At 34.4% G+C, this 72,089-nt stretch overlaps 3 protein-coding genes and 1 long non-coding RNA gene across 8 annotated transcripts in view; 2 read left to right on the top strand and 2 right to left on the bottom strand.

Moving 5' to 3' along the window:
- Nucleotides 1-16,707: 16,707 nt before the first annotated feature.
- Nucleotides 16,708-35,894, bottom strand: LOC105217059 (delta-1-pyrroline-5-carboxylate synthase). 2 transcript variants are annotated; one of them, XM_011191872.3, is made up of 12 exons: nucleotides 35,621-35,894; nucleotides 28,231-28,386; nucleotides 22,737-22,880; nucleotides 22,568-22,675; nucleotides 22,346-22,513; nucleotides 22,079-22,267; nucleotides 21,730-21,922; nucleotides 21,179-21,420; nucleotides 20,536-20,793; nucleotides 20,239-20,464; nucleotides 18,525-18,803; nucleotides 16,708-17,076 (listed from the first exon to the last, which is right to left on the bottom strand). In XM_011191872.3, the coding sequence occupies exons 1-12, from the start codon at nucleotides 35,717-35,719 to the stop codon at nucleotides 16,817-16,819; spliced, it is 2,322 nt and encodes a 773-aa protein (XP_011190174.1). In that variant the 5' UTR covers nucleotides 35,720-35,894; the 3' UTR covers nucleotides 16,708-16,816. The 2 variants fall into 2 exon arrangements, with proteins under 2 accessions (XP_011190174.1, XP_054084607.1); XM_054228632.1 differs by lacking the exon at nucleotides 16,708-17,076 and adding an exon at nucleotides 17,127-18,460.
- On the top strand, nucleotides 30,311-40,914 carry LOC128921341 (uncharacterized). The gene is made up of 3 exons (XR_008470789.1): nucleotides 30,311-30,609; nucleotides 39,305-40,707; nucleotides 40,775-40,914. It is a non-coding gene; the product is annotated as an uncharacterized LOC128921341 (long non-coding RNA).
- LOC105217058 (chitin synthase chs-2) lies at nucleotides 37,700-46,335 on the bottom strand. 3 transcript variants are annotated; one of them, XM_011191867.3, is made up of 13 exons: nucleotides 46,156-46,335; nucleotides 45,860-46,098; nucleotides 44,716-44,882; nucleotides 44,505-44,631; nucleotides 44,235-44,435; nucleotides 43,941-44,125; nucleotides 42,624-43,172; nucleotides 42,239-42,455; nucleotides 39,920-41,001; nucleotides 39,698-39,845; nucleotides 39,494-39,642; nucleotides 38,882-39,418; nucleotides 37,700-38,490 (listed from the first exon to the last, which is right to left on the bottom strand). In XM_011191867.3, exons 1-13 carry the CDS (start codon nucleotides 46,203-46,205, stop codon nucleotides 38,014-38,016), a joined length of 4,128 nt encoding a protein of 1,375 aa, XP_011190169.2. In that variant the 5' UTR covers nucleotides 46,206-46,335; the 3' UTR covers nucleotides 37,700-38,013. The 3 variants fall into 3 exon arrangements, with proteins under 3 accessions (XP_011190169.2, XP_011190171.2, XP_054084606.1); XM_011191869.3 differs by having other exon boundaries at nucleotides 42,639-43,172; XM_054228631.1 differs by having other exon boundaries at nucleotides 44,716-44,861.
- A 24,946-nt stretch (nucleotides 46,336-71,281) lies between these two features.
- LOC105217056 (biogenesis of lysosome-related organelles complex 1 subunit 3) overlaps nucleotides 71,282-72,089 on the top strand; it is a 1,781-nt gene continuing 973 nt past the window's right edge. Inside the window, exons 1-4 of one of the 2 annotated variants that reach the window (XM_011191865.3) lie at nucleotides 71,282-71,744; nucleotides 71,813-71,864; nucleotides 71,928-72,017; nucleotides 72,075-72,089. The exon at nucleotides 72,075-72,089 is cut by the window's right edge and continues 95 nt beyond it. In XM_011191865.3, the coding sequence (XP_011190167.1) occupies nucleotides 71,694-71,744; nucleotides 71,813-71,864; nucleotides 71,928-72,017; nucleotides 72,075-72,089 (208 nt within the window). In that variant the 5' untranslated portion in view covers nucleotides 71,282-71,693. Of the gene's footprint in view, nucleotides 71,745-71,809; nucleotides 71,865-71,927; nucleotides 72,018-72,074 lie in introns of both variants that reach the window. The other variant, XM_011191864.3, reaches the window with a different exon arrangement.

The raw sequence follows: 72,089 nt of genomic DNA, 5'->3' as shown, positions 1-72,089 counted from the left end.
TTGCTAAATAAAAGACAAATGAAAACTTTAAATCGATATCCTGAAAAAAAAAGAATATACATTCACTTTTTTTTTACATTTTATTAAAAAAAAAAACTTTTGCCAACCAAATGTAATGAGGGTGCCCCTTCGATGAACAGAGTTCTTTCGCCAACATTATATTATTTAATGCATTCAATTGAACAGAGTCATCACTAAGTAAAATTTCAATGAGCAACAGGAGGATATATGTATATGTATGTATGATTGCTATCTTATCGATCTTTGTTTTCATCTCTGCAGTGTGTGATAAACAAATATAGATTATACAGTGGACCTTCCATTAACTATCTATAAGTCGAAGATCACCATAACTCCAACTTTTGAATTGGCAATAGCGTTTAGAAATCAAATTTCATTCAAATTTCCTTCCATAACTCGAACTTCTATAAGTCGAAGTTCTCCATAACTCGAACACTTGAAATGGTAATAGAAGTAAAATTACATACAAAATTCATTCCAGAAATCGAACTTTTCGACCAGGGGATAATACAAAATTTAAAATTTTACTATCGAGGCAGTATTTTAAAAGAGTCTCTCTATATCGCATGGAGGCTAACAAAAAATTTGATATTATACTTATGGATTGCATAAATCATGTAACAAAGGCATGGGATACAGACTTCAATAGCCAAACAATAGCAAACTGCAACAAACAAAATTACAGTATACGCGTTTTAACTTATGTATGTTCATAAAACTTTATGCGCAGCAAATAACTAAAACTGTGGATAAATCTATATTTTATACCTTTTTGAAAAATTTTATGTTTTAATGAAAGTTCTATAACTCGAAGTTTTTTTGTGGATTATGGTGATTCGAGTTAGAGAAGTTCCACTGTACATCTAAAAATACATAAGCGAAATTGGTTTACCATTCAATTTCCTTTCCACAACTATAATTTTTCACAATCAAAAATTATATTGGGGCTCCGCGTAGGTTTTCCCAAATTTCATAGCGGTTTAGTGTTACAAGTTTCGATAACTTCAAGAACAGTTGTGACACCAATTGAACCACCAATTGGAAGAAGGGAATAATTACAAAAAGTTCGAACTGAGACAATTAGAAAAAACTGATTTACTCTGAACGTATAGTTCAAATACCCATGATATCTTAAAATGAAATGTAGTAAACATTGTTGCCGATAGTATGCTGTAAAAAAAATATTTTATGTAAAGAAAAACAAAAGTTAGGGTAGTTTGAAATTCTTGGAATTATCCCCTTTACCAATTTATGGAAATAAAGACACAAATATTAAAGAATATTAGCATTTATTATATAAATAACATAGAAAAGATATTGTATTAATCCTCATCTATATCAGCACCTTCCAATGTGGTTTTGGGCCAAGTCAAAATCAAATCATATATGTTTTTTCGCACATCATTCATCTTTATGTATGCTTTCTCGTCAGGTATTTTAGGAGTAGTTCTTGATTTTCGGAGCAAAAAATATGTATTTACAAATCCGTCAATGAATTTGGAACAGGTTAAGTAACTTTTATTAACACTATTGTATTCAAAATGTTTATATTTTGATATTTCAAAAGTTGTACTTTCATCTATTGACTTGCAGCTTTTCTTGTAGAACGGCTGCCATGTTGTTTTAAAATTCAATATGTTCTCTTTATTAATGGCTTCAATCAAAAATCCCTTACTTCTTAGCTTCTGAAATCAAGTTGTTGTACTGAAATTGTACTTGTGTACGATTGACCCAATAGACGCTGTGTTTTTTGTATTTTCTTTTTATAAAGTTGAAAATTACGTACCCCTCTTTTCTGCTTTTTTGGAATGTTAATCTCATCATCAGATGATTGGTTCTCAGTTGACATTGTTCTTTCTTCGTTTAAATAATCACAACAACGCGCACCACAAACGTTTGTATTCAAGGTCAAGTGTCAACTGAATAACTGGTAAACAAAAAAAAATCGCGATGATCTAAGCAGCCGGCTAACCAGCTAATCAAATTCAGTTATTACTAACGGTTCAAGTGAATAAAAATTACAAATTAAAATGACTTTTAATTGTATGACAAAAGATTGTCAGTTGGAAGAAGGGAATAAATCATGGATTACATGTTACATTTTTTTGGCCGCTCGTATTACAATGGCGTTTGACCTTTTTATTTCTTTTTTCAACTTGACGTGTAGTTTTACGATTGAAAAGTGCTAATATGAGTAAAAATCTATTTCGCCAAAAACGGCTTTTATTCCCTTCTTCCAACTGGTGGTTCAATTAGAAACGATGCCACTGAATATTATTGAAACGATAATGAAAAAACCCTGTCCATTTATTGAATAAAATAAATTTCCTAAAGTATGGCATTCAAAATTGACCATTTCACAAAGCGATGACCTAATGGACTAAGAAAAAAATATTTACCAAATTTGGTTCAATTGGACCAAAACGGCAACCGTGGTTGCGAGATACATGTAAAAAACATTTTAGTAAGCGACGCCACGCCCACTTTCCAACAAAAAAATCATCAATCCCATCCTCAAAAGCAATCTCCACTGAGTGTTAAGGAACTTGCTACCAAGTTTCATCAAGATATTTTAATTTTTACTGTGGTTATTGCTTACACCGACGGACAGACTTTGTATACAGGCGTACAGTGGCTGAAAAAAAATTGCACAAAATATTATAGAAGTGGTTAAGAATAATACTCTTATAAGTTTTCTGCTGAAATAAAAAAAAAACAAAAAACTTATTTTTATACTCTCGCAACAAGTTGCACAGAGTATTATAGTTTTGTTCACATAACGGTTGTTTGTGTCACCAAGAAATAAAAGAGTTAGATATGGGGTTATATATATAAATGATCAGGATGACGAGTGGAGTTGAAATCCGGATGTCTGTCCGTCCGTCCGTGCAAGCGATAACTTGAGTAAAAATTGAGATATCTTAATGAAACTTGGAACACATGTTCCTTGGGACCGTGAGAGGGTTGCTTTCGAAAATCGGTCCACTGCCACGCCTCCAAGATGGCGAAAACCAAAAACACATAAAGTGTCATAACTAAGCCATAAATAAAGTTATAACAGTCAAATTTGGAATAAGGGATCGCACTAGGAAGGGGCATGTTTGGATGTAATTTTTTTTCGGAAAGTAGGCGTGGCCCCGCCCTCAAATCGGTTATTTGTATATATGTCGCAAAACAATGAAGCTATATAAACCAAACTTTCTACCCACTACGTACCCTACTACACACCATGAAAATAGTTGAAATCGGATAATAACCACGACCACCTCCCATACAAAGGTTAGGTTTAAAATTACTAAAAGTGGGTTAACTCACTAACGAAAAACGTCATAAACACTAAATTTCACATAAGAAATGGCAGAGGGAAGTTACACTCAGATATTTTTACAAAATGGAAAATGTGCGTGGCGTCGCCCACTTATGGGTCAAAATCCATATCTCAGGAACTACTCGACCGATTTCAATGAAACTGGGTTTGTAATAGTTTCCTTACATCCCAATGATATGTTGTGAAAATAGGCCAAATCGCTTCACAACCACGCCTACTTCCTATATACCAGAACTTTGAAGACGATCTGAATCGTGTACTTTACAATATATAAAGTAAGCACTAGTGAAGATATCGGTGCAGAACTTTGCACAAATACTACGTTTATAGTGTGGCATTCTAAAATTCGTTAAAAATCGCTAAAATCGGACCATAGGTTTTCAAGGTCCGATTTTAGCGATTTTTTTTCATATATCGAACACGAGGACCTCGGTGCTTCTAACCTAATATTATAGTTTCCAACTTTCAATTGACTTTATACAATATATTTGACGAATATGTGGGTCAAATTGTGTATTATATAATATTAATTAAGTTAAATAAATAAATTGCGAGAGTATAAAATGTTCGGTCACAACCGAACTTAGCCCTTCCTTACTTGTTTTATTTAATAATTAGATCTAGTATAGAATGATTAAATACTAGAACAATTCAATTCCAATGACTTAAAAAAATAATTAAAAGCTAAGTGTTAGACAAATTCATTTGCTCTTACAGTTGCCTTGCTAAGTCCGAAGACCACTAATGTTCAATTTTCACTTTATTTTCATAAATAACTACTTGTTATTTTATACAGTGAAAAACAAAAACGAGACCAATAGTAGTCGAAACGAAAATAAAGCCAACAAAATTCGTGTAAAAACGTATAATTGGACAGTCATAATAATATAAGAATTTTAACACTTGGAAGCAAACATCGGGACATTGCACAGTGGGTCAAACTTCCTATTTGCAAACCGGATTTTCCTAAAAATCTAACGGTACTTTCTAAAAATAGAGTTAAATGTATGGTCACATGCACATTTTCAAAGACCATCAGCAATTTTTTTTAAATTTCGCAGCAATAACGAACTTCAATTCATTCTGGTAAATGTTTAGGTTAAAGAATCAAGACTATTTTTAATGGATTTTGAAGTTAAAGGTATTTATTTTAACTTGTGAAATTAATTAAGACTAACGTGATTTGTGTTTTTACTGAAATAAATAGTTGCGTATGTATTTGCAATCGTCAAAATAATAATGCCCTTTGGATTAACTATTCTTAAGTTCAAACTCATCATAATTGGGCAAGGAAAGCTTGGAAAGAAGGATCGTCGTTATTTCAATGTGTATTAGGCGTGTTTTATTTGACCACCACAAGCTAATAGCTAAATCATGGACAAATAAAACGCATTTAGCTTATTTCATATCTTCGCTTAAAAATGAATTGTGTTGGCAATGCGGGCCCGAACTCTCAGCTGAAATGTAATTTATTTGAAAAAAAAAGTTGAATTTATAAATCAAATTTCCTTTTGTTTACCGCTTTTGTATAATATTCTGAGCTTTTAAGGAATCTACAATCATTATTAGATCCGGGATGGTCTAAATAAATATGGATAAAGTTCGATAGAATTTAAAATTTTGGTTTGTTTACATTTTTATCTGTCAAAATGGGTGAATGAAAAAAACGATGAACTGGCAATGCCTCTAGTTCAATATACAAGCTATGATAGCTTATGACAAGCCAACATAATTATGTTGGCTAAGTCTTCCATACAAAATAAGCTAATAGCTTAATTTGCTGGTCAAATAAAACACGCCTATTGTTTACTAGAGGAGACATTATAAGTTTTTGTTCTAATTATAATGGCTTTTGAATGACATTGAAAAAATGAACTCTATTAAATTTTGCTTTTTTCCTCCAAGGGGTGGTTGGATGGGAGAAACTATAACGACAAAGTATGTTCAGCTTAGTTATCGCTTTCTTAAATTTTTTTACAAACTATGACCATAAGAAGTATTTTTGCGCATCATTGCCATATAATGGCAATTACTGTTCTATATGAGATATAAGACCTAGTAGTCCAATGGGGCCAATTTTTTTACTATATTATATTAAATATTTTTCTAGATTTGTGGTGAAAATATCATAGTGATATCTCAACGGAAAGTTTTTTGACCGCGCCTTCATACAAGCCGAACAACTGTGCATTGGATGCATACGGTCAAATTCTTCCCGAAGTGCTCAATAATGTTGAGATCTGGATCAATAATGAGTGTGTGGGAGTTTGGAGCAGTGTTAGACAATTGTGAATGAGCCACATTTTTGTAATGTGTGAAATATGCTTTGAATCATTGTCCTGACTGAAAGCAAATTTGTCCAATATCATTAATTCATCCGCCCTTTGATTTATAGTTTGTTTCAAAATATCGAGATATTGGGATAAATCCATTCCGCCCTCAATAAAAGATCATAAGTATTATACATTGTTTTAAATGGTTCTAAATAATCTACAATTCCGCATCAAATTTAATGGGAAATTTTCCCATTCTCACATTATTTTGTGCCATGAGTGGATTCGGTTCATTAATTACACTTCCAATACAAATAATTATTTTCGTTATTCTGGTGGACGATAAAACATTTGTAGCCCTATGCTCCTTGCAAGAGTAGCAGGAACAAATATAATATGCATATATGTATATGTACATATGTAACACCAAGTAAAGTGATTTTCGACCCAATAAAATGATTTTCGACTTTTCATTCTTCAGTAAATATGTATGTATAAATTGATGTTGTGTACACATGTTCAATGTATTCAGAGGCAAAACTGTGAATGCACATAAGAATGTTTCAGCATCTTAGTGCGTTCGGTGGTTGCATTCCTTTCGAATTCTTCTTACATGCAATCTGTTGGGACCTATTATACAAAATTGGACTTTTTCTAGAGTGTCAACATGGGAGATGATACGTAATAGTATTATTACAGTATCTGGCAGTTTAATGCAGCTTTAGAACATTAACAAAATATGCACAAAGGTATGAAGTAAGTGCACATATTCTTTTGTGATAATAATCTTATTGTTAAATGCTAAACACGTTTGAGTTAAAAACTGACAAAATTATTGTCAAAATATTTTATTCTATGAAATTATTCTATGGTTGCAGGTCGAAGTGTAAACGCAATCATATACATATGAACTTATATTTGTGTATTTTGTGTTTTTATTAATTGCGATTAAAAATTATTTTGTTAATTAGCCCAATCAACCTTCTTCGGTCTGACTTAATCCTATTTGGCCACTGAGCCCGTAATAGCAGCGGTTTTCAATTGATATTCTTCGCTTATAATAAACAATAATCAAATACTTTTAAATTTCACGTTTCCGTTTACATTAATTGTTTTAAATTCTCATTTGTGATCTTGCTCGGCGGTTAAAAAGTCTCTGTAATACATATATACATATTTGGCTTCCAATTCGATCTGGCTTCCAGTGTTCCCAATTGTTAAACGTCAAAACATCCAGTCGACTGTAAAAGTTTGCCAGGTGATTTACGTTCTCATTTTTACTAACCTAAAAGTTAAACATGCGTTGGAAAGTAACTGCCTTGTGCTTGTCATTCCTTTGAAGCGTAAACAAAAATATTTTTGTTTACTCAAATACATTCCCATACATATGTATGTTGACTTTGTGCCTGAAAAATTGTTTTCGCGCAGAGTACTTTAATATGAAGAAAACCTCAGCAGTCAGTCATCGTATTTAGATGGAAGTTCAGTTGAACTTGCTATAGCTAGGCGAACGCATCAAAAGTGGTTTTAATGATTTAAAAGTAGAAGAGATTAGAAGACGAAATACTTTCTGGACGTTGAAAAAGTTTGAAATGAGAAATGGAAGTGTTACTCGATGATGATTTTTGCTAAACACAAGAGGAGATCGCATAATCTTTGGGAGTCACTCAAGCGATATTTACATACATATTTGCCTTAAGTGAAAAATTGAATAAACATATATATATATATATATTTGGCGTAGGAACCGCTTTAAGCGATTATAGCCGAATCCACCAGAGCGCGCCACTCATCACTTTGGTCACTTTGCACTTGGTCTTTCCACCGGAGTGGAGGTCGTCCTCTTCCGCGGCTTCCTCCAGCGGGTACTGCATCGAATACTTTCAGAGCTGGAGTGTTTTCTTCCATCCGTACAACATGACCTAGCCAGCGTAGCCGCTGTCTTTTTATTCGCTGAACTATGTCAATGTCGTCGTATAAATCGTACAGCTCATCGTTCCATCGTCTGCGGTATTCGCCGTTGCCAATGTTTAGATGCTGGTTCCCAGATAAACGAAATTTTCTACAACTTCAAAGTTATGACTGTCAACAGTGACGTGGGAGCAAAGACGCGAGAGCGCTGACTGTTTGTTTGATGACAGGAGATATTTCGTCTTGTCCTCATTCACCACCAGACCCATACGCTTCGCTTCTTTATCTAGTCTGGAAAACGCAGAACAAACGGCGCGGTTGTTGCTTCCGATGATATCAATATCATCGGCATACGCCATGAGCTGTACACTCTTGTAGAAGATTAAAAAATTGAATAAACCGTCATAATAAATCTCTAATAAATACAATTAAAGTAAGTGAACGGTTGGGTTATGCCCATACTTATCAATTTCTATACTATAATTCATCATAATGTTATACATTAAGCGCAATAACGAAATTTGAAGCCATATACAATGTATGTACTTATCTCGCTAATACTTCAAATAAGGGAAAAATTACGATGTTCCTTTTGTCTCAATCTATCGGTTTAGTCCAACATCTATGCAAGGGTAATACAGTATTATACAATATTAAGAATGGCAGAAGAAAATATTATGGTAGACAGTTACATTTAGCAAAATAATCATGTAAAGAAAAACATTCGTAGCTTAAAATTCTGAATGAAAAATGAAATGCCGGGATGTAATGATGATAATAAAGTAAAACAAGTAAGGAAAGGCTAAGTTCGGGTGCAACCGAACATTTTATACTCTCGCAATTTATTTAGAGATTTACCTATATTTTCGGTGAAAAATTACCCTTAGGCACTGAGTTCTTCATGTTTGATATCAGGGGCCTTGAAAAGTCATGGTCCGATTTTGACAAGTTTCCACAAGTGATGTCACAGCTCAAATACAGTATTTGTGTAAAGTTTTATTTCGCTATCTTCATTGGTTCCTTATGTATATCTTATAAAGTGAAGGAATCAGATGAAATTCAAAATTGAGTTATATGAGAAGTAGGCGTAGTTGTGAACCGATTTCGTACATATTCCACCAATGTCATCAGGGTGTCAAGAAAAACTTATATACCGAATTTCATTGAAATCTGTCGAGTAGTTCCTGAGATATGGTTTTTGACCCATAAGTGGGCAACGCCACGCACATTTTCCATTTTGTAAAAAAATCTCAGTGCAGCTTCCTTCTGCCATTTCTTATGTAAAATTTGGTGCTTCTGACGTTTTTTGTTAATGAGTTAACCCACTTTTAGTCATTTTCAACCTAACCTTTGTATGGGAGGTGGGCGTGGTTATTATCCGAAACGACTGCAGAAAGTTTTGTTTATATAGCTTCAGTGGCGAACGCAGGAAAAAAATTTGGGGGGTTTTAGGTAAAAAGACAATGTTTCATTATTTTATTCACAAATTGAAGTCTAATCTTCTTTTATTTTGGGCCATAACATTTAAAATCTCTTCCTCCGTTACGTCTATATCTCTATGGATATTCAAGAGAGCCATTCCGTTCAGGCGTGCTTCTCCAGTTTTATTTCTTAAATATGTTTTAAGCCTGCGAAGTGAGGAAAACGAGCGTTCACTGGAAGCGACAGATATAGGGATTGTTGCTTCAATCTTTAAAAAACGATGCACTGTTTTGAAAATTTTTGCATCGCAACAATTCAACGCGTCTAAAAAAGTTTTGGATCTCTTTGTTTGATTTAACCAGTTCCTGAAAATATATTCAAAATTTTAGTTAGAAAATATAATCTGAAGAAAAGATTTTTAACATTTTCCACATTCTAAATTCAGCAACGAAATCATCGGGATCTTCTACATCAGCCGACCATTGCTTTTCTAAAACACGAACAGTCTTCTGCATCTCAATAACGTCAAGATTTATGCATTTATTTGGCAAAATGTTTTCAATATTGGAAAGCAGCTCTCGATGTTTTAAAAATCGTTCATTGATTTGGTCCAAAAAATTACCTAAAAACGGTATATAAATTGATCAGCGGTAATATTCTTCCGGTTCGCCTTCGAATGCAAAAATATAAGGAAAATTCAAAAACGGCACAAGAACAAAACACACGTACGCACATAATTCATTTGTTCTATTCTCATTCACGCTCTAATAATTAGGGACAAGTGTTGCCGTGAGCTAAAAAAATTAATTATTGTAATTATTAATTATATGTTGCCAAGCAAAAAAAGTATCAAAAAGTATCAAAAGCACAACCGTTGTTTTAAAAATTTTCATTTGAAAAACAAATAATAAGTAAAGTTGTGTTTCTAATTCAGACCACTTTTTTCTGGTTGTTTTTATTAAAATGTAGACATTCAAGTATTTTTTGCAATTAGCATAATTTTTTTTAATTTAAATTTATTTCACAACAGTTTGCTCATGGAACGAAAACTGAAAGTCATAATAAATGAGTTTTTATTTTTCCTGTATTATGATTAACATAAACTCTAAAAAAAATAAGAGAAACCTTATTGATGACTTTTCAGTTCAGAACTAATTTTCAAAAGAAGTCCATTTTCGACTCACAATTTCCCTTAAATCTAGAAAAATCCAGTTCAGCAGCCACAGAGTTATAAGGCAAATTCATTACTTTGAAGCAAATTAAAAAAAATGTCTCTGTCCAGTTTATATTTTTCTGGGTTTTTTAATTGGCCTACATTCCCACAACTTTTTAATACTATCCAGATACAATAGGTTTGTTTTTAGTTTAACATTTTCATAGTTTCAAAAAATTAAATTCTATCAGCAGAAAAGTATCAAAATAGGCCGTTTGTGAACAAAAAAGTATCAAATCACAAAATTTAGAAAAAAAGTATCAAAAAAGATACAATTGTATCAAAACGGCAACGCTGTTAGTGACTAATGTACTCATTTATTTTACATATTCATACATCGTCGGCCAAAAGATTGCTTTGAAAACAACAAATTACAATTTTTCAAATGACTATGTAGAATTAAATTCCATTATTTAAAAATTCAATTACTTTGGGGGGGGTTTTAACACCCCAAAACCCCCACATGCGTTCGCCCCTGTATAGCTTTATTGGTTTGCAAGATATATACAAAAAACCTATTTGGGGGCGGGGTCACGCCCACTTTTCCAAACAAATTACATCCAAATGTGCCCTTTCCTAATGCGATTCTATGTTCCAAATTTTATTATCATAACTTTATTTATGGCTTAGTTATAGCTCTTTATATGTTTTTGGTTATCGCCATTTTGTGTGCGTGGCAGTGGTCCGATTCCGCCCATTTTCGAACTTAACCTTCTTATGGTACGTGCTCCAAGTTTCATTAAGATATCTCAATTTTTACTCAAGTTACAGCTTCCACGGACGGACAGACGGACGGGCAGACAGACATCCGGATTTGAACTTTACTCGTCACCCTGATCACTTTGGTATATATAACCCTATATCTAACTCGTTTAATTCTAGGATTTACAAACAACCGTTATGTGGACAAAACTATAATACTCTCTTTAGCAACTTTTGTTGCGAGAGTATAAAAAATTTCAACTAGATTACCAATATTTCACGCTGGCAAGGACTAATGAAACCTTGACATCCATCCGGTAAAAATAAGAATAACAAGTAAGGAAGGGCTAAGTTCGGGTGTAACCGAACATTTTATACTTTCGCAATTTATTTATTTAATTTTATTGATATAACACACAATTTGACTCACATATATTGAATTATTTCAATTATATTTTCCTTGTAATTTTAGCCATTAATTTACATACTGTCCCATATGACTACACTCATGTTCATTGCTGTGTCCATCTACTTTTCAAAGTGTTAAAGAAAAAGTTGCTTCATTTTCACTTGATTGATCACGTTTTATTAAAACAAAGCGGTAAAAATCGAAAATGCTCAAATATGAAAACAGTTAAATCTGCTAAGTTAGGTTAAGTCAGACTGGTAGGCCAATAAGCTACACACACATATGTATGTATATAGAACAGTTGTGGTCTATCTCAATGAAACAGTTAGAATCCACATACATACATATTGTACAAAAGAACATAAATTTATATTTAAGAGAGCTGAATTTATGCAAAACACTCGCATAAACATTAGTTTTAAGAGGGCTCAACTACCTGACACAAACTGAAAGTTTTGTAAATACATACATACATATGTATATACGTATATATTGCATTAGGGTAATACTATACATTTATTAAATTTTATATTTTTAATGCAGAAAATAGAAATTATTGAATATGGAGACATAACTATTGATGACTGGCAATTTGCTTCCATAACTCAAACTTCTATAACTCGAAATTCTCCATAACTCGAACTCTTAAATTGGCAATAGAAGTAAAATTTATTACAAATTTCGTTCCATAAATCGAACTTTACTATCAAGGAACAATTTTAATCTACAATCATTATTAGATTCGGGATGGTTAAAATAAATATGGATAAAGTTTTTATTTGCCATTTTGAACATCGAATAGTATTTAAAATTTTGGTTTGTTTACAATTTTATCTATCAAAATAGGGTTTCTCGCTATTGCCAACTACTCGTATTTGGAAAAAACTTAACAATTGTGAATGAAAAAAAGCGATGAACTGGCAATGCCTCTAGTTCAATTTACAAGCTATTAAAGCTTATGACAAGCCAACAGCTAAATCTTCCATACAAAATATGCTAATAGCTTAATTTGCTGGTCAAATAAAAAACTCCTATTATATTTAAGTTTATACACATTTATTTGTATTTATATAACTACTACAACTACTACACTTTCATGTATTTACTCCCTTCAAGGAGCACTCCTTTCCATTTTCTGCTGAACAGATTAGTGCTAAAAATTATGCGCATAACATACATACATATGTATGTATATGTACGTGTGTGTATATGCATTGTGTTTGTTGGAATAATTGTGTTAAATTATGTCGATCTCTACTTGGGACATGTTCCGAAAACTGCTGGCAAGAAAGAGTAAATGCAAATGACAGATTGCAAAAGGAAAGTGCCAAACATGCAAATTAGTTGCAGAATCCAGACAAATTCGTTGTTGGTAGTGTAAATTAAATATTCGAATACTCGTTTGCTTGCATATAAAACAAGAAAAAGTGTAGTGTTCATTTTCGCTTTGAAAATTACAAATAATTTTTCTTTTGTCAGTGACTCTGAAGATTTACAAATCGGCATTATTTGCATAACATCAATGCCGGTTCTTAAAAGATCTCTCTCAAAACAAATTAATTTTTAACATAAATTTATATGTTTAGTACACTAAATTTGTGTTTGTTGACATTGTAACCAATGTATACAATTTTGTGTGAAACATACATATACTATGTTCATTTAAAAGTCTCAACTAAATTCAGTGGAACTACTCTAACTCAAATCACTATAATCCACAAAAAAAACTTCGAGTTAAAAATACTTCGAGTTAAAAATACTTCGAGTTATAGAATTTTTAATTAAATTTATTATTAATTTTTTAATTAAAACAATTACTTTTTTTTAATTTATGCCCTGGTCGAAAAGTTTGATTTATGGAAGGAAATTTGTATGAAATTTTACTTCTATTACCAATTTAAGAGTTCGAGATATGGAGATCTTCGAGTTATGGAAGATCCACTGCATGTGTCAATCGCAGAGGTAAGATTTGTGTGGACGCCGAGGCTTGAAAGAAATTTAGGTCCTACTTATGAAACCATTACGTGAAAATATTTAAATTGAGTATTGAGTATTTTGTACGTATATTTACTATCAGCTTTAGCTTTTGATTTAGATTCTCTTTATAATTAACTTATAATTATATTATCATATGTTAATTAATTAAAAAAATTCCAAGCCGTATATTTATTGCTGTTTTGAAACTGTAGGTAAAAAATCTATTTTTTTTAAATTGTTTATTTGGGGTTTTGTTTCTGAAATACAGTGGAATTGCTCTAATTTGAATCACCATAACCCACAAAAAACTATAACTCGTTTTCATTAAAGCATACAATTTTTCAAAAAGCTGTAAATATGGATTTATATACAGTTTAATTTTTTTTACTAAGCTAAAAGTTTTATGCATATTCGTTAAAACATGTATTCTGTAATTTTGTTTGTTGCATTTTGCTATTGTTTGACTCTTGACGTCTGTATACTATGGCTTTGTTACATGATTTATGAAGTCCGTAAGTGTAATATCATATTTTTTATTCGCCGAAATACGATATAGAGAGACTCTTTTATGATTCTGCCTCGATACTAAAATTTTTAATTTGGTATTATGCCCTGGCTTAAAAGTTCGATTTATGGAAGAAAATTTGTATTAAATTCGACTTCTATTGCCAATTCAAGGGTTCGAGTTATGTAGAACTTAGAGTTATAAAAGTTTAAGTTATGGAAGGAAATTCGTATGAAATTTGATTTCTAAACTCTATTGCCGATTCAAAAGTTCGAATTATACAGATCTTCGAGTTATAGAAGTTAAACTGTAGTTAGTAAAATAATATTTCTTCGATAAACCTAATATCCATATTCTATGATATGTACATATGTATGTATGTGTGAAAGTGGTACAGCAACCCACATCAATTGAAACTTCCTTTAGGAACATTATAACATTACAAAATATTACTATACATGATTGTTATTAATCATAAATTAAAGTTGAATTTAGAATCAACATTTATTTAAAACAAACACCTCAACTGAACTGTTTTGCCATCTCAGAATTTACATATGAACTATTTCTTATATACTAATCACCTCGCTCTTCAATTGTAAACATTTCTCTCTAGCCCTTCTGTTCTCATCCATGTAGAATTAAGAGAAGGGATTTGAGGCATGCGCTTCAACTAGCAAATATGTCGATAAAGCAGTGACGAAGAGCGTCAGAATTGCTTAATCTCTTATAAATTTAAAATAAGAGAATATAAAACTATTTATTTATGTGTTATTTTGAAGTTGATTCAAATTGATTAACGCTTCCTTGCAAATTGTTCTTATGTTCTTTTCTATGTCATTTGCTACTTAACCTTAAGCACCCATGCAATGTGAACTTGATTACCAGGTTGTGTGATGATAACATTAAAAATAGATTCATTATACATATAAATATAATCAACTATTATTATTTAAAACTTAAGATTTACGGAATAGTTTAAAATTAATACAAAGCTAATTAAATCCATATACATATGTATGTTGACAAACAAAATTACTCTATATTTTTTAATTTTCTTTTAAAATATGTAATTAAAATGTTGAATTAGGTAAATTTAGCTTATTTCCAGGCGCTCAATACTGCATTTAATACTACATATAATAATTTATAAGAAGCACTTATAGAATATAGCAGTACTTCCTATTGATATATCCTACAAAGAAATTTTGAATAAACTCAACTTAGTCTGATTTCTTACAAAAATTAAAATAGTATTTAAATAATTGATAATTAAGGGGAAGCCGTGCAATATTTTTGATATTTTTATATAATAATCGTGAATCGAAGTGAACAGAACCTAAAAATCTCAAAAAACAATTAAATTAGTAGATTAAATTTTCCCCTATCCCCGTATATCGTATACATACATACTATACATATGCACATATATTGATAAGAGAGAGTCATATCCATATATTCCCTCAGCAAACGTATAGTCCATCGTATAAACGACATTAATTAACATTCTTCTAGTAACCATTTGTTTAAGTAACAGAGCTTTATACATTTCTTTGAAAAGTGAATGTGAGAAAGTCTCTGTGAACAGTATTGTCCTTTATATGTAGACTTTTTTGTTATCTCAATTTGGTGCTTAATTCAAATTATTGTTTTTTGGAAAAATGTAAGTAAATAATAAAATATAACTTTTTGCTGGTTTAGAGCAAGTATAGCCAAGCCCATAATCCTTTCAGGTGCTACCAACACCACGGTGCAATCTTATTAAGTAATTAACGAGGTCCAAGGTGTTGATATCTGTTACAATACTATTCGAAAATTTCTATAAAACGACGGTCTGCAAACCAAGGTGATAAAAAATAAGCCAGTTTTTAATGAAAATCCGTTTTGAAATCCACTAAAAATTATGAAAATTGTACCGTTAATGAGAATCAGATGGACTGACTGCTAATTTTCAGAATCGCAACATTCAAACAATGACATTTGGGGGATGATCACTAATGGTGTGGGGCTTGTGAGCTAGGTGGACTACATCGCATTGATGGTGATTATACTATGATACTCAAGACTGCTTATACCCCTAGTTTTTACACATTTGGATTCGAACTTGGAGCATAGACAATACGATATATTCATGCAGGACGAAGAATGCAAAAATAACAAAGGTAATGCAAATGCACGATTTCCTCAGTCCTCAGTCTTAAAACGGCTAGAGTAGCTTTTGGCTGGTTTGAAATGAAACATTTTTTAGAGGAAGAATCTTCGAATACCACACATGAACTATAAGCAGCAAGTCTCTTTAGCATGTCAAAAATATGCCCTAATATTAAAAAGAAATTAAAAAATGTTATTCAAGGGACAAAATTCATCACACTTACAACTTCTCAGTGATTGCTTTGAAATGAACTACTTTAAATTTATGAATTTACATTCTAATTTTGCCAGCGTATTGATATTTCTTTTAGTATATGTATGTACATATTCCGAGGCCGTCACTTTAGCTCGCAGAGAAGTTGTGCGCTGCTTGCGCCATATGCAAAAGAATTCTTTACTATTCAATTGCCTACCCAGTCCAAAATACCACCTGTTGGCAAGAGTTTGATTTCGTTTGATTTCGAGGCTGACATTGTTGGTGTTTTTGATGCTGGTTCCAAATTGGACGAAATTATCCGATCCTGACGGAGCTTTGGTGTTGCTTAAGTTAGTATTAGTATTTAGTTTTACGGGGAGCTTATCTTCGTTTTTTCGATCCTCTTTCCAAAATACGTCGAATAACGAATTTTGAACACATATTTACTATTTGTGTATTTTCTCACCTTTGATCTTTGCATATTACGAGAGTATAAAATGTTCGACTGCATCCGAATTAATACCTTGGTGACTTACTTATTCATTTAATTTTTCTAGCGGTTGTAAAACAATATCAAACAAATTTTTCACCTAATGAAATTCTGTTTTTTTTTTTAATATAAATTTATATTTACTGTCTTCCTAAGTTTTTAAAAAACATAAAAATCATCAATAATTTACGTACAAAAATATTCTTTGGCGCATAAATTCATAAAGGCAGCGCTTCGTGCAGCCAAACACAACTACCGCCTTCAGCAAAATCAGCTGCAGTATGATCCTGACCGCGTAAAATCCACTTAGTCGTTAGAAGTCCCTCAACGCCAACTGGTCCACGCGCGTGAATTCTCGCCGTTGATATGCCAACCTCAGCACCCAAACCGAACCTGAAACCGTCGGCAAAACGCGAACTAGCATTATGGAAAACACAAGCGCTGTCAACTGACGTCACGAACTGTTGTGCCGCAGAATCTGCAAAAAAAATAAGAAAATGATTTCCCAAGGCTTTCAAAGTGAAGTAAACTGTGTGAAAAAGTTACATGTGGTCTCCTGACTAAAAGGTGTGTCTTTTTAACACAGGTTTATTTTGCATTGAGTGCATGCTTACACAAGGTACAGGTATGAACATACATATGTATATACTAAATATGCACATGTGTATATCCGTGCGAAGTTGTTGCACTTTGTTGTTGTATATCATACATATGAATGTTCTTAATATACAAAACAATTTAAACTTTTTCAATATTAACGGTAACATGTACTCACGCACACATGTTAATATAAATACATACTCTACAACAAAATTTTAAAACTTTTCCCTAGCATATTGAAAACATGCTTGAATTCAATTACTGTAACACAGTTTTTAGAATCCTGTTGAGTTTCAAAATATTGCAATTATTGTAATGCGGGGCAAAGTACTTAATGAAAGGTTTGTTTGGGAATATTTTATACGCATGGACATGTTTACACATGCATATGTATACATACATATTTATGTACGCTAATAAACCGTACAAAATTTAGTGACCCATGATGTTTCAAAATATTCACGTATTCAAGTTATTTTTATTCACTCTACAAATCTGCCAGTCATTACTTAAGAGCATTACGATGGCAAAATATTGTGAGATTATATTTGTTACAAATTAATTATGTCACCATGACATTGTCGAAATTCATTTGGATCACCATCAGTATTTGCTACACACCTAGAGTCCCTATGAACCTAGCAGATACTGCTCTCTTGATTCCGCCTCGCACTACCGCCCCACTGACCAGACGGTTCCGTCACCGCCGGCAGTGACCCTTCCGGCACTGCTCGTTTTTAAAGTCGGTTTCTTCTCCCTCGACAGTTTTTGTAAATTTAATAAAATTCATTTTCAACGGGTCTCCACTCAGAGCCGCCATCCACCACTCGGAAGGTAGTCGACATTAATGGTCTCCAGGTTTAGAGGACAACGCGAGGGTTAATGCACAGCATTATGAGAGAAGAGGCAAAGTCGACCAGCGCAAAGAGTCTTCTCAACCTACACCTACCACATCAACTTATTGATGACGGAGGAGGAACGTACTTGGCAGTTTTGGCATTAAACCACCAGCCATATCTGAAGGGAGTCATGCAAACTCAGGTGACGGAATACCACGACCACCAGCCCAGTTTTCAACCAATTCCAAAACAATTATAATTCGTTGTCTGTGTCGGTCCAGAAAAGTTCGTGAAGGCCGCAATGCAGTAAAATGAACTGATTCACCTACGGAAACCGTGTATTAGTAAACCAGTATACATATGTATGTATTTCTCCACCGTATTTGAAACTAGAGTTATCGATCACTATTTAGAGCACACAAGCTAATTAGGAGAAGAAATGAAGCACACACTGATTTCTTTTCAATGCAATTATTTTTGTACATACCGTTCTCCGTGACAATCACATCTGTATGCCCACTACCGTATGTGTGTATGTGCTCTATTGCCTCATCGATATCTTTCACAATCTCGATGCAACACTCCAGTGCTCCATATTCATGCTTCAGACTCTTTGCAGCCGGTGGACCAAAGGTTAACTTCTGACTAAGTTTAGGTCCGGAATAGATTTTCACACCTTCACGCTTCAGCATGTTGCATACATCGTTAAAGATGTTGCCACTCATTAGGTCCTCGTGTATGAGAAGCGTCTCCATTGCATTACAAGCTGAAACGACAAACACACAAAATAGAGTAAATGGATAAAATGAAAGTTAATGTAGAAAATTGAAGAAGAAGCACACAAGGATGGGTAAAAGAGGTTTGTAGGGGCATGCCTGCAGCTCCTATCTGTTACATGTACATTTGTATATAAATACGTACGTGTATATGCTCAGAGTTTGTGTCTCAACTTTAGTTTTGTGAGAATGTGTATGCGTCGTATAGGATAAACAGTGCTTGTAGACAACTATTCAATTATAATTATGTATGGTTAACAGGCAAGGCATACAGTTATGAATACATACATATATGTAGTTACGTGTGCAACCATGTACTTGTGGGCGGAAATGGTAAGTGAGACACAGCGGAGAGCCTTATCTGCCATTGCAAGCGTAGATTGCAAAACTTTGCTTACATGAAGTGGTATTGAAGGTCGGTTGGATGCAGCTTTTACGTACATATGTATATACAGTGCCAACGACCGTAATGAAGTGTTGACAAAAATTTTAATTATGTGGAAATTGTGTTAACAGTTTAAATGGCATTAACTTGAAATACTGCATAATTACATTTGTGTGATAAATTTTTGTAGTCACATACAGTGGCTGAAAGTAAAGATACTGCCAAACGTGACAAGTAGAGTACTAGCAACTTGCGCGTCAAGTAATTTTGAAAAGTGGAATCCTAATTTCGAAAAATAGCCAAAGGGGATATTTTGCATAATTTTGCGGTTCTAGGTTATGTTGAGAACTACTTAACGTTAACTCGATAATAGTCAGAAGCATTCATTTTTATAGAATAGATAGTACAGAATAGCAAGACTCAAATCGGTATAATAAATTTAAAATTTGTGTAGTGTCACCCACTTTTGGTACCTCAGGAACTTTAACTAATTTTTGTACTAATATTTTCTTTACGTCCTGTTGTTATGGGTAGAAAACGGGTAAAATTAGTTAATCTATATGATTCGTTCACTTTAAAATATATAATATATATGTATGATCAAGAAGATGCAGATATCGAAGTAAAACTTTGCACTAATACCTACAAATCTCCCACTGTCTATCTAAAAATTGCCCAAATCGGGCTATAACTTGGAAAGGGCCCAGTTACCGAACATGAAAACCTCAGTGTCGGTGAATCTAGTAGATATTTTAAAGAAATTCAGAGGAAATATTATCTTCTCTGTGTCAAAAATTAACAAAACGGGGGATTACTTTCCCTAGCTCTCATAATATAAGAATGAGGACTTTATACTGCACCATATTTTGCGGCATCGTTGTTTTTTCTCTCAATTTATATATAAAACTCCACGCTTAAGAGGAGGCACTTAAGCGGGGATTACTGTATATGTTTAACATTTAACTTAACATTTCAGTAATAATATTTACTTGAAAAACCATATAAAATATATGACACATAGAATAAAAAATGATTTCTACCTGCTGGATAGTCACATTTAGCATCCCTGACTATCTTCAACGCCTTGCGCAAATCAGCTTCTTTGTCAACGAAAACATGACATACACCTTCTGCATGCCCCAATACCGGTATATGGACAGATTGCTCTTGAATTGTCCTAACAAGCTCCGAAGAACCACGTGGTATGATTAAATCGATATGGTCCTCCATTGACAAAAGATCACTGATTTCCTCACGTGTGGATACCTTATGATAGACATTGCTGTTATATTTACATACATACATATATGTTTTATAATTATAGGTACTAAACTTACCAGAGAAACAGCATTTTCCGCTCCAACTGTAGCGAGCGCCTCCTTGACCAGTTCCATTAAAGCTTTATTGCTATTAGAAGCTTCTTTACCACCTTTAAGTAGGAGACCATTGGCGGAAGCCATGGCTAATGCAGCTACTTGAGGCAGTGAGTCTGGACGTGACTCAAATATGACTAGTAGTACACCTATAGGTACTGTAACTTGTTTCAATTCTAAATTCTCCGCGAGACGTGTGTGGCGTAGAATACGTCCAACATTCTGAAAACACACATATATATGTATATGCAACGTAAATAATGTAAATAAATGTATGACTTTGTTAAAAAAAACCTGGTTTAAGTTTTAGTTATGATAATAAACGAATCGTAACGTCGGATACCTAATCTTTTTATGTAATTCCAAGTTTTTTATGAAATTATAGGTTCGAAACGGGAAATGAAAACAGGAATCTTGTGATTTGAAATGGAAAATTGCTATGTGCCAATTACGCAAAAGTTATATAAAACTTGTAAATTTTTAATTTAATTTTCTATGGGGGTCCTATATAATGCAAACCTGCGTGTTTGATGCACTCGCATGCATTATTTTTGCTAAAATGGTTTAATTAACGGGATTTATGACTTTTGAAAAATCACTCGAATACCTTATGACTTGATTCAGCAATCTGCTTTAATCCAACAGACAAGTTCCTCAATTTAGCGGAGTTCAAAGACAAACGTGACAGTAGTGGCTTCGCCAGACCATGTCGCTTCGCTTCAGCTAAATCTTTTGCATTCGCTTGCAGAATAAATTCCTCCCTGCTAACCAGTAAATCAGCCAAATGGTTAACTGCATTGGCACGTTGTTCCGGAGAAAGCGCCTGCATCTGTCGACTGCCAATGCGCGCTGCGAAAACAGGAGATGTAGTAAGTAATAATAGTCGTAGTGTAAAATTCAAATAAAATTACGACAGTTCAAAACCAATTGACGTTGCCAAATAGCATCGTAAATCGCAAAAATGTGCATTATTCTCAAATGAAACTATTCGCAGAAACCGAAGTGCACCATTCCCTACACATAAACTATATACATATACATATAAATGCAGACATTCATATACATTTAGCAAAAGTTGAAACCGGCAACTAGCAAACGTATAACCATTGTGTTAAAAACCGCCAATATATTATTATTCTAAAGTAAATATTGAATTACCGTTTTCAGCTAAAACATCGACGGGAGTCGAGAAACCCTCTGTAGATTCTGTGAAGAATGTTCCGACTTTTCTTCCTCCTATAATGGTTTTAATTGCTTTCTCCTGCATTCCATTACAAATTACAACACTGACACCGCGGTCCAGTGCCCAAGTGGCTGCCTTTACTTTTGAGTCCATGCCACCAGTGCCAACCTATATTGTGCATACATATAGATGTTGTATTATGTTTGTAAGGAAATGCTATTTCGATTCATATATTATTAAATGTTTAAAATTAAATACCAAAATATAATATTAGTAGTTTTAGTAGAATGTTCAATATGTTTGCTTGTGTTGAAAGGTAAATACCTTAGACTTTTTACCGAATTCAATAACATGCCGGTCATTTGAAGTATAAGTGTGCATCAGTTTAGCGCCATCCTCCCAAGGCGGTTTATTATAAATTCCATCAACATCTGACATTAAGATGAGCAGATCCGCTTGTACTTCTGCCGAAAGCATAGCTGCCAGACTATCATTATCCTTGATTGCAATACCCTGAAATATAATATATAGAAATTAAAGTACTTGGTTATTTCACATAATTTTTTTTTGGCAAAAGTTAAGATTTTTTACCTTCTTGGAGCCAACTGGTAGATCGTCATCTTTTAAAAACATTGGCGGCGACACAGCATCGTTGGTGTTGATGATCGGCACAATGTTAAGGCTGATAAGTTCGGAAAGTGTGCAAAATAAATTATTACGTGTTTCCTCATTGTAGAAATCCGGTTTTGTTACGAGAACCTAAATACGAATCGAATTTAATTAACTCTAAATTTTCCTGTCTTCTTTTTATACCTGTGCAATTTTTACACCATACTGTGCGAACATAGCATCATACAGTGACATAAGACCGGATTGACCCACAGCAGCGGCCGCTCTAGGTTCCAGCAGTGTACCCTGTTCCTGTTATTGAAAGGAAATTTCATGTAAGCTATGCGCTACAATATTTCTATTTTCAACATACAACGCGTGAGGGGTCCTTGGGTGACAGCGTTTCACGCATAGAAAGTGACATAAGTAATTCCTGTGCCAATTTTTGACTACCAAAAGCCACAGCACCACTTGTAACCATCATAACTTCACGACCCTCTAAATGACACTCAGCCACCTGGAAGTCATAAAAATTGTCATATTTAACACATTCAATTTTACAACATCTGTATTTTATAATTAGGGACAAGATTAGTTTACAGTCACGCCTACTTTCCTTATAATACACTTTTAAATTCTTACTGATTTTTTTACATTTTACAATATATAAAACAAGCAGGAATGAAGATATTATAATAAAACTTTCCTCGTCTTAAACAGTGTAAATCGCAGCGCTTTACAACGCCCCAGATACGGAACAAGGGGACCTCAGTGCTTATGGATGACTGTTTACCGTATATATCGGCATATCTCTGAGATATCTTAATGAAATTCAGAGAAAATCTATTCCTAATAATAATGTGAGACGAAAATGGAAAAATCTGACAATCGGCTTTTATATACATTCCGATTGGACTGTTTATATCGATCATTAAGAGAAAATATAATCTATAATACTATTACAAAGAGGAAAGATTTGTATGTATGTTTGTAATGAATAAACTCAAAAACAACTGTGCCGATTTTAAAAATTCTTTCACCATTGGAAAACTACATTCACCTCGATTAACATAGGCTATATTTATTGCTAGAATCTCAACTTTCTGGAAATAGTTCCCAGGTGAAAATTTCAAAAAGACTCAGTGATGGAGAATCTGAATCTGAAAATCGTCTTCGCGTCGCAATCGCATACCAGAGAGTCGAGTAACGGCTCGCAGCTGCTTGCTGAACAAAATTTCAAAACCTCCGTACTACGCTCTTGAGAGTCTGAGCGTTTCCAACGCCTTCATAATCAGAGAGAAAGACAACGGACACCAAAGACTAGAGGTCGTAATCAAGTTTTAGCTCATTGCAAATAAAATATAATTTAATGTTCGAATTTTCCTCATTTTACTTTTTTAAAAGAATCGGGAATGTACATACAGACAACGGACACCAAAGACTAGAGGTCGTAATCAAGTTTTAGCTCATTGCAAATAAAATATAATTTAATGTTCGAATTTTCCTCATTTTACTTTTTTAAAAGAATCGGGAATGTACATACATACATATGTATGGGAAAGTGTGAAAAAATTTGTAACTTTTGAAATGTTTGTTTAAACCCGTGCGAAGCCGTAGCGGTCTGCTAGTCTTAAATATAGATATGTATATTAGCCCATTGTTGTCTTTTCTCATATTATATAATATAATATACGTTCTCTTATATTTCTCGTTTTGATTGAGATTATTAAATGAAAATATTTCGATTAATATGATAAATATATGTATAACTATTTGTATATAGTTAAAACATCATTTCTAGTACAACACAAGTTTACATCTATATAAAAAGGAGTTATCGATCATTAATATTATAAATTCTTACTATATATATCAGGAATGTGCTGCAATTCTTTTTCTCAAGAAATTGTCATCGAAATCGTGAACCATGTCCTGAATTTCACTGTGGAAAACCCAGCACACACGTTCTGTCAAAGCTGGATCTCTGAAACCCCCTTTCGCAAGAAATCTCAATGTAGCTGTTAATTTCGGCTTAACTGCTTTGGTCTTTGGATTCATTAGTATCCGTATATCGCTAATAATATTTTGAAATTATTCTTTATTAATTTTGTAGACCGAAATGAATCTGTAAATAATCAGGTGCTTACAGCTTATAGGTATGTACCAGAGAGCAGCTTCGGGTATGTTCGAGTGTGTTCAATCACACTAGCTTAAATTTGGTACGAGTGTGTCGTAACACTCTTCAAACACGTGTTCGATCGAGTTTGGAACCCGAAGCGAAAATAACGCAAACGAACAATCACGACGGTCCTATCTTCGAGTGCAAGCAGCAAACTCGGATTTTATGTATATTATATTTTCGGGTGTGTCGTGCACGTATTGATTGTGATCGACACACTCGAGTGGCACTCGAAGACCAAAAAATAATAGATAAACATACGTACACACATATGTATGTACATATGTTGGCGTCGGGATGACGCGTTCTGTCTTAGCTTTTTTGGTTGAATAATTTGAATATTAGACGTACATAGTACATATTATAAAAGAATAATTCAATTTAAGAATAGAATTCACTCAAAACTTATTTTATTTATTAATTCATAAATCATAAATAAAAAACATTTCATTGCACTTAAATATTCTAATTTTTTTTAAATCACAAATTTCAGGTGTAAACCAGATAAGGTGTTTGTGCCATTGGAAATGTTCTCACAACCCGAATTTTCTATCGTTGTCATTATGAATTATAAAAAGTAAACAAAACAAACAAAACCAATAATCGTTGACAATCACTACGCAATAATAGCATGACTGCCAATTACATACATACATATTCTGAAATTTTGTGCACACTCGTGTGTGACTCGATCACATTCAATACGATCGGGTTAGAGTTCCAGCTCGTTCACAAACGAGTGTCAACTCGGCACTCTGTTAAAACAAGCATATATGCTTGTGTTTCGAGTGTCGCGAAAGGCTCGTTCGTTTTGAACATGTCTCCAAGCGATCAATACGTGTAGTCATACCGAAAAGTTTGATCAAACAAAATCAGAGTGGACATTCGAGTGTGCACGAAAATGACATACCCGTTGCAGCTCTCTGGTATGTACATACATATGTATATGCACATACACTGACTCTGGTATATCTAAATTATTTGATCGATCTCTTAAAATGCATCCGGCAACTTTCTCATTATTTTTCGGTATATTAAATAAGCAGAAAAATACTCATATTCAAATAAATATTTCAAACAAAATTGTTATTCAATATCAGTTGTTTGACTATCAGCTGTTTTGAATTTAAGTTCGAACCAGAACAAAATCGCGTGAACATCACACCTCAAATCTATTCGTGTGATTTCGGTAGCAAAATGTAATCGCGCGATTTCAAGTACATGCCCGTATATACATATATTTAGCGATTATAGCTGAATCAATAATAGCCCGTCAATACTTCTTGCTATTTGGCTCCAACTGGAAATACCAAGTGAAACCAGGTCGCTTTCCAACGAAGCGGATGTATCCTCTGCCGCGGTTTCCACCAGTAACTGCATCTAACACTTTCAAAGCTGGAGTATTTTCGTCCATTCGAACAACGTAGCTGCTGTCTTTTTATTCTCTGAACTACATATGTTTGTCTATGTTGTCATATAACTCGTACAGCTTATCGTTCCACCATCTGCGGCATTTGCCATTGTCAATGTTCAATGAACCATAAATATTTCGCAAAACCTTTCTCTCGTAAACTCCTAGAGTTATCTCTCAGGACGGGAATAATTAGCGACTTGTAGAGTTTGATTTTTGTTCCTCGAGGGACGACTTTGCTTTTCAATTGCCAACTCAGTCCAAAGTAACACCTGTTGGCAAGAGTGATTCTGCGTTGGATTTCAAGGCTGACGTTATTATCGGTGTTAATGTTGGTGCCCAGGTATACGAAATTATCTACAACTTCAAATTAAAGATTGTCAACAGGGACGTGGTCCCATTCGCTTCGCTTCTTTATCCAAATCTTTACTACTTATACAACAATTTCAATATTAGGAAAATTGTGGAGTCGCGACATAGGCAACGTCAATATCATAAGTTCTACCTTATGGGAAATATATTCGCATACTTATTTATCTATACATGCATCTGTATATATAAATAAGCTAAAAACCTGAAAATTGTGCTTGGCACAGGTTCAATATGTAGTCTTGGCTGTCATGCTACACATATGCTAAGTAAGCAGTTACAGTTATCGCCTGCGGTATTCTCGCAGACCGTATAATGTATTCCTTTCAATAAGCGAATATCCATATTCTTGATTTATACGTTGTAAAAGCTTTTGAAAATTTTCAAACACATTTATTACATAAGTATGTATTTATACACTTGTATATATGTACATACTTATCTATGTATTTATTGCCGAAATTATACTTGTGCAATATTACAAGTATAACAAGCCGGTCAATGGAGAAAATAAATTTAAAAAATTGCTAAGAGTGCGCTTTGCGGAAATATCAGCATCATATTTAATGTGGATATGTCGCTTCACGACAATAATATCTGAGAAGTATTACAATTTGACCCGCAGTGTGGCTTAGAACATTGGATAGTCATGTAGAGCTAACATTCGCTGTTTTAGATTCCATGGATATTTCTCAGCGAACAGTAAAAAAAGAAGTCATAAAATAAAATTTCAGAAAAAATATATTATTATTTGTTATAACTAAAGCCGATTTGTCTTGACAATCATAAAAAACAATTAGAAATAATATGAAGAGGTGGTTCCGAAAATTTCTCCGAGGTAATATAATACTACAAAATATAAAAGTCGAGTATTTTTAACTAAATATTTCCCAGAATGTATTTAACAACACTGTGCAATTTTTAATCTTTCCTTAACTTAGTAAAATAAGTGTAAATAACCGTTTGTGTGGAGACTTTGAAGACTTAAAAATATCATGTCATTTTTAATATAACCCATAGTACAACTAAATATGATCATACTACTACTACTAATTTCTATTGTATGGAAAACGCAGAATTTACGTAAAAGAACAATAAAAATTACATTTTATAATTACAGTAGTTTTCCGAAATGACGGATTCGTTTTAACCGCTTATAACGAACAAGAAAAGTTGTTAGATTGAGTACCTTAAATGACGAACATCGGGGATTTGTAAGTACTCGGTTTAACGAACAACACGAAGAAGACATATGTAGAAAGAGTTAAAAATCAAATAAAATCGTGGCAAAAGTAGAATTACAAATATATGTAACATGAAAAAAATCAATTGAAATGTGCAAATTGAAAAAATTCCTACAAGGAAAGTAGTGAATTTGATAGAAAAACTTAAAATTATTGATCAGCACCAATTTAAGAGGCACTAAAGAAGATAGGTAGAAATGGCAAGGAAGAAGAATATTAATTTCTCAAAACTTATCGTATTGATTGAACGAAGCGAACGACGATTGATCAAGTTTTGAAATAGTTATAGAAATTTACGAGTATCACGAATGAAAAAATATTTTGATCTCGTATAATTGAATTTACTTTTTCAGCACATTACTTCTTTCAACAAATAACAAATAATTGAATAAAATAGTTTATTAAACTGCAATTTATGTATAATTAACTAATTTTTATTGAAAATAATCCCTCCAAGTGAGTACTCGAATTAACGAAAAAATCGATGTAACGAACGGGCCTGACAATTAATGTGTTCGTTATTTCGGAAAAGCACTGCAATTAAGTTTATTATTTTCTAATTCAACGCTTAATTAAATTGTTCAGTACTGATTGGTTTATAAATTATCGCCGGTTAATATCAGGAACATTCGTATTGGAATATGGTTATGTATAACGAACTTACCTGCTCAACAATGGAGGCCAGACGTCCAAGTGCAAGGCCGTGGTTATCTTCCCGTGTAATAACGGCACTGCCAAGTTTAACCACCAGACGGCGTGCATATTTAAGTTGACTTCGCTCTGTAAAGGTAGCTTGTTTTCTCTTTTCAGTCAAAATGTTCTAAAAATAAAACATACATTTATTGAGCATTTATACACTTATAAATACATAATTATACGATTTTTTTTTTATTTATAATTTATACTATGGTGAGACTATAATCACTGTAATCACAACTATATATTCCGATAAATTAAATCTATTATTTCAATTATTTGGATCAAATGTTGTGAAATGAACGGCCAATAAAGGATAATAATTTCATAAAATATAATAACTTGTTATATCTATCGGGTGTTCCAAGTAGAGGTACTTTTTCAATTGCCTTTTTTTGACAGATCATGCTTGAGTCGTGTCAAGATGTCATGTTAATTTTGTTCAGTATTGTTTGGCATTTCATCATGGACAGACTTACGACTGAACAACGTTTATAAATTGTTAAACTTTTTTATGGAAATTCACGTTCTGTAAAGAATGTGTTTCGAGCGCTTCGCTCAACTTATGGTCAACATCACCCATTTGCCGAATTTGGGACAAAGCGCAGCCTGAAGGGATTCAAGAGTTGCCATTTCATCCAGAAAAAACAACGGTTTGCGGTGAGCCGATGAGGACGTAACCGTCAATGTCGACCATTATCGCGCCATGATAACCGACTATTTGATGCCTGAAATTGAAGCTCGTGACCTCGGCGACATTTGGTTTCAATAAAACGGCGTCACTTCCAAATTCTTTGAGAGAAGACTACGTGGAGCAGATAATTTCATGGTTTGGGCCGGTCGATTATCCATCATGATATCACACCAAGAGAGCCTCGAATGGATCACCTTTTATATGAATCAGTATTTGCATAACTGGATTGATATTTGGCAGACAAATGGTAACACTCTCCTGGTGTACTAGACTAAACGAAGATTTATTGATATCGTTCATCGCTAATAACTTTTATATCTTTTATAGAAGTGAGAAATTTCAACAAGAAACTTCAAATAAACATTTATGACCTCCTCTAAGCTATGATCTAATTATCTATCTAAAAATTATTCCGTTAAATTCTTATTTATTTTGACTAGACTAATTTCTAAGTAATTATGGTTAACATGTGTATAATTAATGACTGTAAGCATTTTCCCAAAAGCATTCGCTCTAAATATATCTTAAGTTAGTATTTTAACTCTCCAATTAATCGTTTATCTGCCTATCACTTTATTATGCAATACAATCTGAATGTCGAAGTAATTATGATTGCATGGCTGGCAGTTATTGCCAGATATAACTTGAGATTGTGATAAGATACAGATATACCATTTTAAACATGCCATACTAAATATTTATCGATGTCATTTAATTTGTAATGAAAGCTTTATACACACTCTATATATGAATATATGTACATAAGTTTGGATGTGTGCAACAAAATAGAGCAAATTCTTATCTATAAATGCTAATTATCGAATATTGAGTGGGTAATAACTGTACACATACATAACTTATTTGTTTGCTTTGTTATTGTGCTTGGTAAATGAGATTGCATTGGCAATCATAAAGTCCTAAAATCAATTCGTAAACACATTCATTTACTTATGTATTGTACACATTAAGTACGTTTGAATGTATGTATGTATATGTATATGCATGCCCAATATTTTTGTTTATTGTGGTTTTTGTGCTTTCTGTTACTCAATAATTAAGGTTAATTACTAATCAACTGATTATAAAGTTCACGTGAACAAAGTACCTAACCGAACCAAGAAATAATAAATACATTTACATATATATTAATTATCCAGATGCTTAAATCGTTGATCAAATTGTTTCCAAATCGAAAGAAATGCCAATATTAATGAAAATTTGCATAGTTAAAATAGAGAAAGAATGCTCTCTCTCAGATAACGTTAAACTATCAGCTGTATAGTATTGTCATTAGTGATGAGCGATATTTTACTACCGGTAATTTTTTCACTGTGATGGAAAAATCGCATAAAGCAACTGTGATCAATTTTTGTAAATAGTAGTGATTTACAATCGTAATGGTGTTCAGTAATTTGAGTGCGATCACAGTACATATAGGAGTTCAGTAAATATAATTCGATCTCTGTTGCAATAGCAGTTCAGTATTTCTAATTCGATCACTGTATCAATAGCAATTCGAAAAGTAGCAATCACAGTTCAGTGCTCACGGTAGCAATTTTAGTTGAGATATCGATAATTTTGGTTACGGCGATTACAAAAGCAGTTAAATGTACTCATAGTTTATTAATTAAGTGATTGTGATTTCAAATGCAGGTAAATTTTAGATATGGTTAAAATTAATAAATATGAAAATGTAAAAAAATTAAAAAAAAATGTGGAGTACAAATTCTCATAAATTCGTTTTATTTTTGTTGCGATCGCAATAGCAATATAAAATCACAGTGGTTTAAAAATAGCAACAGAAATCACAGTGATTCAAAAAAAGCAATATCGCTCATCACTAATTGTCATGTCAATTGTAAGCCGAATAAAAAAATATAATTTTTTTTTTAAATTTGTATGTAAAATGTGCTTTATTGTGTAAATTTAAAAGACAACAAGTAAGGTAGGACTAAGTTCGGGGGCACCGAACATTTTATACTCTCGAAATTTACTTATTTAATTTTTATGAATATAACAAACAATTCGAATATTTCAATAAATTGCGAGAGTATAAAATGTTCGGTTGCACCCGAACTTAGCCTTTCCTTACTTGTTTCAAATACTTCGGGTACTTTTTGTACATCAGGCAGGATAAAAAATTTAATATTTCTAATAGAAAAAAACAACATTTGATGTGATTGCTATTTTTAAAACTCCGTATTTAAGATTTAACACATTAACTGTATTTCACAACTGTACACATGTTGTGAAGTTTTTTTATGCACATATTTTATGTGAATAATATTGAAATCAGCCTGGTGGTTAGGCTAACAATGGATCACCCTGTATGTTGCTATTGATTACCGGCGGAGGCGTTGGGGTGCAGCGGACTACTTACACTCTATAAGTGAAAGACAGACAGATAACACTTTATAGCTTCCTCATGTGCCGTCAAAACAAATAAGCACACAGATAGGCCTCGCAACAACAACAACCCAGTATAAAAACTCACAACACCTTGTCGTTGTCAGTGCTGAAGTTCACTTTTAATATTAACTGTATTTTTCACTTTTTAAATATTACAAATAAAGCAAAACTATCACATCTTTCCAACCATACCATTGCAATCACATATTTACTAATTTCGAAAAAGAAAACCTATATCATATTTTACAGTTTTTACCACCCTGAACGAAACAATTTTCAGTTCGAATGGGTTATCACCAGGCATTGAGTGCGTGCGCAGACGAATAAGTAATTTATGTTTATATCAGAGAACACACAAACATTGCATGTCATATAACAAAACAAGAAAAGCTTTGGGAGACTAGTCCAAAGATAGTCGGTCAATCAGTCAGCTGTTGTATGTATATTTCGACGTATAAATATATTAAAAAGCCAAATAAAAACAATTATTGCCGGCACATTGTGTCATAATCGTTTAACTTATACTTATTTATCTGTCTACATGCCTATATATGTAAATACTCGTACGTATAGGTTTTAAGAGATTAACCAGAATTATTTGATAAAACTGATTCTAATTGTGCAGTTTATTATATTTTAAGAGTCTCACTGGCTAAAATAATAATTTATATTAAATTAATTTTGAATGGGAGTCATCCTGGCAAGCAAACTATAACATAGCTACATATATCAAAATTGGATTGTATAAATAAATTAAATATAAACTTCACAAGACCTGAGGAACGTATTTTCAATCAATCGAAACTTTTGTTTGACATTTAACATTGTAAAGCACTCCTACTTGTACTTTTATTTATTTATCGTATTTAAAAGTGCATCACAACCGTAACAAAACAAGGGACATGTGTACACATTTACCCCAAAAAGCAAAGTCCTTGAAAAAATCCAATTCACTTTCAAAGCACTTGTGCCGCTGCGCTAGCATTTCGGAGCCATCTGTATACACATGTATGTATGTACAAGGATCCCTACCTACATTTGTACACTTACAAATCGATGCACCTCTTGCGCGATAAATATCATCCGAAATACTATGAGTAAATGTAGTCCTTAAATGCTCCATATACACACGTAAGTCCGTATGTCTGTATATGCATAAACTAACGCACCACGTAGACGATCGAACTACGAACCACTACTTTAACAAGTAAGGAAGAGCTCTCGCAATTTATTTATTTAATTTTATTAATATAACAAACAATTTGACCCACATATTCGGCATATATATGGTATAAAGTCCATTGAATGCTGGAAAGCCTAATATTAGGTATATGGGAGTTAGGTGAAGTTAAGTTATTACCCGATTTCACGTATTTTAGGCACGGAGACATATTATGAAAAGAAAGATATTCCCTCTGAATTTCTTCAAAATATCTGAGAGACCTACCTATATTTTCTGTAAAAAAAAAGAATTAGAGCCCTGAGGTCCTCATGTTCGATAAATGGGGCCTTGAAAATTTATGGTCCTATTTCGACAATTTTTAGAAGGGCGATGCCACACTATAAATGTAGTATTTGTGCAAAGTTCTGTTCTGATAACTTCACTAGTGCTTACTTTATATATTGTAAAGTATACGGTTCAGATCGACTTTAAAGTTCTGGTATATGGGAAGTATGTGTGGTTTGGCCTATTTTTACAACATATAATTGGGAAATATTAGAAACCAAATTTCATTGAAATTGGTTGAGTAGTTTCGGAGATATGGTTTTTGACCCATAAGTGGGCGGAACCACGTCCATTTAAAATTATGTATAAAATTTTGAATGCAGCTTTTCTGTGCCTTCTTTATAATTACATGTAAGGCTTCTGTTGGTTTTCCTTACTGAATTAAAGCATTTTTAGTAGTTTTCAATGTAGCTTTTGTATCCTATTTTCCCCATTTTTGGACTATATAAGGAAATACCTGAAAAAGCGACTCCTAAAAGTTTCGTTGATGTAGCTTTAGTATGCCCCTTCCTAGAACAATCGTTTGTACCAAATTTTAAGATATCTCAATTTTTACTCAAGTTATAGCTTGCAAGGGCGGACAGACATACGGATTTGAACTTTAATCTTCACCCTGATCATTTTGATATATATAACCCTATATCTAAGTCGTTTAGTTTTATGACTTGCAAACAACCTTTATGTGGAGAAAACGAGAGTATAAAAATTGAAATGGACGGAATGAGTAAGATCAGAACTACGTTTGAGTTTTCTGCTGCCACCAAACATTTAATTTGTGCAGTTCGTGAAGTAGGGGCATCCTTAAAAACGAAGGAGCAGGCAATTTAAGAACATGAAATATCGAAGGCGCTTTAACAACAAATTTCCGTGTATATTACTTATATATTATATTATATTACTGTATATTACTTATGTATATACTGAATCCAGTTAATTTTAGTCTCGTTTGAAAGCAATATTTACGCGATGAAAAAAATGCGACTGATCTGGTATTTTCTTTGTTTCTTTGATAGAATGTAGGTAGTTCGGCGATTTTCACACATATCGTAGCTTCGCATTCACGTAAATAAATATGTACGTGTGTATAAGCAATCGACACCTACATATAAATGAAATATTCGGGAATTTTGTCAACTCTTGCATCGAAAACTCGGTTGAATAGTTTACTAAATATGTTTTACAATTTATTTTACGCAATTGCACAGCTCTTGTCATGTCATGTGCGTTTTACTTCCATTCGTTCAAATCACAACAACGAAGTTGTTAAACAGTGCCTTTAATTTAATTTAAAAAAATACATTTTTGACTGAGAACCGCTAAATAGTTACAAATGCTTTTAGAAGAAGCAAAATCAGTTTTATACCTGACAACAATACACTTATATTTAAATAAGCATACGATAACTTTTACAGCTTAAATAAAAAAGATAATTATGGTTAATGTGTATATTTTCTTGTAAATAGTTCACACTAACAATATATAATTCTCTATGATCTGTATACATAAGATCTTAAGTCAATAGATTCTTGTAAGAACTTGTAATATAATGTAATGGAGAATTTGACATAGTGCTTCCATACAATTTAACTTAAATAGTTCTTTACATAAGCTAAATGCAACTTACTAAAGCTGTGATTTATTTTTGTTTCATTATATATCATTATTCATTATACATGTATTTTAAAGGTTTCTCCTTGACGTATTTTATTATATATTATATGTATGTAATAGATGTAAATTTCTTGATTTATACTAGTTAAAGAAAGACAACAAAAAATATATGTATATTATTCACATTATACGGCAAATTTTTTTTTCTGGGTATTGAACCAAACTATTTTTTCCGGTATATTGATTAAAAGTAAAAAAAAAGTATGGTCTCCGTTTTTCGAAATTAGGCTCCACAATCGAAATATTTGTCATGCTAATTACTTTTCTGGAAAATTTATATTGAAATTATATAAATAGACATACCATTAGAAAGGTCGTTTAACCACATTCACAACCATACACATTTTTCAAAAATTCGACCAATATTTTGCAAACTTAAAGATTTTATTGTATTTGAACATGCTACTTTGGAAAAAGCCCAATTTCGAACTTTGAAGGCAAATATTTTCATTTTTGAGGGTAACTTCGAAATTCACAGAATACACGATTATTACTAATGGCTCAATATCTCGGTAAAAGTTAGTTTAGCACAATACCCAGTCCAGTGTTGTACAGTGTTATTAACTAAAAACTGGCTGCAGTTAATCAAATTAACTTATAAATACATTTTTTCACAGCGATCATACTGATAAGTTTTAAAAAAAATGTCTATGACCTTATTAATTTTCCAACAACATTACGTCACTAAGTATTTTTAAGTAAACCGGGTACAATAAAAACATAGCAAAACAAAAACAAAATTAAATATATACATATGTATCAATGCACAAAAGTATTTTTGTCTGAAATTTAGGATTCCTGCGATTTTTTAATCAATAACAAGAAAGGATCGAAGATTAAAGGTCGCCTAATAAATCCCTGATTATGCTATTGCATTATGTATAAGGATAACACATTCCCTAAACTTAATTCGCTCCAAAAGGTGTGCATAAATACGTTTATATAAAAACCGGAATATGTCTTCTTTAATTTCCTCTTACAAGGCAAAAGATTAATGCATTTAATTATGTAAAGTTACTTCGTTTTGATGATGACAAATGTCACTGAATATTTTGCAAAAATCACTTATTAACTTACAGGCTGTCTGGGTCCCTGCAGACTTGCTGCTCGCCAAACACTCGTCGAGAAGCTGCGCTTTAGCAGGTTAATCGATGCCAATGATTTATTTAAAAACATTTTCACAGTATTTTATAAGCTGTTATTTTGTTAGAAAGTATAAAGTTCAATTTTTCTGATTAAGTTATTTTTTTAATTAGGAGCAAACGCGTAATTTATGTATATAACTGATCGAAGTCGATTTGCGCACCGACCGTACTGGTCAGCAAATCAGACTAAACTGAACTAATGGTGGAATCCTAGTTGATTAATCAGTGAAGTACATGTACTTTACGCTCATAATTTACCGACAATTGTTCTATAAGTTAAGTGATTATTTTGTATTATGATTTTGAAATCATTTTGTTGTATTTCAGAACCAAAGCCGTTGTTATCAATCGCAATAACGGTGTATTTGGAAACAAATATATGCGTATTTTAATCGTACACACAACCCATTTCCTCTTCAACTTTATTCAGAATCGAAGACAACAATACTCGTGCATACAGATATACATTACACGTACATATGTACGAGTATATGTGTATAATAAGAGAATATACATATTTATATGAGCATATTTTGATTGGAAAGCCTTATCATTGGGAGCAAGAGAGCTTCTTACTTGTAGCTTTTGTCGTTCCAATGTTTGTGGATGCTCCACTGGCGTCTACGTTTGCGAAGACTACTACCTTTTATTTGCATTATTAAGCTAAATTGTTGGTCATTGGCCGGTATTAGCTTAAACTTGAACGTAGTAAGAATTTTTAACCACTACCATTGATTTTCCCTATGTTCTCGCAATTAGACAGGTTTGAAAGCGGGTGTTGAAAGATATTCGTTGAATTATAGAATATCTAATTAATAATTAAACAAGTTAGTTCTAGACTTATATATATATACCAAAGTGTACAGCATGACGAGTATAGAATACGGATACCTGCATTTTCGTCTGTCTGTCCGTGCAAGCTGCAACTTGAGTAAAAATTGAGATAACTTAATAAAACTTGGCACCATAAAAAAGTAGCCATATGTATATGTAAACATTGTTACAGTGGATCACATAAGGAAGGGACATATTTATATGAAATTTGTTTGTAAAAATAGTAGTAGAAGTACAGTTATAAACAAGTAAGGAAGGGCTAAGGGTTGTGACCGAACATTTTATACTCTCGCGATTTATTTATTTAATTTATTAATATAGTACACAATTTGACTCACATATTCGTCATATATGTATATGGTATAAAGTCCATTGAAAGTTGGAAACCCTAATATTTGGTCTTGAACCAATTTGGCCTATTTTCAAAACATATCATCGGGATGCAAGGAAAATATTACAAACCAAATTTCATTGATATTGGTCGAGTAGTTTCGGAGATATGGTTTTTGACCCATAAGTGGGGGGAGCCACAGTAACTTAAACTGGTTTCTGGTGTTTTCCCTTACTGAATTAAAGCATTTTTAGTAGTTTTCAACGCATCTTTTTTATTGGAGGTAGGCGTGGTTATTATCCGATTTCCGCCATTTTTGAACTGTGTAAGGTAGTATCTAAAAGAAACGACTCTAGAGAGTTTGATGGATATAGCTTTAGTAGTTTACGAGACGCCCACTTTCCCAAAAAAATTACATCCAAATGTGTCCCTCCCTAGAACAATCCTGCGTACCAAATTTCACTTTCATAGCTTAATTTATGGCTTAGTTATAGCTCTTTATGTGTTTTCGGTTATCGCCATTTTCTGAGCGTAGCAGTGGTCCGATTCCGCCCATCTTAAGAAGTCGGTCGAACTTAACCTTCTTATGGTGCCAAGGAACACGTGTACCAAGTTTCATTAAGATATCTCAATTTTTACTCGAGTTGCAGCTTGCATGGACGGACGGACAGACAGACATCCGGATTTGAACTTTACTCGTCACTCTGATCACTTTGGTATATATGTATAACCTTATATCTAACTCGTTTAGTTTTAGGACTTACAAACAACCGTTATGTGGACAAAACTATTATAAAAGTCCATGAAGCCATAAGGAAGTTATCATACACTGAAGACACTATTTGTGTTACGTTTTATTGAAATATCTTTATTTCTTTTCTTACTTCTTTTACGACTTCCATGCCCAACATTAATTATTAGCACCTCCACCTGTTTTACATAATTTGATGAAATCAGAAGTATAATCTTAGAATTATATATATGGGTTTATTTTTAGATATATAACCGCTAACCCTACGAACTATAGGTATATAGATGTGTATAATATATTTGTTGAATAGACGCTTATACATTTTAAAAATTACGATGTCACATAGCATTTTAACGTTGTCACTTTAATCCAAAGAAATCATACATATCTGCAATATTTTAATGCAAATCTACCAATCGCCGTTATTGTTATTAGTTATTATATCAAGAGGCGGATCAAAAGCTGCATTTGTGAAACCCGTCTGTACAAAGGGCAATGGATTCTTGTTAAAGTCAGTATTGCGTTTCACTTGCTCCGTTAGACGCCGTTTTGCTACACAACGTGTTTCATTTAACATCATCAGTGACTTTCTACTCATTGAAATGTGTTTAACCTTCAAATCGTCTTCACCTAGAAAGCGGCGTTCAAAGTTTCGTGGCAAATCACTATAATCTGGTTGGGTTTTATTCCGACTTTCGTGCAACTTAAAAATTGTATGCCGCCGAACCATGCTATTGCCTCTGACAGCATTGTCGTCGCCATTTAAATTGTCTTCTCCATCTGATGAATCCTCATCATCATCATCTAAACGTTTTGGCCGTTGTAACTGGCGAGCGATATTAACGGCATTTCCGCGTATTTCCTGTGCCGCGTCTTCATCTGTAAGCTAAAATAAAAACGTTTGAATATACATATTTTAACTTATTAGAAACATGTTTTTTAGAGAACAAATTACATACGCTATCGTCCTTCTAAGACCACTAACTTAAGAACGATTGAAATAAATGTCGTGAAATTTTGACAATATTTATTAAATTTACAAATATCAATGTTGTAAAATTAATGGAACGATCTTACCAAAGGACAAATATTTTGACCCCAGGTAATATCTGAAGCTGTTATTAAAAAAAAAAAAACAATTTCGTCAAATTTCAATGGGGTGATGATCGATCAATGTTTGCATTTTTGAATGGAAATATCTCTAAATGTAGAAACTTTACTTTCGAGACATTTAATGAAAAGGGGCCTCGATATTGGAATTTTTATTATAAACTTACTGTGCTTGGTGCTCGAAACCAGTCCAATTGAGTTGTAGCTAGGAGTTGTGAAATGGTAGCAAAACGATGGAAAAACATTGCAATAAATTGTATAACTAAAATTAATCCGAAGAAAATTACAAAACAAAAGCCGATTGGATCCAATTCCTTATGACGTCGGTATATGTAAATCTGAGAATTAATGTCGTCGTATGTAATGTAATCAGTCGGATCGATTGGCCACTCAAGATGTAAATAGTCTTTTTTCAGTTGAAGTAAGAACACAATTAGAACAAATATAGAATTTATCATTATAAATGCAAAAGCAAACATGTTACGTAGTTCTCGCAAACTTTCGGCAATCTCCGCTTTTTTATCCTTTGTATGAAACAAAGGACGCAAATACAGTTTAATTAAATCTTTCCAAAAACGTTTTTCTTTTAGCGATATCTCCCCCAATTCCGAATCAACTAACAATGGATCATTAACCCAACCGGGTAAAAACTCTCGACCACCGTCTTCAACGTCATCACCAGGTGGTAGTCCAATATCGTCATCCTTATTAAAATAGAATAATTATTTATGTAACCTTATACATATATAATATCTACGAGAGTTTTATAAGGACACTACCTTCTTCACTGTCACTTCTCTTGTACCCCATGAGACATCATTCATGTTGAAGACTGAGTAGATAAGTAGGAGCATGTACATGGAAGGAATGGTGATATAATAGATGAAACCACATATTAACGCACCGACTTCTTGAGGATGTACTATGCCTAGAAAGAGAAAATGTAAATAAATTGTTATGCAATTTGTTGGTGACTCGAATACCCGCAATAAAAATTTGCAGAAAAACCAGAAGAAAGAACAAAGAGGCGGGTGCCAAAGGTCCATCGTCTATCATTTGTATGATTATGCCAATCAATACAGCCATCATTACCAGACAATACAAGGAACTTATTACGAAGGCAAGCAAAAGCTAAAATTGAAAGTAAGAAATAATTAAGAATTCGTAATAAATAGTGAATATCTATTATATTTTTATCCATGTACCTGAAACTTTTGTTTTAAATAAATGCAAGACAAAATAAAGCAAAGCACTGGAATGAAGTTCCACAAGAACGAGCTCCAAATACTTGTATTGAACACAGCTACTAGCGCACCCACCATCATTAAGAAAATGGTGCCTGGACCCAAAATTGTACCAACCATTAGCATTGCCTGATAAGCAATGTATGGCGTTGAAATTGAACTATTATTCTTCACTACCATATCCGCATCAGAGAGTAAGTCAAATATGTTGGCAATTGTAGAGGGAACCCAACGGCGTCGTTGATTATAGAATTCATTGAACATTTCCGGTGAATGAGTGTAAGCGTCCGATGCAGCTGAATATTCTACACGTAAGCCTTGTTTTAAAATCAATGTACATAACCAACGATCTTCTCCTTGATCGTACTGCACATAATGCATGGGTTCGCTGGATACCGTAGTGTACTTTTTCATTACGCTATTCTCCATTAGTGCACTGCCACGAAATAAACTAAAGCAACCGGGGCTACAGAGCACACATCCAATTACGTGTTCCGTAGCTTTCTGCAGCCAATGACCTATCGCATATTCAAATATTTGATACCAGACCATAGGTCCTCGACCGACGGGATGTATACGTCCGCAGGCAGCGCCCAATTCGTCTATGGCTTTCATGCGATCAATCAAAAGCTGTACCGCTTGTGGCTGAAAGTCAATATCGCCATCCAGTGCCAAAAGAAATGTGTTCTCAGCAATAACCGCTTTTCGTCGAGCAGATACACCTTCAAGTTCCATAATGCGGAAACCAAGTAAATAATACATGTACATGACTTGAGACCAACGCTTTTTGTGTCTTATTTTATCTTTATTCTTTAGATGAGCTATCATTTTTGAGCGGCCTGGTAATGTCCACACAAGGCGACCACCATAAGGTGTTTCGGTCTTTACTGGAGACTTAATCTTCATGTTGACACCATAAACCTCGAAGCATGCCTTCTCTATGCTGACAATTAAAGTTTTTACATATTCATTCATTGGTGGATTACGGGAATTCTCGCACAGTTTTTCATCCAGCACAAATGCGTCGTCGAAAAATATATTTGCTAAAGTATTGTAGCATATTAATTTTCATAAAGTTACTAATTACATATATGTACATAGATCTGTATTTATAGGTTATAGGCAAAGTACAAAATCAATAGATATTTGATTAATTTAATTTCTACAAAATGTTAGTATAGTATACATTTAATTGGAAGAACACATTGAGAAAGGTTAAGCTAATTTCTGCTTTCATCATTTAACTCACTACATATGTACATGTATATTAGATTAAAAGTATGTAAAATAAGACAGGCGAAAATAACATATGTATATATAAACCAATGAAACTAAAATGTGAATTAGGATGACAATCAAATCGAATACGTCGATATTACTGATGTTGGCTTTAAAAATATGACAATGGGTTATACATATATATTTCCCACCGGAGCAGGATTGATATTCATTCGAGAAGACTAGTTGTAATGAAAAAACGGATAATCACCAAAAGCATTAATGTCTTTAAAGGTATAAAATATAAGCAAATTTTGCAAAAAGCTCAAATATTAATAAAAAAAGACTAAAGGCAAAAGTTAACGCTGCTTAGAAAGACTTACGCCTGAACAACGTTTACAAATTGTTTAACTTTATTACGAACATTCAAATTCTGTGAACAATGTGTTTGGCACGCTTAACTCAACTCATGGTCAACATAATCGGCCTACTAAGCGTACTATACGCAACACCATCACCCATTTGCCGCATTTGGGGTGAAGAGATTCAAGAGTTGTCATTTCATCCAGAAAATACAACGGTTTGGTGTGGTTTGTGGGCCGAGGGAATCATCGGTCCATATTTCTTCAAAAATGATGCCGGTGAGAATGTAACCGACATTTGATGCCTGAAATTGAAGCTCGAGACCTCGGCGACATTTGGTTTCAACAAGACGACAATGAAGTTTGGTGAGCTGATAATTTCACATTTGGGGCCGGTCGATTGGTCACCAAGATCGTGTCATATTAGACAGTTTTTGCTGTTGGGATATGTAAAGTCTAGATTCTATGAGAACAGTCCCGCTTCGATTCAGATCTTGGAGAAAAACATTATGCATGTCATTCACCAGTTACCAGTCGAAATGATCTAACGAGTCATCGAAAATTGGACTCAACACATATAAAAGAGATAATCTTAAAAAAAATGGCAACGAACGTTCTTTCGAATGATAATAAACATTCCCCATTAAATTTGAATTTTGTGGCTCCACCGTTTAGACCCACCGAAATAGTAAGTACTCACTTTCGAATTCATAGTATTCATTATCCGCTTTACCACCATTGATGTGCAGTTTCGCCATACGCCTGGCACATTGATCTTCATCCAGTCGAACAATGGATTTTAAGAACTCCATCATCTCTTCTTGATTTTCATGCCACATTGTTGCACACACAATCAACTGTGGTATTTTATCACTTTCATTAATATCTGATGGCACACTTGAAGGTGACGACTCGACCTAAGCGACGACAAAGTAATTAAAGATTATATAAATTTTAAATTAAAATTAACAATTTTAAAATTTGTGCATACGTTTTTGCTCGTTATTCATTATTATTGTCTAAAATTATTACTGATGTTTCCATTTTGTTATAAAATAATTGTTAAGACCATTGTTAAAATTTACCTTTGTCATACACACCTTTCTTGTGAGGTACTCATCATTCAAATCGATGATCCGACGATTCATTAATATGCACTGATCCACCAAAAATGCGCAATACCACGGGCATATGAACAGTTTTTCCGTCGGTGCATTCTTTTCATTTCGTGGCCGCCATATATGACGTGTTATCCACAGCTGAGATAGCCACCATATGGGCCATAACCAAAGAGTATCTGAGATAATGGAGTCGAATATTTTATTCTGGTCACTTAGTATTAGTCCCATATAATCGGGTAGATAAGCATGTAAAGCACAAACATTCGCGCCCCGAAGAGATGTCAGCCAAATAGTCATGGCAACAGAAGCAGGTCCCGCCAAATTTAGTGGTAGTGAAAAGCTAAACTCCTGAATTTTTATTTTACAGGCGAATTTTGCAAATACATAACATAAATATGAGGAACAGATTTGTAGTAGCATAATGTAAATAACGGTATTAACACTGGTTTTTATTGTAAAAATTTTTGATGAATAATTCAAACCACGTTCAGCAAACGCCGATTCATTCGATACCTAAAGAGAATAAAACAAATATAAGTTAAGTTCTTTAAGCTGAAAGCTTAAGTTAATGTGCGATATATTCACATCAGTGTCAAGGGTATCCAGGGATAATTAAAATACAATAATATATCCTTTCAAATGTAATGCGTCTTGGTTATAGGCGTGTGTGGCCGTTAAATTATAAAGAGGATACTTTGAATATTAAAGAAAATTTCAGATACCTCTATATGCTACTATCTATATATGTAAATATAGAGAATCAAGTAAGGAAAGGCTAAGTTCGGGTGCAACCGAAGATTTTATACTCTCGCAATTTGTTGATATATTTTTGTTAAAATAACACACAATTTGACCCAATTTGAAAATCCTATAATTAGGTATATGAGAAGTTGCTAAAGAGAGTATTATCTTTAGCAACTTTTGTTGCGAGAGTATAAATATACAATTAAATTAAGAGGAAAATGTAGACTTTATCCAGATTTTGGATTTGTTAGTAACTATTACCCGGTAATTAATAATAATTATTAAAAAAAACTTGTTTCGAAACCAAATATTTCGATTTTGGAGGCTAACTTCTATAATCGTAAAATGCATTTTTTTACTTATGTCTCAATCTCCGTGTGTTATACAGTGTCATAACATAATTTAAACATAACTCATACAAATACAAAAACATTCTTAATTCGCACTGTGTAAAATTTTGTGGGTGGTCTTTTTACGATGTAGGTTTTTTAAATGTATTGAATATGTCGTAACTCATTCGAAGTTAGTTGCACTTACCGCATTTCTATACACCAATATATCATGTGATTGCCATGCTTTCGTGAAATAAGAGAAATATTCTTTTAGCGGTTGGCCATGAAAACAAAATCCAATTAAAGAGAAGACAACAATTTTCCCAGGCGAAAGATAAAGATATGTCTGATATTTAGAACGACTACGGCGCACCGTTTGCAATATATGAGCTGAAAAGTCATACCAAATTAAAATAACGGTTAGTAATATATATCGAATATTACACTTTATAATACTCGTATTAATATATGTACATACATATGTATGATAAATACAAACCCACAAAATTATATGAAGCAATGTAATTCTCCCACCAACGCGTTGAAACTAGTATAAGTGGGAGAGCGAGTATTTGTAACGCCAAATTGGTTGAAAATGTTGGCCACACCAGAAAGGCACTCAGTTGAGCAAAAATGGCTAAAGCGCTTAGAGATAGATTACAAACAGATCTCCAAGTAAAATGAGGATTAAATCCAATGTCTATATTGTAGAGAAATATGAAATATACATATGTATATGTATATAAATAATTACAAACAGGATACTTACTCAAGATGCTGGGTATGAAACAAACTCCATTACACAGCATTATTGCGCGCACTGAATCCAATTGAGGCATTACGAAGAAAACTAATATTGCCAAACCGATAGTGTGTAAAATTTCAAATAATAAAACCTGAGCCAAAATTACTTAAATTAATGTTTCTATTTGCACTCAACAACTTAATTACACATATGTATTATAACATTATCAACTCACCAGCATAACCTCCATCCAAGTTGGAGACTTCACATCTTTGAAAGTGCAAATTCGCAGTGCTCGAAAAAATGTAAACACTTCAGGTGCAGAAAATGCAAAGATCAGTGCCCAAAGCCATGCGTATTGCTCCTCCTTTGGCAAAGTTGCTGTAAATAAATCATCGTCATCTGCAAAATTGTATACACACATACGCATGTATATATATATATTAACAAATTGTTTTTGTAATCTAAAAAATATAAACATATCTCTTAAATTTTAGTGGACAACTTTCGCTACACGATGTAGATACATGTAGTACATTAGGTATACCAAAATGTTTTCAGTAAAGGCAAAACAATTAAAACGCCCTTGTCTCGAATACAAATGTACTAATTGGACAAATTTAAGACCAGAGAATTTTGAGTGAAGTACTTGTCCCAAAATTGAAAGTTCAGCGATTTTGTTTGGACAATACGTTTAACTGATTAGTGTTAGTTTTAAACTCATATGTAATATTATTATTCATTCGGACTGACGTATGGAATGACTTGGCATTTTACGTCTTACGATCTTAAATTGAAAGCATTCAAAATATAACTTTTGCAAGCCGCTCGACCTTGCCAAGCCTTTGCTATGGTTATCGCGCCATGATAGCCGACTATTTGATGACTGAAATTGAAGCTCGTGATCTCGGCGACAATTGGTTTTAACAAGACGGCGCCACTTCCCACACTACACATCAGTCAATGGATTTATTGAAAGAACACTTCGGTGAGCAGATAATTTCACATTGGCCACCATGATCGTGTGATATCACACCGTTAGATTTTTTCCTGTTGGAATATGTAAAGTCTAAAGTCTATGCGGACAATCCCGCTTCGATTCAGGCCTTGGAGCAAAACATCACGCTTGTCATTCGCCAGTTACCAGTCGAAATGCTCGAACGGGTCATCGAAAATTGGATCGCCACCTTTATTTATCGTTATTATTTGAGTAAAGATTTCTTATCTAATAACTGTTCGGGAAACGTATCCGATTCGAACAATATTTTCGACTAGTGTATGCCGTTATTTTTAACCCTTTCAATTTTAAACTTAATAACTGTAATATGTATGGGCTCAATATAGTTTTGTATGTTTGCATTAAAATATATTTTACATACCCATAATATTGCAAATCTTCATATTCGCATTTGCACGAAAATGCGTAACCATTATTAGCATTGAAATCTTCGACGTGACGGCAGTCCCAAGAACCACAATAAAAACAAATACATATGTTAGCAACTTAAAGAGCTTTAAAAGACATCCTAGCTTCTCCCAACTCGCTGCAGATCCCGTGGCCCTTCTTGATGGGGGATCTTGAAAAGTATCCCATAGTGGTGGCTTGCCCTTAGATTTTCTGTTATAGAAACAATTTTCTTAAGTGGATTGAAAATTCTTAATTTTGTAAATATACCGGCTTTTAATATAGTTAGCATCATTAGACTCTGCAGTGTGACCATCCATAACTATAAGCGTTCTTTATGTGCATTAATTTTTCCACTATATTTAATTTATAATATGTACAAACGTTTCTGCGATGATGACTACAACTTTCAATATTTAAGGCAACACTGATTCATCAGTTTCGTATCAATTGCTATCAGATGCACTGATAATATCGTAAAATGATCACTACAAAACATTTTATTGATAAAGAAATCAATATTTGCAGTTGTGATAAACGCTAAGAAGAAGCAAAATTATACACGAAAAAAATCACTCCTTTCAGCAACGCTTTACGTACATACTTATGTACATACATATATACATATGTATATACCTTTATAAGTGGAACAACAAATATTTGAAGATATGCTTCGTTCGATGCCGATTTCTACGTGAATTCATATTGACATACATATAACCACTACACCGATTTTATATTTGGCGTATAACATTTCTAAGAAGTTCTCGTGGTAAACCGTGAAAATAGTTAAAATCACACAAAACCCACCTTTTCCCGCAATTACGAATCTCATCAGCTTATTCGGTTAAACATGCATGTATGTATGTGTCTGTATCAAAATAATATATACCATATAGCTGATGATAATGAACAAGCAAAAAGTAAAATCGGTTCAAAAATGTCCAACTCTTAAATTAATAAAGATAAACGGAAACAAGAAAGGAAGGGAAAGGGAAGTTTATTCCGATGTCTATCACACCCACTTTTTCAAGAAAATTCCCTCCAGTATGCTCCATCTAACGTGATTTTCGGTACCAAATTTTATTTTCATAGCTTTAGTTTCAGCACTTTATAGTTTTTCTGTTATCGCCATTTTGTGGACACATACCACCTCCGATGGTGCCAAGTTTTCATGGTGTGGGGTAGAGTACTAAAGGGAAAAGTGGTAGTTTGCGGGATAAATATACGGAAAAAAAAACATATTAGTGTGGAGACCGCGACCACTTTCCCAAAATAACACATCCAAATAAACTCTTTGTACCAAATTTTACTTTTATAGCATTATTTAAGACTTAGTTACAGTACTTTACTCACCTTTTTACTCAAGTTATCGCTTGCACGGACGAATTTAAACTCTATTCGCCCTGATCACAGACTTTTGTGCAACATGTTGCCAGAGTATAATAACATAGGCCAACAAAAAACTATATTTTTTTAGGTGTTATACAGAGGTAGTCAAAATTATTTACACATCGGACGTTTTTTAACAAGTTTCACAGAAAAAGCTTTTACTTGTTGTTGTTGTCGCAGGGTAACAAAATGCTATGTTGTTATAAGCCTTGATCTAGTCCTGAGAGAATGAAGTCAGTTTGACAAGAATAGCTATAAATATGGCGGAGATATATGCAAATGAACTACAGAGTCGCAGTAGTCAAAAGTATTTAAACACAACTTGAAATGGATTATCCAGGTTTTTTGTATATATCTTGCAAACCAATAAAGCTCTATAAGCCAAACTTTCTGGAGTCGTTTCTTTTAGTTATACAGTCCAAAAATGAAAGATATCGGATAATAATCACGCCCACCTCCTATACAAAGGTTATGTTGAAAATTACTAAAATTGGGTTAACTCACTAACGAAAAACGTCAGAAACACTAAATTTTACATAAGAAATGGCAGATGGAAGCTGCACTCAGACTTTTTTACAAAATGGGAAATAGGCGTGGCGTTGCCCACTTATAGGTAAAAAACCACATCTCAAGAACTACTCGACCGATTTCAATGAAATTTGGTATATTACACTTTCTTGACACCCTGAAGACATGGGTGGAATATGGGCGAAATTGGTTCACAACCACGCCTACTTCACATATAACTCAATTTTGAGTTCTTCTTATTGGTTCACTTTATAATACATACATTAGGAACCAATGAAGATAGCGGAATAAAACTGTACACAAATACTGTTTTTGAGCTGTGACAACACTTGTGGAAAAATTGTCAAAATCGGACCATGAGTTTTCAAGGCCCCTGATATCGAACATGAAAAACTCAGTGGCTAAGGTAATTTTTCACCAAAAATATAGGTAAATCTCTCAGATATTTTAATGTAACCCATTCCCTCCGAATTTTTTTCTTACAACAGTTTGTCTCTGCACCAAAATTGGCTAAAATCGGATCATAACTTCCAGATCCCATATACTTGAATTGAATACGTGAACGTATAGTCTTCTATATATTGTATCTTGGTGGTGAAAACGAGTGAAATCGGTTCAGGAATTACCTCATCCCTCATATATTATATATGATGATTTTCGTTATTCTATAGGACTTTAAGCCGAATATATGGGTCAAATTGTATGATATCTTAATAAAAGTACATCAATAAATTTTGAGAGTATAAAATGTTCGGTTGCACCCAAACATAGCCTATCCTTACTTGTTGTTTAATGATAATTTTTTTAATTTTAATGTTTAGTCTAAATTACTATTCTAAGACGATAAATTCATAATTGGTTACATCGCCTTTGGCATCAATAACAGCCTATTTTATGGTCCGAATTGTTTCAACACAATTGGGCGCGAAGTTAACTGTAAATTTAGACCAAATATAGGTAATTTCTGCGATTTCGGTTATTATATCAATTGTCCTCTGATATTCAAGGAAACCCCAAATATTTTCAATAAAATTTGGGTCGGAGCACTGCGGAGGTCAACTTGATTTACTTCATTTAAAAGTTTTGTTGGTAACGATCCTTTATGAAATGGAGCATTATCCTGTTGTAAAATGTGGTCGATAGTTGGAAAAGGCCGACTAACCACTACAATGGCATGATCATGTGAATTGTGATATATCCGGATGATTTAGGGTCCCTAAATTAGTACTAAATCTCCAGAACTTAAGTAAGGAAAACTTCCCCAAAAAATCATCATGTCACCTCCGACTCAGTTTAGCGCCTAAACTGCATATTTCTTATTTCCAACCAAAATGCGTTATTGCGTTATCTACCCACGACAGGCTTCAGGATCTAATTTAATGCAAATGACTGGCATATCGCTTTTTTATTTTCGGAAATATTGACAAATTTTCACAAAACGTCAGGTTTTTATGATATTTTTTTTTAATGTTCTGAGCAGTGTAGTATCATTCATTGCAATATGCTGTTCATTGCTGTTCATGCTATATGCTAATTCGATGCTGCTGCAATATTAACGTGACTAATTGTGAAATTTTGTATGACAGTTCTTACTAATCTTCTGCATTGTCTTTGAGTTATCACAGGTTTCCGCCCAGTTATCTTTATATTGCCCTTGCAATATTTCGTATCCTTTTTTTAATAACATTATAAACAGTATTTCATCAAATTCTATAAATTTTAACTAACTCCGAAGACGAAAACCCAGTCTTAAACTTAGTAACAGTCTCCGATCTAGTTATAATCGATAATTCCTTTGTTTTCTGCATTTTATTTACCAATTTTTATATTTTAAGGCTGATTTAGTTTGTCATGAATGCAATAGAATCCAATTACTACTATTGCTCAAACCAAATCCAAGGATAAAGACTAAATCGCGGTGTGTAAATACTTTTGACGAAAAAATTCTTGCCAAACTGACTTCATTCTCTCAGGATTAGATCAAGGTTTATAACAACATAGCATTTTGTTAACCTGCGACAACAACAACAACAAGCAAAAGGTTTTTCTGTAAAACTTGTAAAAAAAACGTCCGACGTGTAAATAATTTTGACTACCTCTGTAAATTTTTATATTCTCGCAACAAAAGTTGTTAAGAGAGTATTATAGTGTTGTTCACATAACGGTTGTTTGTAAGTCATAAAACTAAACGATTTAGATATAGGGTTATATATATCAAAATGATCAGGGTGACGAGACGAGTCAATCCAAATGTCTGTCTGTCCGTCCGTCCGTCCGTGCAATGAGATAACTTGCACTCCCATATAAATAAAATTTGAAGTCCATCTCTGATTCCTTCACTTTATAAGATATATGTACATAAGGAACCAATGAAGATAGCGAAATATAACTTTACACAAATACTGTATATGATCTGTGGCATCACTAGTGAAAAAATTGTCGAAATCGGACTATAACTTTTCAATGCCCGTGATATCGAATAAAAAGAACTCAGTGTCTTATGGTAATTTTTCACCGAAAATATCGGTAAATCTCTCAGATATCTCAATTTAATTCAGAGGAAATCGTTTTCTTCTATTAATGTGTCTCTGTACCAGAAATGGTTATAATCGGGTCATAACTTCCCTTAGCTCTCATATAGCTAATTATAGGATTTTCAAAAAACGATGGGCTTAATAGCTTATACATCGGTTAATATGTGAAATATCTTAACCAAATTAAGTGAGCATGTACTCTCAGATATAATGTATGTTTGTAATGAAAATGAGTGAAATCAGTTCATTACCTCAGCCTATATACTATATATGATGATTTTCGTTTTTCTATTGGTCAAACTGGGTGTGATCTTAATAAAAATATAGCAATAAATTGCGAGAGTATAAAATGTTCGGTTGCAACTTAGCTTTTCCTTACTTGTTTATATTGGTCTAGTATCAATTTAAAAAAAACATTAAACAATATACATATGTATTTATTTACAACAGCTTAAAAATAACAGTAACACATCAAAAACTTGGGCTTATTTGCATTTTATTGGGCTTATATTGCATTTTGCAAATATTTGGGGAATTCGTTATAAAATAAAAAAGATTTTAGTGACTTTGTAAAGAGAGCTTATGATCAGGATAAAACCTGTGCACCACATATGGTCTGTAAAACGTGTGCTGAACATTTACTTCAGTGGATTGCTGCAAAATTAAAAAGGTTAGCAAATGAAATTATCCTGATTTAGGCTTTGTAAGGCGTCCAGAATTAGGGGACGACATCTATGCCCCAACGTTTTAATCAAAATTAGCAATTTTTACCGCAATAGAGCAAAGGATTTTCAACGTTTTTTTTTTTTCAAGAAGACAATTTTGTATTATAGTATTATATATTGCCAGGATGTTAAAGTCCTTTCTAACCACTCTCCAAATTAATGGCGCTTATTTATGTATTTATTGGTAAGCTACCTTCTAAGTCAGTAGAGTGGTTTCACCAAATATCCATGTTTATGCCTCTGGAATAGTGGCTTAAGAGATAAAACCTGGAAGTGGGATAACATAACGTTATTAACGACAAGAAAGCGACTAAATTTTTATAGTGATCAATGATTTATATTTTAATGTATGTGCTATCGCAGCAATTTTAACAATTGTTTAATTGTATACTAATATATACATATATATATATATATAAACTAACTAGACTACCTAAATGACAGAAGAGGAACAAAAGGATTGGAATGTTCCCATCATTTCCGACAATTTATGTTTTATTTTGTCTTTTTTGGTTAACAGCGCCCTCTGTATTTCATATTTGTTTGACTAGCCATCTATCTGTGGGAATTGTTTGTTTGGTTAGCACCAACCACACGCTATGGCCATTCCATGGGTTATCAGTTCATGTAGTATGTATGCATAAGAAATGAAAAAATATAAAATTTGATTTTGTTTATTCAATTTTATTTATTAATTCAATTTATATTAACATTAATCAACAAATTTAAAATTTTTTTTGTAATAAATATTATACCAAAACAAATTCATCCAAGTATGCCCCTCTGGAATATGATCCTTTATACATAGCACTTTATAGCTTTTCGGTTAACGGAATTTGTCTCGTCATCCTGATCATTTCGACATACGCTTAGCCAAAAACACACCTCTTGCCTATCTATAATAGACTGAGTATAGTCACCAACAGGCTTCTGTAGATCGATATAAAGAGAGGATACCTGCGAATATGTTAGACTACTGAGTTTCTTATTATAGTATCTAAAAATGTTAAAATCAGCCTATTGCTCAAGGCCAGTATTTTGAGTTTTTGAGATAGAATTCTTTAAATATATGTATATAAAGAAAGAACATCCATATCTCGAAGATCTCCATAACTCGGCCTTTAAATTGACAATAGCGTTTAGAAATCAAATTTCATACACATTTCCTTCCATTAAATTTCGACCAGAGCATAATACAAAATTTAAAATTTTAGTATCGAGGCAAAATTTAAAAAAAGTCTTTATATTCGTATGGAAGCGAACAAAGAATATGGTATTACATTAATGGATTTCATAAATCATGTAATAAATTGGATACAGACATCAAGAGCCAAACAATAGCAAAGTGCAACGAACAAAATTACAAAATAAAAAAACTTTACGCGAAAAAACTTTATGCGAAGTAAATAACTAAAACTGTATATAATCGAGCGTATTCTAGGATACTGAGCTAATTATCTTATAGTAATATGAAATTTTATTTCAGTAGCCAGGGCAATCGCTGGATGGGGTCATAAGGACTCATCATCATAAGGACTACGATTTAAGGGCATGCACCTGGAATGTCCGGACCCTTAATTGGGAAGGTGTCTCTGTACAGCTGGTTGATGTCCTTAAATAAATAAGATGACATCATTGACATTCAATAAGTTCGATGGACGGGACAAGGACGGAAGAAGGTTCTTCCACATATCGCTGATTTGCGCCCACGCCCCAAGAAGAGTAAGACAATGTGGCCAAAAATACTTTATATGAGCGTGCTTGGGGATTTTAACGCTAGGGTGGGTAAAGAAGGTGTCTTTGGCACAACAGTCGGAAAATTCAGCCTCCATGATCAAACACCGCCAAACAACCTGAGGCTGATCGACTTCGGTGGGTCTCGAAATATGGTTGTATGTAGTACCAGTTTCCACCACAAGAAAATTCATCAAGCAACGTGGTTGTGCCCTGATCGAAACACGCGCAATCAAATCGATCATGTTGTGATAGATGGAAGACATATCTCCTGTGTTGTAGACGTGCTTACGCTCCGAGGACCAAATATTGATTCGGACATTTATCTGGTAGCAGCGACGATACGCCCCCCTTCGGTGCAGTAAAGAACACTCGCCAACAAACACAAGGAAAGTGTTTTGGAAGGCCAAAAATCCAGTTCGTACGATGAGAATTGTCGTTCCACAGTGGAGAGAAAACCGACTGCCAACCTCGCGACGTTGCGATCGACCATAACACTTTCAGGGTGGGATAGATGTCGAGAGCTAAAGAGGGAAGCGAGACGCATTTGAGGAACATTATCATGTAGGGACCGAGAAGGTATACTAGGATTATGGAGGGAACACTTCTCCAACCAGCTGAATGACAGTGAAAGTACAACACCAGGAGATAGCGAACACGATTTCCCAATCGATGACCATGGACCATGAAAAAATTCGAATAGCAATCACCCGTTTGAAGAACAACAAAGTGGCGGCTGCCGATGGATTACCGGCCGAGCTATTCAAATACGGATGGATGAAAACACTCCAGCTCTGAAAGTGTTCGAGGTAGTACCCGCTGGAGGAAGCCGCGGAAGAGGACGACCTCCACTCCGTTGGAGAGACCCGGTGGAAAGTGACCTGGCTTCACTTGGTGTTTCCAGTTGGCGTCAGAAAGCTATAGGTGGAAATGAATGGCGCGCTCTGGTGGATTCGGCTATAATCGCGTAAGCGATTCCTACGAGTTAACGACATAGCTTCACTCCAGGTCACACACATCCTAAACAAAGATGAACCATGTAAACAATATCAAACCGATAGAACTTGTTTTGACATGCAGTATCATTCGAACAATAGAATGAACCACTATTACAATAACAATCAAACATGGATTATCAAGAAATGCATTCTCAACAAGTAAACAACAAACATCTGGCAATGGAATAATCCACTGCGATAACCACCACCGCATCACAACAATAACAAACAAGTGATAGCAATATTACAACAAAGAAGTTGCAACCAGATAACAGCAGACGCATTTCACTAGTATAAATATCTGTAAGATCTTATATTAAAATTAGTTTTAGAATATCAATAAAGGCACATATTTCGGCGTAGAAATAAAATTGTATTTTTATACTCTCGCAACAAAGTTGCTACGAGAATATTATAGTTTTGTCCACATAACGGTTGGTTGTAAGTCCTAAAACTAAACGAGTTAGATCATAATATATAATATGTATATATCAAAATGATCAGGGTGACGAGAAAAGTTCAAATCCGGATGTCTGTCTGTCCGTCCGTCCGTGCAAGCTGTAACTTGAGTAAAAATTGAGATATCTTGATGAAACTTGGAAGACGTATTTCTTGGCACCATAAGAAGGTTAAGTTTGAAAATGGGCGTAATCGGACCACTGCCACGCCCACAAAATGGCGAAAACCGAAAACACTTAAAGTGCCATAACTAAGCTATAAATAAAGCTATGGAGGTAAAATTTGGTATCAAGGATCGCACTATGAAGGGGCATATGTGGATGTAATTTTTTTGGGGAAGTGGGCGTGGCCCCCCCCCCCCCCCCTACTAAGTTTTTTGTACATATCTCGCAAACTACTAAAGCTATTTCAACGAAACTTCCTAGAGTCGTTTATTTTAGGTACTACCTTATACAGTCCAAAAATGGAGGAAATCGGAATGTAACCACGCCCACCTCTCATACAAGGGTTATGTTGAAAACTACTAAAAGTGGGTTAACTCACTAACGAAAACGCCAGAAATACTAAATTTAACATAAGAAATGGCAGATGGAAGCTGCACTCACATTTTTTTACAAAATGGAAAATAGGCGTGGCATCGCCCACTTATGGGTCAAAAACCATATCTCAGGAACAACTCGACCGATTTCAATGAAACTTGGTTTGTAATAGTTTCCTTACATCCCAATGATATGTTGTGAAAATAGGCCAAATCGTTTCACAACCACGCCTCCTTCCTATATACCAGAACTTTGAAGACGATCTGAATCGTTTACTTTACAATATATAAAAATCGCCGAAATCGGACCATAGGGTTTCAAGGCCCCATATATCGAACATTAGGACCTCGGTGCTTCTAACCTAATATTAGGGTTTCCAACTTTCAATGGACTTTATACAATATATATGACGAATATGTGGGTCAAATTGGGTATTATATTAATAAAGTTAAATAAATAAATTGCGAGAGCAAAAAATGTTCGGTTACACCCGAACTTAGCCCTTCCTTACTTGTTTTAACTCATATCGTTAAAACGATGTTAACTCGGGGCTCAAACCGGTCTTTAAGACATCTCTATCCATTGAGGAAAAGTATAGGAAAAATTCCACGAGAAGTAGGACTTCCAGCACTAGATCTTTAAAAAAGATGCTTAAAACTGAACAAAGAAAAAAATAATATTCCTTAAAAATCTGCAAAAGAATAACGGATATGTTTTGATGATATATAGATAAAACAGTCAAGCAACGTTATACTAACGGACATCACAACAGCTGAAATCTCATAAAACAAAATCTGTTTGATTTCCGCCGTCCCTTATTGAACAACGACGTCAAGATGACAACACAAGAAATCGCAAGTTTGAGAGCACAAAACGTCACAGTCACAAACCAATAGCAGAACTATACACCAAACATCACAGACGACTCACAAATTAACTTAGAAATCTTCAAAATTTTACCAGTCTTCACAGGCGATATGAATCATTATAGGTCATGGAGAAAACGTGTCTGGACGCACATGGAGAACATCAATAATTACGCTACTACATTCATGTACTAAACGGCACTCTCGATTGTACATTCCAAAATTCAATGAGAGGCGGCCGATATTTTAATAAACCACAACACCAAATTCGCCTTTTATTCCATTATAAACCGTCTCGATTATACTTATGCGGACCAGAGACCTCTGTATGTTCTGGTGGAAGGAATGAAAAGAATAAAGCAAGGAAAAAGGACTCTGGCAGAATTCCATTCCGAAGTCAGCAAGACACTTAATCTAATAACTCAGAAAATCCATCAGCTAGAATATGCGAACCGGGAAGCTGTGAGGACATTCATTCTCGGTCTAAACAGCAAATATACCAGCGGCACCCTCTATAGCCATAATCCGAAAGGCTTAGAAACCGCTTACGCTATCGCCAGTACAATATACCACGATAATGTAAGCTCACAATTCGACGTTCCGCAATACAATCAGCAGAGACAATACAATACATCACAGTACCAAAACTCAAGCAGATATTACGAGGAACCACAAAGGTACAGACCTAACGTACAGGTGCAATACAATCAGACAGCACCCAGGCAACAGCGCCAATCAATGGACGTAGATTCATCACAACAATACACGAGATCCGCACATCCTAATAGGAATCATTCCACACCACAACAAAACAGCTATAACCTACAAGGGCTATTCCCAAATAACCCATTTCGCGGAAACCCTCAAAAAAGAGAACGAAATCATTCATCTTGTCAGTTATAAATATAGGGCCAAGCAAGAAAGTGAATCTGTGCAAAAAATAAATTATGGGATTAATAGTGAAAAATATAGAGTAGAATCGAAGAAATTATGCAAAGAAATGAAGACACAAATAAAGTGCTACCATATACTACCACAATACAAGCTACCATTAGAACGAAATCCGAAGATCCTATTTGGACCAAGCAATATCCGTACCATATATCGGATAGCAATTTCATTAACAAAGATGTATGCCGTTCGGCCTGAAAAATGCCCCATCTATTTTCAAAGATGTGTGGATGATATCCTTAGTCTATATATCGGGAAGATCGCGTCGTCTATATAGACAATGTTCTCATTTATTCTTCGTCTCCTGAAGAACATATCGAACACGTCCGCATAATCAGAAATGCACTTCACCAAGCCAACATGAAGATCTCCAACATGAAGATCTCTCACTTTTTCAAAGACTCTGTGGAATATTTAGGGCATATAATTAAATACAACTAGATTACAGTTGACCCAACAAAAATACAGACTATTAAACATTTCCCTATTCCTACAACACTGAAGGAACTCAGTGTTATTATAGAAAATGTATAAAGAATTTTGCAGAAGAAGAAAGAACGGTGGCGTTTCAAAGAATCAAAGTGAAAAAAATCACTTTAGACGAACCTGCACTAGAAGCGCTGAACATAATAAAAGAAGAACTGCAAGCCCAGGTTGAACTCTTCCAACCAAATTTTAACAAACCTTTCGAATTAACCACAGATGCTAGCAATTACGCTATAGGAGCCGTATTATCTCAATACCAAAAACCTGAAAGAGTTACTCGCAATTGTGTGGTCACTACAGAAACTACGTAACTACTTGTATGATATAGCAGATTTAACAATATACACTGACCATCAATGTCTAATATTCTCTATATCAGAAAAAACCCAATACAAAATTAAAAAGATGGAAAAATTTCATTGAATAATATGGTGCAAAAGTCGTTTACAAACCCGGACATTAGAACGTTGTCGCTGATGCACTTTCTCGTCAGCAAATAAACAACACTGTAAATTCTGATGACTCCCAACATTCAGCACAAAGCTCCCCAACACAAAGACTCAAACGAGTAAAGCAACCATTAAACTCCTTTAGAAACAAATTAATGTAAAACGGTCAGATCTGAACCCCGTCGAAATATTCTCACAAAACATATTTTCTAACAGCCGACACACGCTTTTTTTTATGCGAAAACTAATTTACTCTATCTATAGAGTTTTTGAGTCTATAGACTAAAAAAAATAAAGACTAAAGACTAAAATAAAGCTACTTTCATTAGTTTTTACAAAAATCGTTTATTTCCTCGCTTTTTGATACATTTTGGAGGAATAAACGAGGTTTATAAAAAAATATAAAGCCTAATGCCTAATCATAACTGTTAATTGTTGTGAAATTATTTTATGTTTTATAAACGCGTATTTTGTCAAATTAAATTAGTTTGAATTTTGCAATCAACGCGTGAAAGTGAATCAAGTGTTGCGAATATATGTATGTAAAAAGTGATTAATTATGGTATAAATGTATGTAATCATTTATAAAAAAGTAAGGAAGTGCTAAGTTCGGGTGTCATCGAACATTTTATACTCTCGCAATTTATTTATTTAATTTTATTAATATAACAAACAATTTGACTCACATATTCGGTATATATATGGTATAAAGTCCATTGAAAGTTTGAAAACCCTAATATTAAATATATGGGAGCTTCCCCTATGACCCGATTTCACTCATTTTTCGCACGGTCACACATTATTAGAAAAAACATATTCCCTCTGAATTTCTTCTAACTATCTGAGAGACTTACCTATATTTTCGGTAAAAAATTAATTAGAAGCACTGTTGGCCTCATATTCGATATTTAGGGTTTTGAAAACTTATGGACGGATTTCGACAATTTTTAGAAGGGCGATGCCACTCTTTAAATGCAGTATATTTGCAAAGTTCTGCTCCGATATCTTCACTAGTGCTTACTTTATATATTGTAAAGTACAGGATTCAGATCGACTCCTCAGAGTGCTAAGGAATATGTGTTCGAAGTTTCATTAAGATATTTCAATTTTTACTTAATTTCCATTTTCAATACCAACCTCCTAAGAGTGCTAAGGAATATGTGTTCCAAGTTTCATTAAGATATCTCAATTTTCATTTAAGTTATCGCTTTCACGGACAGACGGACGGACAAACATCCGGATTTGAACTCCACTCGTCATCCTGATCATTTGTATATTTATAACCCCATATCTAACTCTTTTATTTCTGGATGACACAAACAACCGTTATGTGAACAAAACTATAATACTCTCTTAGCAACTTTGTTGCGAGAATATAAAAATAGGCTACCAGTAATCGAGAATAGTAAAAAATCCAATCAACCAAAGATTGATCTAAGATCGCTCCTTTGCGAGCCATGGATTACTCCATTTGCTTGGCCACTTCCAGAGGCCCATGCATTTATTACTCCTTTTTAACATAGCATGTCCGAGGTATCACTCCTTTTAAACTTCAAATGGAGTGCAAACCGAGCATTCTTTTGAGCTCTTTTTGACCTCCGAAACGAGACCAGATGGAGTAATCTTCTTTATCTCCAGAAAGAGCGCGAAAAAGAGCAGAAATCCGTCATACACAAGCACTTCCCTACAATTAATAGTTATGATTAGGCGTAACGCTTTATCTTTTTTTATAAACCTCGTTTATTTTTCCAAAATGTATCAAAAAGCGAGGAAACAAACGATGTTTGTAAAAACTAACTAAAATGGCTTTATTGCTCACTTACGGCTCGAAATGGATGAACAAGTCATTACCCCTTTCATTACTCGATTTTGGTATTAATCCAAAGATTTTTTACTGGGTTCGCTCAACCGACGAATATTCCAAATTCTGCCATTTGAGACAAATACCATCAAAGAAAGATACTTACAAATATGTAGACGAGATACTGTCACAAATATATCCAAACGCAAAGTTTGTACCCAGTAAAAAATCTTTGGATTAATACCAAAATCGAGTAATAAAGGAGTAATTACTTGTTCATCCATTTCGAGCATTAAGTGAGTAATAAAGGCAGTTTCGTTAATTAAAAAAAAAAAATGTTAGTTTTCTCGCTTATTGATACATTTTGGAGGAATAGACGAGCTATTAATATGCTAACGCATACTTCTATTGTTAATTGTTAATTTAGACCCTATGGTCGCAAAGTTTAACGATTATCAAATAATGTCTAAATGTAGAAATTATATGGGTAACTTTATTTGTAAATCAGAACCCGCTGACAATTGTACTATAAAAATATTAGAAGACAAAACAGCACAATGCGAAACAACCCATGAAAATAATGCTCCACTTCGCTTCCTAGAGAATGGAGACATTTTGAGAGATTACCAGCATACTTGAAAAAAACATGCATATATCAGGCCCTAAATTGATACACTTCAATGAATCCTCGAACATATTACAATATCCAAACACTCTCAAAATTTTTGATACCTACTGAAGAAAATCCAGTACATTTTACGTTCTTCATCGTAATGAGATTCTTTACTTTAGTAGTCACCACTTACGTACACCTCTGCCGGTATCACGTAAATAGAAGAATGTTTCACAGACAAAGGCAAATTGACGAATTATATGAAATCTATATGAATCGTGTTCAACAAAAACAATTTGTAGCAGCATAGCGAGGACGCTCCGTTTTAAGAAGGAGGGAGTTAACGATATAGCCTCACTCCAGGTCGCACACACACATTCACATACATACATCTTATCTGTTAATATACATGATAAACAAAGATAAAACTTGTTTTGACATGCACTATCATGTGCTGAACACATAGAAGACGACAAGCGACGAGCGACATCTGTCAAATATTAAAAAACACGTGTTCTTATGTGCACAGTTTTTTAGACAACAGCACGACTTCGCGACAAAAAGGTTGAAGTCTTCGCTGTCGCCAAATGTTTCTAATTTTGCCGACGACAATGGCCGCTGTAGAGCTGCCACTAGTATGTGAAATGTAAAATTATTCAAAGTTCTAACAAGTATAACGTTATTTTACTAGAAGAAGCGTAAAATAGCTTTGATATATCATTAAAACAAATAAATCAACCTATTTTTACTTTTTTTGTACAAATAATTTCACTTTAAACTAAATATGTAAATTTTATTGCAGTGAAAGGTTCAAGTACGACAACAATGAAATTGCTGTTTGATATGTCGCTCCCGTCTTCAAAAAGTTCAAGACGGTGGCTTCAAAGCGACATCTGTAATCAGCCGTCGCTACGTCGTGTCGTGTCGTCGTCTTTGTGTTCAGCACATGAAGAACAAAAAGATTGAACTGTACAGTTAGTTGTCCGTCTGCAGACATGCCAAGTGCAGTATTTCACTACTCCGTTTTCATTTTCGAACATCAAATCGTAACGATGCACGTACCAGAACACAAAATTGTTATTGATTGTCAAGGTCCAGACCCAATGATGGCTGGCTTTACTTGATTTGCTGTGAGAACTGTCAAAACTGAATAGAGCTATACTAGAGCATATGAAAAGTGACCAAATGGAGCTTTGCTTCAAGCGTTTGAAGTTTCGAATAGATCTATGCTCTATTTGCCTGCGCTTCTGGCGCTTTTGACATTTGATATTGTAACTTGGGTTGCCATTTTAGGTGCAATGTACCAATTTCTGTAATTTTTTGTGTGCTACATTGGCACACAAAAATTTATCACATATATGTTTGCCAGTACAAATAGTTAAAATGTAGAATATTTAAAATATTTCATATAAGTATGTAGAAATTTACAAAGAGTTTATAATAATATAACATTTGACATGAAACTATTGGCAAGTTTTGTTTGAATTTTTGATGTACAAATTATTACGTGTGTGGCAACAGTGATTGTGACATTATTTTCAAAGCTCTCATTTGGACATACAAGCATTCAAAGTACGCAAAGTCAACGAAAGCAAGTAAAGCCAGCCAGCATTGGGTCTGGACCTTAAAGCATAAACTACATAGCTCGCGAATGCGAATGCGAACGTTTCACAGTTGAGTTGAATACACATGTTCTTATGAGATGAGCTACATAGCTTTCGCATGTTTTCGCAACCAACGCTCCGAATTTCAAACTCGGATTCGAAGACGCACAGAAGTTGACAATTTTCAACTTTCATGCGCTAACACAGCAACCTTCACATTCTTAAGAATAGCAACCAACATTATGTTACTTACAATCTTGTATGTTTTAATTGTTTAAGCTCGTTTTCTTCGATACAATATAAGTATTTTGTGAAATATAATATTTATTAATTTATTAATAATATATTTATCAAATATTTAAAGTAATTTTTAAAAATTAGGAGGTGATGAAGTTTTAATAAACAAGGCAGGCAGTTTAAATTTTCCTTCCTTTGCTTAATTCGAGGTTTTTTATATACACTGATTATAAAAATCAATAAACATTTAAAATTGCCGTCCATATTATTTAGGTCGTTTTCAAACTCGCAAGTAAAAAGTGTGTATGTGTATCACCTTGTACACAGCTGTCAACGCATTCAAATGCGCATTTATGGAGTTGCTCGATATATACGCAGTCAAGCGCATTTTTTCACTTTCGCATTAGCATACGCGAGCTATGTAGTTTCAGCTTAAGTTGTTTGACTATCAGCTGTTTCGAATTTAAGTTCGAACCAGAACGAAATCGAGTGAAATTCATCATAGTGTCGACCGATACCCAATTTTTTGCCGAAGCCGATGTCGATTAATCGGGTAGTTGGGAAAGTATCGGCCGATCCCGATGCCGATGCCGATTCTTTCATGAACAATTTTATTAAGTAAACTAGAATAGTAACAAATTAAAACAAAATCAAAAAACATCACAAAATATGTAAAAAATCAGTACATATGTAAATATGAATTAATTTAATTAATATTCAAAACTAAATAACTTATTTTTATAATATTATATGTATATAGAAAAAAAGTTATTCGCCTTTTCTCAAAACAAGTTGCTACGTCAGCAATTTAGCGTTTTTCCTTTAAGGACAGCTTTTTTGGGAGGTTCTTTTACATGGAGAATGATGTTGATTATGAAAATGTGTCTCAAGAGAAACTTAAAAATAAACCCTCCCAGTTTTTTGCCAATAGCAACAAGAATTTCTAAAAGAGTGACATTATGAAATTATCTTCAAAATCTCAACAAGTTGTTGAAGTTCTTTATACTATACTAAATATTATCATCGTGAGGAATGATTGGTTCGGGCAAATATTAATCAAACTATGTTTTATATGGTGAATGGAAGGATTAATATTTTAGGATTTAAGAAATCAAGAAAGTAAAAAAAAAGTAATTTAAGTGTAATTCAAAAGAAGTAGAAAGAATCGGCCGATGCTGATTCTGAATTTTGTGGTCGATACCGGCCAATGCCGATGACAAGGCCGACTAATCGGTCGGACTCTAATTCATCACACCTCAAATCAATTAGCGCGATTTGCAAAATGAAATCGCACGATTTCGAGCACATATTGTTGTTGTTATAGTAGCGATTATCTATCCCTGCCGGAACGGAAAGCATAAATCTTGTTGTCGTCGAGGTCATCTTACGGGAGGCCCAGGAAACATGCTGTTTCGACGGGGTCTGACCAGAGGGAAAAGGGTGTTAGATGAGTAGGGTTCATTGCATGCAGGACATGTATTTTGTGTGTCGGAGTTGAGTATAAGTAGGAGTTTAATCTGCTACAGTATCCAGAACGAAGTTGCGCAAGGGTCACTTTGGTTTCACATGGCAACTCGAGCTCTTCGTCTGATAAAGGTGGCGTATATAGGGGTGTCTGAACTGTCTGCGTCCGCGGTCTGGGCGGTGTATTGTTCTAGATCGTCGACGCTGCTCCCAGCAAGTAACCACATGGGTGATTTTTACGAAAGAAACTGCTTGGTAAGCAGTTCATTATGCTCCTTAATAGGCAGCATAGTAGCAGAAATAAAGTCGGGAGGTTTCTCAATCGAGATAATTATGGGCAGATGAGCTGATACAAGGGTTAGCATAGGTCGTCAGGTTATGCAATTTATCAGACCATCGCTAGCAATGGTGCTGCTGCAAGTGCTCATAATTCTGATGGGGGCTTCGTCATTCATTATGTTCAATGTCGAATCGTCTATCTGTTCTACCAGCCCTCCGATCATTTGACAGGTAAGAATGCCAAGGTGGTACTCGCTAAAGTCGCCTAGTACCAATCGGTTTTCACTACAAAGTAGCGCACTAATAATAATAATGTATATATTAAATATTTCGAGCTCGACATCGCCTGACCGGACAGCTATACCTTGACATTCTAGGATAGTGTCCCAGAGGTCGATGTCACCTTCGATAAAACGATATTTGGTGTTAAAACACCCCCTAAACGCAAAGAAAAATATATGATTGATCAAAAAAATCACATCAAATTATAAGCAATTATAATTAGTTACAAGATTTTTGTTGTTATTCACATAATTCGAACTTTCTCTACATTTGTACAAGCAGTATCGCTGAAGCTCAGTGATTAATTGAGGATTACACGGGATCTCACATTCCATGTTATATTTTTCTTGCTTTTTGAAAGAATTCTTCTAGTATTTTCTGGATCCGCCACTGGTAGAGGCAATAGTCGCAGTAGTGCGTTGACAGCATGGGGCCACATAACGTGTGATCCACTCCCTATGAGTCTTAAGGCCTGTACAGGTCTTAAGATTGCTCCATCCATTGCATGAATTACACCTAATCGAGGTGGAGTTTGGACGGAGCCTTTTAGCGCTTCCGCAGCAGAAAAATACCTCAGGCCCTGGATTGGACTCGATGCCAGCCCAAAGTCAGAGGATGTGGAGCAACCCTGCTGCAAGGAGGGTGACGTACAGCTAGACTTAGTACTTATCGATCCTAACAGGGTTGGATCGTTGAAAGGGCAGCCCTTGACAGGATAAAATCCGGATCAACTCCGGTAACGTAGAACCGGCTGCAGTGGGAGCTGTTCCAGCATATGCCTGGTACAGGTATCCGTATATCTAACTCGTTTAGTTTTAGTTATTACGAAAAACAAACAAATGTATACAGCATATCACAAAGATTTTTTTAAATAAAAAAAAACTTAACCAAGATGTAGCGCAAATATATGTATTTCTGGAAATAAATGAAGTAGATCCACTAAAAGTTTGCAATATTTTGGAAAATAATACTCATATTCTAAGTATAGGCACTCAATAGGGAGATGGTACCCTACTCATACACCACTACACATGCAAAATTTTTCAGTTTTTACCAACACATACATGGGGGATGGGGTCATATATAGAAGTTCACGCAAGTGAGGAACGTTTCTGATTGCCATTCACTTGGGAGTGGCCAAGAACGATTCTTTTGCATATGACTCAAGCAGCTCACGACTTCCGGTTTTAGACCAAGTATCCTCTGGGTAGCTAACAGACATCCGTTTGGAGGCGAGCTAAAGTGAGAAGGTGAAGCCCGCTTCTGCGGTTGTGCGTAGGGCTTGGGACCCACCACATAAAAAAAAAATCTCCCCAATGAAAACCAACACCGAGCCTCGGATGAGAAACCCCCCTTTTGATGACGACCCCTGCAAACGTACTAAGGATCATGATTTGAGGGCATGCACCTGGAATGTCCGGACTCTTAATTGGGAAGGTGCCTCTGCCCAGCTGGTTGATGTCCTCATACAACTAAAGGCTGACATCACCGCCATCCAAGAAGTGCGATGGACGGGACAAGGACGGAAGAAGGTGGGTCCTTGTGACATCTACTACAGCGGCCATATAAAGGAGCGCAAATTCGGTGTTGGATTTGTGGTGGGAGAGAGACTACGTCGCCGAGTCCTGGCATTCACCCCGGTGGATGAACGTCTTGCCACAATCCGCATCAAAGCGAGGTTCTTCAACATATCGCTGATTTGCGCCCACGCCCCAACGGAAGAGAAGGACGATGTGACCAAAGATGCTTTCTATGAGCGCCTAGAACGCACCTATGAGCGCTGCCCCCGCCACGATGTCAAAATCGTGTTTGGCGATTTTAACGCCAGGGTGGGTAAAGAAGGTGTCTTTGGCACAACAGTCGGAAAATTCAGCCTCCATGACGAAACATCGCCAAACGGCCTGAGGCTGATCGACTTCGCTGGGGCCCGAAATATGGTTGTCTGTAGTACCAGATTCCAGCATAAAAAAATTCATCAAGCAACATGGCTGTCCCCTGATCGAAACACGCGCAATCAAATCGATCACGTTGTGATAGACGGAAGACATGTCTCCAGTGTTTTAGACGTGCGTACGCTCCGAGGACCAAACATTGACTCGGACCATTATCTAGTAGCAGCAAAGATACGCACTCGCCTCTGTGCAGCAAAGAACGCCCGTCAACAAACACAAGGAAGGTTCAACGTCGAAAAGCTGCAATCACAACCGACAGCCGAACGATTTTCTACTCGACTTGCACTCCTGCTCTCTGAGAGCACTCATCAGCATCTCGATATAAGGGAGCTGTGGAACGGCATCTCAAACTCATTGCATACCGCTGCAGCCAAAACAATTGGTCTCCGGCAACGCCAAAAAACCAGTTGGTACGATGAGAATTGTCGTTCCGCAGTGGAGAGAAAACAGACTGCCTACGATCGACCACAACACGTTCGGGGTGGGATAGATATCGAGAACTGAAGAGGGAAGCGAGACGCATTTGCAGACATAAAAAGAAAGAGGCCGAAATGCGTGAGTATGAAAAGCTTGAAAAGCTGGCCGACATGGGTAATGCTCGAAAATTTTATGAAAAGATGAGGCGATTTACAGAAGGTTTCAAGACCGGAGCATTATCATGTAGGGACCGAGGAGGTAATCTGGTAACGGATGTCCAGAGCACACTGGGATTATGGAGGGAACACTTCTCCGACCTGCTCAATGGCAGTGAAAGTACAACACCAGGAGATGGCGAACCCGATTCCCCAATCGATGACGATGGAATAGATGTTCCATTACCCGACCATGAAGAAATTCGAATAGCAATTACCCGCTTGAAGATCAACAAAGCGGCGGGGGCCGATGGATTACCGGCCGAGCTATTCAAATACGGCGGCGAAGAACTGATAAGGTGCATGCATCAGCTTCTTTGTAGAATATGGTCGGAGGAAAGCATGCCTGACGATTGGAATCTTAGTGTGCTCTGCCCAATCCATAAGAAGGGAGAACCCACAATCTGCGCCAACTACCGTGGTATAAGTCTCCTCAATATCGCATATAAGGTTTTGTCGAGCGTATTGTGTGAAAGACTAAAGCCCACCGTCAACGAACTGATTGGACCTTATCAGTGTGGCTTTAGACCTGGAAAATCGACAACTGACCAGATATTCACAATGCGCCAAATCTTGGAAAAGACCCGAGAGAGAAGAATCGATACTCACCATCTTTTTATCGATTTTAAAGCTGCCTTCGATAGCACGAAAAGGAGCTGCCTTTATGCCGTGATGTCTGAATTTGGTATCCCTGCAAAACTAATACGGCTATGTAAACTGACGTTGAGCAACACCAAAAGCTCCGTCAGGATCGGGAAGGACCTCTCCGAGCCGTTCGATACCAAACGAGGCTTCAGACAGGGTGACTCACTATCGTGCGACTTCTTCAATCTATTGCTGGAAAAAATAATACGAGCAGCAGAGCTAAATAGAGAGGGTACAATCTTTTACAAGAGTGTACAGCTCCTGGCGTATGCCGATGATATTGATATCATCGGAAACAACAACCGCGCCGTTTGTTCTGCCTTTTCCAGACTGGATAAAGAAGCGAAGCGTATGGGTCTGGTGGTGAATGAGGACAAGACGAAATATCTCCTGTCATCAAACAAACAGTCAGCGCACTCGCGTCTTGGCTCCCACGTCACTGTTGACAGTCATAACTTTGAAGTTGTAGATAATTTCGTTTATCTGGGAACCAGCATTAACAACACCAACAATGTCAGCCTTGAAATCCAACGCAGAATCACTCTTGCCAACAGGTGCTACTTTGAACTGAGTAGGCAATTGAAAAGTAAAGTCCTCTCTCGACGAACCAAAATCAAACTCTATAAGTCGCTCATTATTCCCGTCCTGATGTATGGCGCTGAAGCGTGACGATGACAACATCCGATGAGACGACTCTTGGGGTTTTCGAGAGAAAGGTTTTGCGTAAGATTTATGGTCCTCTAAACATTGGCAACGGCGAATACCGCAGACGATGGAACGATGAGCTGTACGATTTATACGACGACATTGACATAGTTCAGCGAATAAAAAGGCAGCGGCTACGCTGGCTAGGTCATGTTGTACGGATGGAAGAAAACACTCCAGCTCTGAAAGTATTCGATGCAGTACCCGCTGGAGGAAGCCGCGGAAGAGGACGACCTCCACTCCGGTGGAAAGACCAAGTGCAAAGTGATCTGGCTTCACTTGGTGTTTCCAGTTGGCGCCAAAAAGCAAAAAGGAGGAATGAGTGGCGCGCTCTGGTGGATTCGGATATAATCGCTTAAAGCGGTTCCTACGCCAAATATATATACATATATATATATATATACGTTTTGTAGTTAGGTGGCAATATCGGTAGTTAGAGGTTTCGGCAATAGAATTTTAAACGGATTAATGAACCTACCAGAAGCAGAAAACCTTCCACGTAGTGCGGTAAAATTCCCATTTTATTATGTGGGTGATGCTGCGTTGACAAAACATTTAATGAGGTCATATCCGGGAAAGTGTTTGGAAGCAAACAAAGACCATTTCAATAAATGTTTTTCCAGAGCCCGGGAGCGACAAATACATTTGTCATTTTAGTTTGATGCCCGAGATCGTCTTAAAAATTATCTTTTCTTTCATAAATAAGTAAATTTAATATATGTGTCGGTTCTACGTAACCTGTATTCCTCAAAATTGTTTGCGTTGAAATAACAAAAACAACAATAACAAAGTAAATAAATAATTATACTTATACTATAATTTATACTTTTTTCTATATTTAAATTATCAGATTTTTATTTAAAATAATTTATGTTATACAAAATTCTAATTTAAAATGTTACCCTTGGTATAAACAATTTTATTACATAAAAAAGCTTATTGTATACGATTGGTCAAAAATTGGTGGAATGTTTGAATCATTTGGAGTTGTAACTCGGACATCTCCACACTTGATAAATTAGCCGCATCATCCTGCTTTGCAAGGCTTTCAAAAACTAAGTGCATGGGGGATCTCTCCTTGTAAAATTTGTCTCGTAGGGTTCGCCAACGGGCCTTTAGCTTCTCAACTAAAAACATTCAAACATGCATAAATTTGAATTTTCCGATAGCTTATTAAAATTTGCATCCCTGAGGTAGCTTTTCTTATAATTTCGATGGCTTTTATCATAAAGAAATCGTTTCAATTCTCTAACGAATTCAATTAAATTTTCTTCCATTTTCTTAAATCTTTCGTATCTTTCATTTATTTTGTTTGTTTTCATTAAACAGCTGAGCGCAATTCACAATGCTGCCAGACATTGCTCAAAAATTAAATATTTGAATGTTGTCAGCACTGCCTCTGCGCAGAGAAATTCAAATTTCACATGGCATGCAGATCTGCATTGAGGTACAGAATCCAAACTGTCAAATCAGTACAATTTTTTTTTCTGCATGGAGAATTCTGCACATGTGTTTTCATCATAAGAGAGTACTACAATGAACCGTTCGAAAATCGCCACCATAGCGATACTATGTTTGACTGGGTATTGCTGAGTATTTTAAAGGAATATAATTGCAGAAAATGGTTCTTGGAAGGCAAATCGAACTGCAAAGCACATCTGGTGCGTACATGCAAACACAAACATGCAAAATCAAAAATAGAAGCAGAACAAGAATTATGCCACTGGAGGCAGATGGGTGAGTTGATAATATCAAACCTTACATATGTACATATATACTATAACATAAAAACTTTTGTTAGACTATACTTTCATATAAAGCTTACTTTTATCTTTTTATTACTCTTTTCAGATATTTGCAAGCTTCGGAAGAAAAACTTACCACCTTAGACAGTACTATTAATAGTGACACAACAATAGCGACTCCAGGCCGAGGACTCATAGAAACTGATTAGATTGCATTAATATACACCAACATTGCAATAATAATATCGTAATGGATGCTTTTGGTGATAACAATAAGCAGAATTCGGAACAACAAAGCGGAGATAAAGTATTACTCCCATATAGGAAGGCAAGCTTTGATTTTTGTTTGTTTTTTCTTGTGAAAATGTCAAATGTCCGCATTTTTCCAGTGTTTCTCATTTTTCAATAAAAACAGAAATTTAATGAACTTACACTATTCGAATAGTCGACAACGAACGGTTAACCGGATAGTCGGAAATGAGCGGTTAATCGAACAGTCGATGACTGACGACTATCCGAATAGTGCAAACCGAATATTATTATTCGAATAATGCCCTATTCGTTTAGTCGATTAGTCGAATACCAAGAGCTCTAGTACATATGTATGCCTTCAACCAGCAAGTAATCACTACTCAGACAACAACACATCAGTATATCAACAATTAATACATATTCAAATTCAGAATAAAAGTCAAAATCGCACAACGCAACGTGCAACAAACAACACAAAAAATCAATAATCAAAAATTTTAAAAAATTATAAATTATAAAAATTTAATAATTAATACTAACTTTATATGTAAAATTTGTCAATGTATAAATGATAGCCACAAAAATGTTTGTACAAATGAAAGTTTACTTTGTACTGAAATGATAATATTTTAAAATTAATCTATAATAAGTATTTATAATGTAAAATACCATACTAATTTATAAATGTAAATACCTCATACAATTAAATAAATAAAAATATAAACTCCTTTCTTTTATTTCTAAACGAAATAAAAGGTAACCGGTAGAATGAACGAGTTGACTACTGAACCAAACTTTAGTAACGAGGCGGTGACCACACAAATGACCACTTCGTATGACTAAAGGGTGATCATAAAAATTATGAAGCAAACAAACGTTTTCAGATGGTTCTGCTAGCCACAGAGTGACGTGTGACTTTCCAAAACAGCATTTACCTCAAAATCAATGAGATAGAGCGAGCAAGATAATCACACCGACGTGTTGTAAAAGAGGAGAAGTGATAACCTTTTTACTGATGCCAGAAAAAGAGTGACCACAATTGATAATAAACAAGTTAAGCATAAACTACATAGCTCGCGAATGCGAATGCGAACGTTTGACAGTTGAGTTAAATACACATGTTCTTATGAGATGAGCTACATAGCTTTCGCATGTTTTCGCAACCAACGCTCTGAATTTCGAACTCGGATTCGAAGACGCACAGAAGTTGGAAATTTTCAACTTTCATGCGCTATCACAGCAACCTCACATTCTTAAGAATAGCAACCAACATTATGTTACTTACAATCTTGTATGTTTTAATTATTTAAGCCCGTTTTCTTCGCTACAATATAAGTATTTTTGTGAAATATAATATTTATTAATAATATATTTATCAAATATTTAAAATAATTTTTAAAGGTTAGGGGTGATGAAGTTTTAATAAACAAAGTAGGTAGTTTAAATTTTCCTTTTTTTTCTTAATTCGAGGTTTTCTATATACACTGATTATAAAAATCAATAAACATTTAAAATTGCCGTCCATATTATTTAGGTCGTTTTCAAACTCGCAAATAAAAAGTGTGTATGTGTATCACCTTGTACACAGCTGTCAACGCATTCAAATGCGCATTTATGGAGTTGCTCGATATATACGCAGTCAAGCGCATTTTTTCGCTTTCGCATTCGCATACGCGAGCTATGCAGTTTTAGCTTTTACAATAAATTCGGTACCTTTTTCAAACGATAGTTGGTAATTTTCGAAACATATCGATATGCAGTATATTTAAATCAAAAAGAATTGTATATATCGGAAACACAAAATGTAAATAATATCTTTTGATACGTATAAAGTTGTAAATCATAGTCAATAAACAACTCGACTAACATTTTATGCAAAAACTATATGTTTATTGAAACAAATTTAATTCCGTGATAGAGAAGTGTAAAGTCTGCAATGACAGAATTAGTACGAGGAGAAGCATCCGAGTCTGATGAAGAAAACCATGTAAATAATATTAATTTGTTTTACACAACTTCCCATTTGAAATAACATTTTCTCAAATTTACCAGCAGATTAAAATCTTCGCGTCAGAAATTCCAGGAGAAGCTACTGAATCAGATGAAGGTAAATATCATATCAAAACAATTGAAACAATTTGTGACGAAAATCTTATTATTCTTCCTATAGATTTGTACGAAATGAAATCACAACCTTTAGGAACTGAAAACCTTGGCACTGAATCACGCTACAAAAATAATTTATTACAACGAAAACTAAGTAAAAATCTCATGGAATTAATAACCTATGAAATTCACATTTTCACTTTATTTCTAGTCGATAATAACATTG

Source organism: Zeugodacus cucurbitae, chromosome 4 (genome assembly GCF_028554725.1).
Source record: "Zeugodacus cucurbitae isolate PBARC_wt_2022May chromosome 4, idZeuCucr1.2, whole genome shotgun sequence".
NCBI lineage: Eukaryota > Metazoa > Arthropoda > Insecta > Diptera > Tephritidae > Zeugodacus > Zeugodacus cucurbitae.
The sequence above is the reverse complement of the archived record's forward strand: the minus strand, read 5'-3'. Positions and strand labels throughout refer to the sequence as shown.

What these genes read in the sequence shown, in the direction of transcription:
- LOC105217059 (XM_011191872.3), bottom strand. Translation starts at nt 35,719, where the DNA reads ATGTTTTTAAATAAATCATTGGCATCGATTAACCTGCTAAAGCGCAGC. An exon ending in CGATGTTTTAGCTGAAAACG is followed by an intron (nt 21,421 to 21,729) that starts GTAATTCAATAT and finishes CTGTTTTCGCAG; the next exon opens with CGCGCATTGGCAGTCGACAG. An exon ending in CGGAAAATGCTGTTTCTCTG is followed by an intron (nt 20,465 to 20,535) that starts GTAAGTTTAGTA and finishes GTCTATCATAAG; the next exon opens with GTATCCACACGTGAGGAAAT.
- LOC105217058 (XM_011191867.3), bottom strand. Translation starts at nt 46,205, where the DNA reads ATGGATGGTCACACTGCAGAGTCTAATGATGCTAACTATATTAAAAGC. An exon ending in TGCTTCATATAATTTTGTGG is followed by an intron (nt 44,126 to 44,234) that starts GTTTGTATTTAT and finishes ATGACTTTTCAG; the next exon opens with CTCATATATTGCAAACGGTG. An exon ending in GGTTTCGAGCACCAAGCACA is followed by an intron (nt 38,491 to 38,881) that starts GTAAGTTTATAA and finishes TTTTTATTTTAG; the next exon opens with CTTACAGATGAAGACGCGGC.